The 72089-nt window shown below is 32.2% G+C and overlaps 3 protein-coding genes across 3 annotated transcripts in view; all 3 read left to right on the top strand.

The window, feature by feature from the left end:
- Window positions 1-13286: 13286 nt before the first annotated feature.
- On the top strand, window positions 13287-16751 carry LOC124823308 (protein neprosin-like). Its single transcript, XM_047295498.2, has 7 exons — window positions 13287-13727; window positions 14314-14400; window positions 14493-14753; window positions 14862-15026; window positions 15131-15184; window positions 15310-15456; window positions 16065-16751. Exons 1-7 carry the CDS (start codon window positions 13563-13565, stop codon window positions 16440-16442), a joined length of 1257 nt encoding a protein of 418 aa, XP_047151454.1. The 5' UTR covers window positions 13287-13562; the 3' UTR covers window positions 16443-16751.
- Window positions 16752-27876: 11125 nt separating this feature from the next.
- Window positions 27877-60244, top strand: DEK1 (calpain-type cysteine protease family). Its single transcript, XM_088103537.1, has 32 exons — window positions 27877-28146; window positions 28236-28392; window positions 32412-32662; window positions 38167-38349; window positions 41268-41403; window positions 41654-41784; window positions 41906-42020; window positions 42130-43138; window positions 43313-43423; window positions 45594-45652; window positions 45925-46087; window positions 49077-49350; window positions 49470-49620; window positions 49728-49839; window positions 49935-50100; window positions 50196-50266; window positions 50386-50477; window positions 50603-50765; window positions 50892-50963; window positions 53048-53425; window positions 53507-53622; window positions 53708-54005; window positions 55166-55485; window positions 55924-56275; window positions 56461-56781; window positions 56853-56957; window positions 57043-57171; window positions 57773-58153; window positions 58659-58796; window positions 58927-59163; window positions 59256-59670; window positions 59745-60244. Exons 2-31 carry the CDS (start codon window positions 28277-28279, stop codon window positions 59559-59561), a joined length of 6456 nt encoding a protein of 2151 aa, XP_087959663.1. The 5' UTR covers window positions 27877-28146; window positions 28236-28276; the 3' UTR covers window positions 59562-59670; window positions 59745-60244.
- Window positions 60245-69981: 9737 nt separating this feature from the next.
- The window catches only part of LOC124835238 (flavonol 7-O-beta-glucosyltransferase UGT74F1-like), a 2484-nt gene continuing 376 nt past the window's right edge, over window positions 69982-72089 (top strand). The window contains exons 1-2 of the mRNA XM_047310140.2: window positions 69982-70810; window positions 71583-72089. The exon at window positions 71583-72089 is cut by the window's right edge and continues 376 nt beyond it. Of these exons, the coding sequence (XP_047166096.2) occupies window positions 70076-70810; window positions 71583-72089 (1242 nt within the window). The 5' untranslated portion in view covers window positions 69982-70075. The remainder of the gene's footprint in view (window positions 70811-71582) is intronic.

Genomic DNA, 72089 nt, shown 5'->3' with positions numbered 1-72089 from the left:
TTATTTTAAAATTAAAAATTTCCTCGTAATTTTATTCTCAAAAAGAAATATGAGAGGGTTGAATAAATAATATATATTTAAATTATCCTTCCTTGATTTTATAAGATGCAAAACTACATAAACACGCACCCTATTTGAGGTTTAAGATTAATGAGTATTCGTTATTGAAACCAATTTTTCATTCCATTGGTTAAAGGAATGAAGATTAATCTTCATAACCACTTTTTCATCTTATGGAGAATGATGATTCGATTTTTGAGAATAATTTGTGTTCTCACGGTTGAAGATAATATTCTGAATTCAAGTCCGTTAAAAACATATTAGAGTGTAACAACCAAAAATTTTCTACACATTATATCGTAATATTTAAATATCATACGACTTCTATAGCAATAACAAGGTATTTTAGAATAATTCACATTACATTTTTGGTTTAATCCTTTACTACATCCCTATTTATGTACGAATTTCTCAATTGGGTCCTCGTTTTTTAAAGTGTATCAAAATGGTCCCTAATTTTGAAAATTGATATCAATTGAGTCCTTTCCGTTAAGTTGGCTGGACGGCGTTAAAAAAATTGATGAGTGGATGCTGAGATGACAAACGAGCGCTCGTCCACCAGCGAACGAACGCTCGTCCAGCAGCGAACGAACGCTCGTCCACCAGAGAACGAACGCTCGTCGACCTCTTACTGCTGGACAACCGTTCGTTCCACACTGGACGACCGTTCGTTCGGTGGTCGACGAGCGTTCGTTCGCTGATGGACGAGCGTTCGTTCGTTGGTGGACGAGCGCTCGTTCGTCATCTCAGTATCCCACTCATCAATTTTTTTAACGCCGTCCAGCCAACTTAACGGAAAGGACTCAATTGATATCAATTTTCAAAATTAGGGACCATTTTGATACACTTTAAAAAACAAGGACCCAATTGAAAAATTCTTACATAAATAGGGATGTAGTAAAGGATTAAACCTACATTTTTTAGACTATATAGTGCGATAGTTTAAAATATAAACCAGGAGCTTAGTATAGTTTTTCAAAACTACACTTCATCACTATAATATTCCTACCAATATCATTCGTTTCTCCATCCCAATTCCAATATCAATATCACGATCAACTCCTATATTCAATCCTATGTGTATAAAATATATGATCATCACAAGAAAATAAATAAGAAACACGCAAATACAAGGATAAATTAATTTTTACTAAAATAAACTCAAATAGAAAGACATCACATATTCATGCAAAGTTAAACTAAAACTTTGAAATACAATAAAATTAATTTACTAAAGTTCATGCATTATATTATAAGGGCATAAAATCAATCCTTAACTTAGTCATCCTCTCTTTTCCTATTAACATCACCCGTTTACTCATTCAACAAATGTTTTCCCTAAAAAGAAAAAAAAAATTGAAATGCTCAAATGGTTTACATTATTCAGAATCAACTATCCAACTAGTTCATTCAATTCTTAGCTCAAGTGGCTCAAACAAAAATTTATTCATTATATAAATCATCCCAAAACATAAATAGTTAACATTCATCAAATCACAACCCAAGTATCAGCCCTCATGGCTCAAACAAATATCAGCTCAAAGTGGTTCAAACAGCACAACGAATATGAAATCTTCTTCCACAAAATTAGTGTATTGAATAAACTCATGAGACTTTACACCTGTCATACTTACCACCCTTTTCTTTTCTTCAAAACTTGTATCATGAATAAAATCAATATAATTCACCAAGTCATAACATAGCTAACTTCATAAGTATGATCATCTTTCATATCATATTGTCTGTCAAGTGAAGTCTCATTTGACTCTCACCACCTAGTTATTTTCCTTTATGTGCGTTAGACACTAGTAGAGTCAAGATATTATCATCATTCAAATGTTCTTTCAACACACTTGGATCCATCCTGGTGGATTAATATTTATCCTTAAAAATAACTAATTTGACTACTAATATCACATAAGTTTTCACAAAACATACTTACATTAACAAACATACTTACATCAATATAGTAACCATTGCGATTTATGGAAGGTAAAAAATAACTATATAGTTTTTTATAAAGCACTTAAATTTTTTTTTCCATAACTACTTACCAAAATCAATTTAACAAACATAACACATCAAAAACTTCACACATATACATACATTATCAAACATATATTCATGCAAACATAACTACCTTAGATAGCATACAAGGATGACTATTTAGCAAAACTATCAGGCACTTCAAGCTTGGAAACAATTTCACAAAGTTATTGCCTAACGTTACAAGCTTGGAAACAATTTCACAAAGTTATTGCCTGACGTTAGACAACTATTATCCATCACCACAAAAAAAAAAACAGGAGATCAGCATCTCTCAGCAACACACAAGCATTGTCCAACCATAATCTCAGTGTTAAATGAACATTGTGACACGTGGTAGTAGTGGTGTCATATGTCAAAGTCAATGTCATGTGTTAATGTTTTATATTTAATTTAATTTTTATATTTATTATTGTTTTTAATTCAATTCTAATTTTTTTAAATAAAGAATTTTTTATGAAAAGAATTAAGATTGAATTTAATTTTACATAAATATTATGCTAATTTTTAGGAAACTATTTAATTGATTTTTAACTCACGTAAAGTATTAAATGATTTTTCAACTGTAAATATTTGAAACCATGGTAATAATTTCGACTTCTAGAATTTTCATTTTAATTTTAAATGGGTTAAATATGTTTTTAGTCCCTAAACTATTGACCGTTTCTGGTTTTGTCCTTCTTTTAAAGTAAGGTACAATTTGATCCTCATTCTTTTCGAAACGTTCGTTTTAGTCCTCGAAAACTAAATACTGTTTAAAAATTTGGTCCTCGAAAAGAATGAGGACCAAACTGTACCTTACTTTGAAAGAGGGACGAAAACCAAAAACGACCAATAGTTTAGAGACTAAAAACATATTTAACCCATTTTAAATTAACTCTAACATATAAATAATAAATAATAAATATTTAATAAAAATATGAATTTTAATAAAAAATAATAAAACATTTATATACAAATATGTTTTAGTCTTTATTTAGAATATGACAAAGTTCCTACACTTTAAAAAATTAAAATTATGACTGAATTAAAAAAATAAAAAATTAAATTGAAAAAATAACAAATATAAAAATCAAATTAAATATAAAACATTTTGATATTGATATGTCACACGTAATATTGTTGTTGATAACAGTGATTGTGACATGTAATATTGCTACAACCATGCAACATCATGATGATAGCTTCACATGTAAATATGTAAATATTATTTAAAATTAAAAAAATTAAAAAAAAAGTTAAAAGAAAATAAAAAATCACTAATTGTAGCATATACAATTTACTGTACACTGATTATTTAAACAGGTTAACAAAAAGAATTAAATTAAATAAATTTGATGAAAATTAGAAGTTTATTAAAAGATTATACTGTGACTGAATTAACAAATGAACGAAAAGATAAATTTAAGTAATATTTTAGTTTTGAAAAAAAAAAGTTGCTTAAGAATGGTTAATGTTTGAATGAAGTTGCAACATTGGATTCCCTTTTGAGAGTTTCGAAGATTCATTGTACCGTTGCGTAATTTATTCACATTTTACACTACTTTTTACTTTGGCGCCTCGAACCGTACGGATATGGATTCTATCACGGGTGCGCGTGTGATGTGCGTGTGATGGATGAAGGTACACGTGTAGGGCCAGTGATGCGGTTGGGTTAAAGGGTCCAAACAAACTCTATCTTTGTTTTGTGTCATCGTCAGTGATGAGCTTGCAGTGCAACATGACGAAACTTCTGTCACTAAACCTGCCACGGCTTCTCCATGGATAATGATAAGGATCTCTCAAATACCTTTTTTTAAATATACATTTTTTCTCTGTCAAAATTATTTTTAGAGGTAATAATATACTTTTAGATGTTTAACTTGTGACGTGTTTGTGTAAACAAATTTATGTAGTGAGTTGGTCAAAGAAATTTTTCTTAATTCTGTTAAAATGCCATGACTCTATTCCTGTTGAAATCCTTTTTTCCAAATAACGAAAATTAAATTTTATTTCCTAAAATAATCCATGTCACTATATTAAACAACATTAACTATTTTCACTTATTTGTTACGTATTGAAAAAAGTTCAGTTGAAATTATTTAAAATTTTAGAATTGAAATTATTAAAAAAATCATACTTATGCTATTTTCATCTATTTTTGTTCTCTTTATTGAACACAATATACAGGAACGGTAAAATAATCTATACTTGCTAATAATGAAGACTCATTATACGACTATCACGATATCTTACTCAAAGATATTAACAAATTTTAATGAAATATTTATTTGTTAAATATAAGTAATCAAAATAAAATTACTAGTAAAATAAATACTTTACAATTTGATTTTATATATTTTTATTAAACTTAGTAAATTAAAGTAATTTTATAAAACTTTAATTTTTAAAAATTTAAATTTTGAAGCAACTCATTTACTCTATTTTATAGAGATACTAAATTTATTTGTATTAGATAACTTGATTTGAATTGTATTTTAAACTATTCTTTTCATCCAAAATTTTATTTTAAAGATTTTCTTAAAATAGTTTTATTTCAAAAAATTTAAAAACACGATGTAAAAAAATATTTGTACATATATATGAAAATTCGCATGTATACAAAATTTCATGGATATATATATATTTTTTAATGCTTGACATATGTCAGATCTTATTAAAACGCATCTTAAAACTTTTTTAGTGGAAGTCAAGTGTCGAGAAGAGAGTTAGAATTTAAGAGAATGAAAAACAGATGGCTGCAAGGAATTGGACGTTCGGTTTTGGTTAATAGAAGCAAAATCTGAGTTTCAAAAGTTTACGCAATTCTCTGCATGCAACCATCTTCCTCTCTGATTTCCGAAACTCCATTTTCTCCTATTCTCTCTAAAAGCTCTTCCTTCTCTCTACCAAATCTCACCCTTTCTCTTCTTCGATCTCCGTTCAGGCACCGTAGAAGCACTTCCGGCGTCAAGAGCTTCAGTTTGAACCGATCAATTTCGGGTTCTGAACTGGTAAGTTCTTCTTCTCTTTAGCCGTTCATTATCTGGTACATGTAAACCAATATTCTGGTTGCCTGGGTTCATCTCGTTCTGAGCCATTGTTGGTCTTTTGTGTGGTTTAGTTTTGGAGAATTGTTGAGCGTTGAGGGTAGAAGGACTTATAGTAGGGTGAACCCATTTTTGCCTTAGTGAACGTTCGGTCACGCTCAGAGGTAAGGGAAGTTTATTAATTTAATTTGTATGTTACTTGTATTGCATGAACGTTCGTTGAATTGACTGAATTAATATGATATATGATGGTTGCTATGTTTGGATTGTATGAAGTATGAAAATTGACTATGATATGAATGTATGAAATTATGAAGATATACGTTGAGAAATGAGTTTGAATATAAATGATTCTGGTATGAAATTTCCCTATGAGAGTGTACGTTCGTAACTGAACGGTCATTGACCGTTCGGTTTTTCTAGTAAACTTGCTTAGAATTGGATTCTTTCATTTGGGAAGAACTCTAGTTGAGAACGAGTGTCTTTGTTTCGAAATACTGTGCATGAGCGTTCGGCCAAGCAGAGTTGGTTCTTTGTATTCAGTTATAAACTTAAGAATATATATATATATATATATATATGTATGTATTTGTATATTTTCGTTTATTCTTAAACACTACTTCAATAGTATCTTATTATATTTATCAAGCCTTCTAATATAAGTTTAATAGTGCTCGGTCTTACACCAAGCGCTCTTACTGAGTAGTGCTCGGTCTTACACCAAGCGCTCATTTTCTTTCCTATAATATATCTTGATGAAAATAGCGTTCGTCCAAATTCAATGAAGTTCTCTCTCTGCCGTGCTCGATCATTGACTGTCATTCGGTTTTCTTGATGCTAAACTCAAACAAGCTAAGTATTCACAAGCGTTCGGTTTCTTCATGTGAATTCTTCTAAGTGTTATTCATTGAATGTCTTGAAGTGTCTGTATTCATTGATTCTGGTCTAGAGCCTTAGTACTTGGCATGGTTTTTCGGTGTTTGGTTGGAGCTCTCAAGGGTCAGTTCATCTAATTGGCTCACTTTGTAAGTAACGTTCGTTCTAATCGTTCTCGTGATATATGACTGTACTCAGTTTCTTTCTCAGTCTGATAGTAACCCTCTTGGTCTTAATCTGTTCTGGAGCTGGAGAGCTCTCGGTCTCGCTCCAAGTGTTCGGTCTCGTTACGAGTTAGGGTTGAACGTTCGGTATTTGGTATCCTTACGGATCTATGTGCGAAATGTTTAAGTGAGATGATTATTAATGAAAGATGAAGAGAATATGATATGGATGAAACATGTTGGATTATGGACGAGCGTTCCGGGGAGGAATGACTCATGAATGAATATTGAAATTTGGTAAAGTATGAATGTGGGCATGCTAAGCTGGCAGTTCATCCTGATGTTCCGTGAGTACTCGTCCTCACGTAGAGGAGGGTAAGTCATGTGTGGGAACGGCAGGAGGTCCTAGTCCTTATGGTTAATTTGGACAGATAGGACTAACCTCGGGTGACAGCTGTTGATGGTATCTTAGTTACTACATTACCCGGGTGCACGAACGTCATAGCTACACAAATTTCACACAGTCCGGACAGTCAGTCTAGTATTAGGCTCTGCATGGAACGTATGATGAATTATCTTGTTTGGTTGATTGTGTGAAATGTATGTTTATACATAAATTAAATTATATAAGCTTACCCTGTGTTTCCTGTCTTGTCTGTTTTGTACGTTCGTTTTTGTCATTGCAATGATCATCCGTGTGGATGTGGGCATAAGGAGACGAGCTGCTGGAAGAGGCGCTAGAAGAAGAAAACTTAGTAGAAGTAGAAGTTAAGACCGAACAGTAGAACCGTTCGGTCAATAGTAGTATGATAGTAAGGTGATCGTTCAATCACCTTCTACTTTTGTTTTTGTTTGACCGTTCGATATAGACTTTTGTAAACCGTTCGGTCATAATTGCTTATCTCGTACAGTTTAAATTTGTAACTCTTTCTGTAAGGCCGTTCGGCCATAACCGTACGTTCTCTTTAATTATATATTAAAAAATTATTCAATAATATACAACATATATTAAAACTATATTATTCAATGTAAGACTGATCTGTAATATTATTCAATGTAATTATTCTATTATATAGTTTTAAAACTATATTTTTGGGATATTACAACATATAACAAAACAGGTATCATAATTGATGTTTTTAGACATGACCAATAAAATAGATAATATATATAAAAGTGAAATTAATTATATATTAAAAAATTTATCTTAAATATACATAATTTTTTCATGTAAAATCTTGTACGAATTTTCAGATTTTTATTTACGTAATTAATTTCTTAAACTCAAAACGTGTTTTTTCCACGTAAAATATAAATTGTCTACAATTGAATCTATACCAAAACTTTGAACTGTTTTTATTTAATTTTAAATGTATAGCATGAAAGAATTGTTTGAAATGTTCTGTTCTATAATTTCCACATTATTTATAGTAGAAAAGGATGGTACGTAGAGACGGAAGAATAAAACAAAAGTGATAACTTTATACATGCAAAGATACAACAGTGTTCTTTTACATCTTGACAACAAAAGACAGGTAAAAGTAGTTTCCTATTTTCTAAAACTATGAACTTGTCAACTATGAACTTGTCACAGCATGACTTGCATATTTAATCGTTTCATTTCATCTTTATTAAACTGCTTAATGATGATATTTTGACAAATTTTTTTTATAACATTTTAAAATTATTTCTGTATCATTCTGTGATTGGTCCAAAATTACTGCACAATCAATAATAATAATCATAAATAGTAACATGGACCAATCACAAAATAACACGTAGATGATATTAAAATGTTGTCAAAAGATATTGTCAAATATTATTATCTTTAATAAAACTCTGTTATCTCCCTCCTGTGTTTCTCTTGTATTATTATTAAATTAAATAATATAAATGTGTAGTGAAAGACATCTATGATGATAATATTCGAAAGTATTAAGCATGAAATTCAATACGAGAAAAAGTTATCATAATTTTACTAATAATCTAAATTACATGAATTATAACATTAGACGATGATGAAAAATATGAGGAAATATTTTATGTTTTTTTTTGGATATATTATTTCTTTTATTTTTTATCTTCTACAATTTCCCGTTTCCACTTTAGTAGATTCCATTTATTTATTTATGAAATATGTGAAATATGACATCTTCTACAATTTCATTTCAATCTTTTATATATTAATTTCACAATTAACTAAATCTATAATTTAGTTGTTATTTTTATCCATATTAATTTGTAAAATATTATTTAATTATTAAGCTAATATTATAAAATCTTAAAAAATAAGAGCGTAGTTGCGAGACGACTAATAATGTTTTTGAATTTCAGCATAGAGAGACACTTTCCACTGATAATTATTTTATTCCAAGAAAAAAATGTTCTTCTATTAAATATTTTTAATTAAATCAGTAGAATTTTTTTATGTTCATGTTTCTAAAGACCTAAAAATAGTTAAAGAATAAAATAATCTTTATAAGTGAAACTTAATTATTTTATTGTTAAAAAGTTAAATTATACGTGAAAAAATAAGTTAATCAATTTTTATTTTATAAAAGTTACAATTTTTTTTAGAAAAGTGTTATCTTTATTTATACCTTTTAAATTTTGTTGACTTCATTGTTTATTTTGTTGAAAAACATAAACTAACATAAAAGTACTAATTTAGAGCACAACAATTATATTAATCAAAATCTCCAAGAAAGTAAGATAAATATTTAGCATGTTTTTTTGTCACTTTAAAAATATGTATTTTTAGGAGGGAGAAGGAGAGATGTGGTTGCATGTGATTCTTTTTGAGTTTAAGATTAATCTTTGTTTTTTTATGATTATTTTTAGACCATCATCTAAGAGTTAAAGCTTTTGAAGCATAATTTTATAATAGTATCTACATATTGTTGAATATTGATGTTGAATATAATATTGGTCTTGAGTCAATTGATTCTATTTAAGATAGATTTTGAATTGAATATAATAATTATAACATATACCATAATGTACTAGTAGAATAAAACGATGACTTGTTGTAAGAGTTATTTATATTACATATATTTATAAATGAAGTGAATATAATTAATGGTGAAATTACTATGTTAAATTATTGATAATAGTGAAATGGTAAACATATATTTTTCATTTCAAAAATCATCTTTGTTTAAGATTTTTTGTAATTATTTTCCTAAATACTTATAAAAAAGAAAAACAACAATGATAACCTAAACAAGTTTCCAAAGTCTAAAATTAAGTTATGCATAAACTAATTTATGAAAGTTTTATCTTGTAATTTCTTTAAATTTTTGTTTTAAATTTATATACTTTTTACTATTTACTCCTTTCTATTCTTGTTTTTTGTTTAAAAAATTTGAATGTATATTTATCAACGCACTATTTTTTTTTTAGGGTTAAATATGATTTTAGTCTCTAAACTATTGGCCGTTTCTGGTTTTCGTCCCTGTTTCAAAGTAAGGTACAATTTGGTCCTCATCCTTTTCGAAAACATTCGTTTTAGTCCTCGAAAACTAAACACTGTTTAAAAATTTGGTCCTCATTTAGCAACAAATGAGGACTAAAACCAAAATTTCGAGGACTAAAACGAACGTTTCGAAAAGAATGAGGACCAAATTGTAGCTTACTTTGAAACAGGGACGAAAACCAGAAACGGCCAATAGTTTAGGCACTAAAAACATATTTAATCTTTTTTTTATATAGTTGTAACATTTTTATAGCATAAATTATTTCGTTATTCGGTACAGTTAACAGTGGAAGATCGAATCCAAGGTTTAAGATTTGAATAAACCGGTCTGCAACAGTTCCAATGAATTAGACACGTTTATAAGTCAAGTTTTAAACGACAGTTTTCTAAATAAAAAAATATTCTTATTTAAAAAAATATATATTTAAACCTAAACTTTACTCTTTTTTGGAAGTAGACACAGTAAACTTTAATTTCATTATTTTTAAAATTATTATATTTACAAATAGATATATTCATTTTTAATTTTATTCCCGTTCTAAAGGTAGATTGTCAGAATTTTAATTTCATTTTTTAAATTTTTAAATTTTGTTTAATTTATAATGTAAATAAACTTTTCGTGAAAAGCACATTGGATGAAAAACTTTGTTAAGAAAAATACTTTCTAAAGAACACGTGGGCAAGAAGATCTAGAAACCAGTGCTTTGATTTTCACAGAATATATTTTCATCAACCTTACATAGCAAGAAAATTTATTTAAAATAGTTTATTTTAATAGACAACAATTTAAGTCTGAGTGTAAAGAATATATGAAGATGAGAAAATTGAATAAACTTATAGAGTGAATATATTTAAGTTTGGGGTAAAAGTAGTGTTGTAATATGTTATATAGATGATTTATTAATGTAAAAAAAAAGAATAAATTTTGTGGAAATATTGATAAGTGAAAAGAAAATAAGTATAATGGAAGAGGATTCCTAGAATAATGGAAGAGAGGTTTTAAAATTGGAAGAGAGGAATCTTTGTCTGTGGAAGAGAGGATTAATGAAATGGTGGTGGATGCGACGCCAAGTTACAGCTGATTCTCTGAGAGATTTGCATAATTATTATGTTATATATATATATATATATATATATATATGTGTGTGTGTGTGCATGCACCAATATCACCAAAATTATTATATTTTTTCATCGGATTCCCTTTGAATGATTAAACATAATGCAGCTTTTATTTTCACCCTGAAATGGGCCCACTTCTTCATTCATCAAATCACCAATTATTCATTCACATTATGCTCTCGATTCTTCATGGAACAACAAACACTGCCTACTTATCTCAGTCAATGGGTCAACGAATTAACCACACTGATTATGTTCTTTCAAAACCCTGCATATACACACACACACACTAATAATAATATATTAATCTGCATTATAATTAAACTTTATTCCTTAGGATGTCTTGATTTTTTGTTAAGATTTGGATTTGAGGAAAAGTGCGTGGAAAATATGAGAGGAATTTGTCAGATTTAGAGGTCATATAAAATAATTTTTTAAGTGAAATTTATGAAAATCTGTGAAGGATTTGGATGATACGATACATTTTTTTAATAGATAAAATATTAAGATATTAAATTGTCTTTAATATTATAAATAATATCAAATGATAAGTTTAACACGTAAATTTAAACTTATAAATTAAACAATTAAACTAATTATCTTTATTTAACTTATATATATATATATATATATATATATATATATATATATATTTAAGTCTTTTTCTGTAATGTTAGGAATGTATATGATTAAATCTCGTTAAATTGATTAAAAACAAAATCATAAATACCAAAATCACGGCCATCCTACAATTAAGGACAATTATATCTTCTCATAACTTGTTTATAAAAGACGTTTTGAGTTACATTTGCTAAGTTTAGTGATATTTGATTGAAGTTATTAACGTCTTAATAAATGTTGACTGATCTGAAAAATTAGTATATAAACTTGTGACTGATTTATTTATTTTTTTACTTCTTTTCTCTTTGGGACTTGAACTTTAATATAATACTGTTATAATCTACAGTACACAAATACAATGTTATAATCTATAATACACAAATACAATGTCAAAATCGTTTACATACGAAGTTTATCTGATTCCAAACATGTTAGAATCGATTCCACTGTCTTTTCATAATGAAATCAATTACAACATTAATAAATTCGATTCCAACTCATTTGTATAGACTATGAAATCATTTTTAATTTCACATACACATGATTTCATCCTCAAATTTCTCTTCGTTAATATTTATAAATAATTGCTGACCACAAACAAACACACAGCCTTAGTTTGGTTTTCAAAAGAAGATTAATGTTTTCATAAGTAAAAAAAAGAAAAAAATTAGTTTGAATAAAAATAGGGAGTAACGGATAGTCACAGTCAGAACACAGGACAAAAGTTGCTCTTTTTACGTTTAAAAGCAACGGCTTCAGTCTCGTCTGTGGCAAAAGAAAGGAGAAAAAAAAAGTAAATTTCATCGTCAAAACTGAAATCTGTTTTAAGACTGAAAAAAGAAAAAACTCTTTCTGGTTACATTTTACAACTTATTTTTTTAGATTAAATGTGTGTCTTTCATCAAGTTTTAATTTTGATTTTTATATTATAAAATTAATTAGTTCATAAATTAAAAAATATGTAAATTTATTTTTTAACTAAATGTGCATCAATAAAACTTTGTATTTGAGTATTAAATTTAGGCTTAATAAATTTTGAGAAGTTTATTTATTCTTACTTTTATTTCTTAGTTCTTATTTTATTTGAAAATTTTGAAAATAATATGATATTGTTAAAGAGGTGTGGATCCGGATTTCTGTAATTTTTCTATCCTCTCCAAAAGCCGTAATATAGAAAGAAAAAAAACTCTAAATCACTGAGGCATTATTACTTCTCATATAATGTCAACACTAAACAAAAGAATCATATTAACTTTCTTAAAATAAAATAAAAACTAAATTAAAAAAATTATAATCAAGTAAACTCGTCACAGATTAAGAAAAGAAAATCTATTAAAAGTTAAATTTAATTTAAGTATAAAGTAGAGATATAGTGACATATTTTTTAGAGTCGGAAGAATAAACTAATAATTTCTTTTATTTGGATATTTTCAATTTTTTTTTTCTCTTTGGTGTTTGAAATGCAAAGATAAAACGGTAAAGGCATTGGGTTCTGCACACACACACTCTCACTTGACAATTCGCAATTTCACATCAGTGGCTATCTAAACGACAAAAAAGCTAGCGTGAGGACACTGCACACATTCATGAAAATTACGAACACACAGACCCACAATTCATTTTTCTTCTTTTTTATTTTTTTCTTATTCCTTTGCCACCCTTTTTGTTTTTCCCCGTGCAAACATCTAACCCGATTTTATTATATAAAAAAGTAGCCAAAAAAAAAACCTTTTTTAATTTTATGGAGAAGAGCGAGAAGAAGGCGAAGACAGTGGTATGTAACACAAGTGAGAGGAAAATGACAAGAAAGAGGGAACTAGAAAGTGACGGTTTTTGTTTAACTATTTAATGAATGAATAATGAATATGAATAGTTAATGAGATATAATATTATGAGGATGATGGAAAGTGGAAGGAGAGAGAAAAGGGTGATTTGAAGAAAGAGGAATAAAACAAAAGAGGGTTAGCTTAGTGTGAGATGTGTGTGGGTGGCTGTTTAGTGGGTGCCCCTTTGGCTTCATAGAAAGTGAGAAAGTGGGGTGAGGTTGGGCTAGTTGGTAGTCCTCCACATTGCAGTTTTTTGTGCCTGAAGAAGGTGAAAGGGAGCAAGTTCACTCTTCAAAGGTTTTTAGGGGTTGAGTTCAGACTGCATTTTTTGAAGGGTCGTGTTGTGATGGGTTCTAGTGGTGGTTCTGCTGTGACCATTCTCCTTCTTTTCTGCTTCTGGGGTGTCTTCATCTCCCTATCTTCTGCTACTAGGCTCAGTCTTTCAAGGCAGAAGCTTGAGGTTGCTAAGCACTTGAATCGCTTGAACAAGTCTCCTGTCAAAACCATTCAGGTTTCTCTCTCTTTCTCTCTCTGTCTCCCTTTCTTATTGTGTTTTGAGATGTTCTTCATTCAACCCCATTTGGGTGTTTCTTCTTGTTTTAATCTGTTTGGCACACAATAAAAAAGATTACTTTTTTGGTTTGGTCTTTGGTTGTTGCAAGTGAGATGTTACTCAAATGATTCTTTACCTTTCAAACACTTTCGGTTAAAATATCCTTTCTTTGCAGCTGCTATTTCTATTTCCGCTATGTTATTTTATGGGTTCTTCTCTCTCTGTTCTGTATAATGTAGATCGTTATGTGGGTGTGCTGATTTCTTAAGCACACTGTTTTTTTTCCTTCCTACAAGCAGCCCCCAATGTTTAAAAGGAAAATTATAGCCCTAGCCCTTTTGATGGATTATTATTGATTAAATTTTGAAGCAGTAACTAGAAAGTACGGAAATAAAGAAGTGCGTAATGATTTACTTTTTTTTTCTTCTGTTTAATCAGCCACTGGATTTGATGTAGTTGTCAGATGCTAACAAGGTTTCAGATTTTTTGTACATGGGTGTTTTCGTCGTTGGTAAAATGACATGATTTTTTTTTTGTGTTGCAGAGTCCAGATGGGGATACGATAGACTGTGTGCCTGTTTCGAAGCAGCCTGCATTTGATCATCCATTCCTCAAAGATCACAAGATTCAGGCATACTTTCTTCACTCAAGATCTATGCTTTCTGTTCATTGTATTTTTTTTTACGAGTATTTGCTCACCAATACCATGCTTTGATTTAACAGACCAGACCATCTTTCCACCCTGAAGGGCTTTTTGAAGAGAACAAGTTATCTGAAAAGCCCAAAGCAAAAGTTCATATCCCTATTAGTCAGGCGTGGCATGCGAATGGTAGATGCCCTGAGGACACAATACCCATCAGGAGAACTAAAGAGGAAGATGTTCTGAGAGCAAGTTCGGTCAGAAGGTATGGTAGGAAGAAGCACAGAGCAATTCCTAAGCCTAGGTCTGCAGAGCCTGATCTAATTAACCAGAGTGGTCATCAGGTAAGAACTTTTTTGAGGGCCTTGTGCTATCAGATTCTCTTGTTTCCTCTACTAATCTGTAGCCTTGGTCTAATTTCCTAATTGTGTTTGTGGTATTTTTTTTACCAGCATGCTATAGCATATGTTGAAGGAGACAAGTATTATGGAGCCAAAGCCACGATAAATGTGTGGGAGCCCAAGATACAACAACCTAATGAGTTCAGCTTGTCTCAGCTGTGGATATTAGGGGGCTCATTTGGTCAAGATCTCAATAGCATTGAAGCTGGCTGGCAGGTAATAAGAATCACTATTCAGTTAGTCTGAATGTGAAAACTAGGCATCTGTTTTTAACTTAGTTATACTTGTAAATTGCAATGACTCCTTGTGCCTGATAACAGGTAAGCCCAGATTTATATGGTGACAACAACACACGGTTATTCACCTACTGGACTGTAAGCTTCCACCTTTTGAACTTATATGTTGAACTATGTGGCTTTCTATTTTTTTTTTGTTCTAATGTATTTGTTAGTGATAGAATAATCTTTTTTTTTCTAAACTCACTTTCTGCATTTTGTAGAGTGATGCATATCAAGCAACTGGCTGCTACAATCTTCTCTGCTCGGGGTTCATTCAAGTGAATAGTGAAATTGCAATGGGTGCAACTATTACCCCAGTTTCTGGATACCGAAACTCTCAGTACGATATCAGTATACTTATCTGGAAGGTAAATTCCCAGGAGTTTTTGTACTCATTAATCTACAAAAAGAAACCATCTTTGAGCATCATCATTCTTCCAACAAGGTGTTTGACTTGTGGACCATTGTAATGTCTCAAGTCTTTGGATTGTTGAAAATATAACATCTTTCAACCGACCGTATGAAACATGACATGTGGAAAATACCAGATGCAAGTGATTGATAATTCATAGCCAGTATAAGAATCTTGAGTTTTTCCAGTGTTCACTAATTAACTAGCTAGTAAAAGCTTTTTTACCTAGCATCAGAGCATTGGTGGCAGTGAAGAATCTTCTTTATTATGACCCAGATCCCTGGTATCTCCTCCCAACTTCTTTTGATCGAGAGTTGGATATGGACCCCAATTGCATTGTGATGGGACACTGTTAATAATTCAACCTTAGAAACCTTAAAAATAGTCATGAGATGCTTATACTCATGCCTATAAATGCCAGCACATAGTACATGTATTTTAAGCCTTATGACTAATATAGTACAAAATTCCTTCTGCTGTTATTAATGTTGAGCTAAGCAACATACTTATTAAAGACATGAACTTTGTTACTGTTATTAATTAGTTATCTTCTCTATTTTGTAGGATCCAAAAGAGGGACACTGGTGGATGCAATTTGGGAATGACTATGTGTTGGGGTATTGGCCTTCTTTCCTCTTCTCATACTTGGCTGACAGTGCTTCCATGATAGAGTGGGGAGGTGAAGTTGTTAACTCTGAGCCTGATGGTCAGCATACTTCAACTCAAATGGGCAGTGGTCATTTTCCTGAAGAAGGGTTTGGCAAATCAAGTTACTTCAGGAATATTCAAGTGGTTGATAGCTCCAACAATCTCAAGGCTCCCAAAGGCCTTGGCACCTTCACTGAGCAATCAAACTGCTATGATGTTCAAACAGGCAGTAATGGGGATTGGGGTCACTACTTTTACTATGGTGGCCCTGGTAAAAATCCTAATTGTCAATGAGTAATGAAAAAAAATGAAAAAAAAAATGAAAAATTGCAGCCTATTGTATCATTCAATCTAGTGTTAAAGCTCTTCTCTACCATCTTGTATACCCTTTTCTGTAGTGGAAAGTTTTGACTGGTTTTTTCTTTTATATTAAAAGATTCTCCATGTAAGCAAGTGGAGTGAAGTGTGGCCAAGTTTCTCAAAAGCCTAAAGAAACAGGCCCTGCCTTTATAACATCTCTGTATTTTATTTGTTTCTCCACTCCTCTCTCTTGTAGGAGTGTTTGTCAATGGCAATGGAGCTAGTCTTTTGTGATTACCAAAACTAGAATGAGTCATACCATAATTTTAAATGATATGGTTGGTACATAAGACCATGCTTTGAATGAAAACCAGTCAAATAAAAAAGTGAGAAAAAATGAAATGGTGTTTAGCTTTGGACTGAAAGATGCTGCAAAAGTATTGCATGTGAGTAGCTGACAGTACTATCTGTTGTGTTTTCCAACTTTTTTGGTAAAAGTGGACCATTTCTTCCACCACCCATTTTCAATCACTTTCTTTTACTCTGCAAATCCATCGTTGTATACCATTAAAGCATGTGAACATGCGGTGCCAAAAGTCGTAGGTCCACCTACTTTTATGGATGTTGTTTTCTTGCACGATATCACGAATTACGTATACTCAGTCATTTTAAGTTGTAAATGGAAACTTTTTAGCCTAAAGGATTGTATTTTGACAACCAATGTTGGGTCAAATTGGCTACTCTATGTTCAGTTTGAACAATGTAATCATTTAAGTTATGGAATGTTCTTTTAATATAGTACACTAACTCATAATTATAGAGATTAAATTGCAGACATAAATTATGACAACTATACTGTAATTAATAAATGGAACAAAAATTCTATACTGTAATTAATAACTGAAACAATAATTATATTTTCTTTTCTTTATTAGTTTTGTCGAATTGTATGAAAATTGATTAATAGTAAAATAAATAATATAATCACATTCTATGTATTGTCAGTGTATATATTATATTAAATTTAATGTGCTTGGATACCATATCATATAAAAAATTGTAGATATAATATATGGCTATCACTCATATGGGTTGTACCCTTTTCAAATGATACATCATATTAATGTGTCGTGTTAACACAAAGACCAATAAATTATACATAATTTGCTTTGTTTCCATACCAAGTACATGTACATAAAGGTGAGTTAATTATTTTTTAATCATCATACAAAATTATATACTTTGTATACTTTACAAATATATATCAATTATTACACCACATTCTCACGACATACAGAATAAATTAGAACTAATTCACTTCTAGACATAATACACGAATTATTGCTTGTATTTTAATAAAAAAAAACTATAATTTTTCAACTTAATAGCTTCTAAAAATACTCGTATTAAACATATCCCAACTTTTTATAATAATTAATACATCAAAAAATTATTGGTAAAAAACAAATTTAATTTCGCATATAAAGAAAATTATTTTTATTTAATATATAAAGTCTTGATACAAGAGCTTCCTTTAGTATTTAACCATATCATACAATATGATTAGATAATTAGTGAAACATAACATATCTTTCATATTAACTTTCATGTTTAATATTATGACCCTTAAACTTGTAATGACATCCCAACTGTCCTCTCACACTCCTCATAAAGAAGTAATACACTCATAGGATGACTATAATATCATATACCATAAAACATAATACATAATGTATATCATACACATATATGCATGCCATTAACATTATCATCAACCCACACAGTTATACTTTGTTTGACCACCATTAGACCACAAATTATATATTTATAATAAACATAAATATAACTATTACAAAACACTAATTATTCCTCTTACAATCATTTTCATGACCACCACAAAAACGTATATAATGTATTTGTATAAAAGTTTTATCTCTCATACATGCACTTGGATATTCATGTTTTAGTATTCCATGTGCCTATTTCAACATCCAATTGAAGTAGATATCATAACTAATTCTTCTTGCTTTGAGGTAGTACGTTTATTTAGTAGATTTTTTTCTACCCACTCTGAGAATTCAACAAACTCTTTCTTGCCTAAGTATATATCCTTTAGGACATTCTTCCTTAACAAAACATTCAAATAAAAATAATAAAGGAAATTAAATCCTTAATACACAACAATAATATGATTAACTCAACTTAATTCTTATGTAGTTGTGTTCTCATAATTATGCTTTGTCAATAAGCCAACCTACCTTGATCTTCAACCTAGTTTGTTCGGGTCGTCCTTTGACCTGTAATGACTTGTCACAACCTTTAACTTGAACCAACTCTTTTTGCCTTTTTGCATGGGACGATCCCTCTCAACCTTCAATTTAGGTTGGTTCGTCTTGACTTTTAGCCATGATTGTCTTGCCTTTACCTTTGCTTGAGTTGACTATCTCGAGTTTGCTTTCAAAGTTGTTTGTCTCGACTTTTGGTTAGAGCTAGCTCGTCTTGACTTTTGGTATGACTTAACGAACTAGGTTCGATTTTTGTACTAGCCTGACTTAGGTCAAACTTTGGTTTAGGCCAACGTGATTCAACTTTCGATTGACGATAATATTGTTTGAGAGTGTTGTATGTCAAAATCTATATTTATCATTTGTTAGAATTTGAGTTATCTTCTATTTTGAAGGTGTCACATGTCATGATCAACAAAGTAAAAGATAACATATATAGAAATTTTGGAATCAATATATCATGGATTTAAACATGGTAAACATAAGACATCCATTAAAAGACAGAAGTTTAATATTTTATTAATAAAATATAAAGTTTATAAATGGAAATTTTGATTATATATGGCGTAGAATATGACATTCTTATCCAACCAAATTTTAATCTAGGTAACTTCATCTTTGCCTATTCTTTTTTAATTAATTTTAAAAGTTTGTGTGATTAATTAAAATTTAAGATTAACTTATATTTGTTTAAGATTGTTAGGACATGTTCAAATTATTAATTCGAGTTTTATATATACATTATTGAATCTTTGAGACTAAGAGAGTCATTGAAGCTTAAATGAGTCAAAAAAATTGATCCAATTAAGGGATACTAGCTTGTTTTTCTTATAGTATGTTATGTTAGACGATCTAATTGTAAAGGTAATGTAGTCACCGTACTTGATTTGAAATTATTTTGATATTTGATAACGATTTAATATTGATTTGAGTGCAAATTTGAAATATTATTTTGTTGATGTGAGTAGTGGATTGAGTTTATTATATTAATTTATTAAAGTTGGTTCAGTGGTGATATTACTTAATGAGTAAGCATATCATGTGTGGTGTGAGAAAGAGATAAAAATATGCAATTGAACTAATTTGAAAGCTTGATGTACCTATTGGGATTTTTAAATTATGCATACTTGTTTGACGAGCCCTCCATTCATTAGGAAAAGTTTACGATTTTAAAATTCAGAGAACTCATTAATCTTGTCTTGTTTGGAGAGATTTGAAACAAGGTCTCGCTAGGTTAGTCTTTCTTAATAAAAACTCCCAGAGTTATTTCATTTGCGAGCTAGGGAGCCTGTTGAACAATAATTGATATTTTAAGTAAGTAAAATCAATGTTTTAAAGTTTTAGAATGTTTATAATATTTTAAATTGTAATGACTAGTGAATTGTATGACATTGTTGATTTAAATGGGGTTAATTAAACTAAAGTTAATCATGATTTAATATAAAAATGTATATATGAATGTGTAGGTGATAACTTCGTTAGGATGTAATAATTTGTATGATATAAACATAATAATTTTTAACAAAAAATACACAATGTTGAGATGTTGTAAGTTGTTGGCTGCAAAATCAACAACAAGTGTATCGATCGCAACGAAACAAGAAATAAGTTTTTATATTGTTTTCTTCCAAGGAAATTGTGTAATGCATGACAACTCTTCATTTCATAACTCAATTAGATATTAAAATGCACAAAAACACAATAATATCTTTTTGGTATTTTCATCAAACAATTGGTGTGTAAGGAAATGTGACAAATTATTTACATTTTTTCAAGACTATATAGTCTATCTATTTCGTTCACATGCATTAATAATTATCTCAATTCAAATTTTATGTCAAAATCAACTTACACTTATACTTAGATCATATATCTTGAGACTTTGAGCATATGATTACTCATCAAGTTTCAATCCCTTAAATCTTCAACAAGTGAAATCATGCATTAATTTCAAATAGTCTAAGATTACTAATGAACCAAGTTTTATTCCTAGAAAAAAAACATCCATTAGGTGTTCAATTTTAGTTATATGTTCAAGTCATATTTTCCAAAACATAGAGGACCACAAATCATGCATGAAATCAATCCACATCAAACACTGAGCATGAAAATCGAATACTAACATGAATTGAAAAACTATATATTATTAACAACACAAAATAACACAAGAGTTCTATGTTTTACAACTAATCTTAACAAATAAAAATTGCTCTTCATGGTGAAAAACTTAGGGTGCTAGAGATAGGAAAGAAATTGAGAACCAAAGAGAAGATACAAGTCTTCTCCCAAGGTTCTTGATAGTTGCTTCACACTCCAATTGTGCATCCCATTTGCAGCAACATCTCAAATTCCCTAGCTCATCTTCCTCCTAAACCTAAAAAGGGGAAAAACCACCATGGATGAAGGAGAAAACACAGGGAAGGGAGGGAGAGCTTCCGAGCACTCCAAACAACCTCTAAGAGTATTTTCCAAGCACCATAGGTGATTCTATTTGTGTAAAAATGAGGTATACTCCAAAACCCATGTGAAAACATGATTAGATACCCACACATATCAAGGCTATCAGACTCACCCAATGACTTCATTCTTACCCAATGGCTTCATTCTCACCCAATGAGGCCTAAAAATGATACTCCCTAACTTGTAACTCACAAGGCGGCCTAACAGGCAGCCAACTTGCCCAGTGAGTAAGTCTGGCACCCAATGGTGATTTTTTTACTGTGTGCAGTGGTCCATGACATTATAACCCTACATGCTAGTCTTTTCTTCATATTTGAAACATTGGTTGTGATTCTAGTGACCCTAAAGTGGGTTTTGGGAAGAGCGGACATTGGTTCCATGAGCATAATTTGGGATCGTACTTGAAAGAATTCATCATTCAAGCCACATAGAAACTTGATAACACAATCATCATTGCTTTCTTGATGAATTTTTAACAGTAAACCACAAGCATAAGGAGAGGAACAAGTACTTCCAGAGAGTTTGTAAATGAGTATAATATTTAGAGACGATGGATTTACCTTCTTTACAGGATTGTAGATCTTCTTACATATCAACAATGCAAAATTTATCACCATGAAAAACCTATGTAGAAAATCTTGTCAAATTTCATATGCAGAGTCCATCCACGTGACATATTATTCTATTGGTAGGGACATATATGGCGTAAGTTAGGATATCACCATTTTATTATATCATTTCCATCTTTCATGGAGAGGATAGTCAAAAAAAGGACAATGAATCTCACCAAAAACAAATCTTTCTTTGTTCTTGATTTCAAGAACTACAAACATATCATACTTTTTATCATTGCTATCCGAAAATGTTTGGGCAAGAAGAAAGAGCCAAAATAAAAAAGAAAAGATGTGAAATATGTAAAATATATTAAAATTTTAAAAAACTAATTTAAATTGTATTTTAATTTAGATAATTATAAAAAAAATTTGAGAGTAAGACCCTTTCTATCATCACGATGGTCCGCCACCGCACTCATGATAATTTTTAGCCCAAACATTAATAACAAAAAATAAATCACGTGAGGGTTGAACTCTACAAACTCAATAAAATGAATGTAAAAAAAATGATTGATAATATCAATCTACCATGTCTTTAGAGTATGACGGTGTTCTAATATAATAAGCAAAACTATACAAAAATTGTCATCAAAACAACCATATTAAGATTCATACAAAACCTAATCAATTTTTTATGAATATATAAAATATAAAAGAAATTACACATTGTAAAAAACATAAGATTTCTAAGAGTTGAACAGTACAATTTGTTGGACGTTATACACCTTCAAACTAAATTCCAATTTTTTAAGAAAAATGTTTTTAGTAAAAAAAAAACAATTTTAATAATATCAACAAGTTTAATTAGACTTAAAACTATGTTTTAGACTTCACTATAAAGTATATAATCATCCAATCTATGTTTATAATCCTCCTAATAACATGTAAGCAACACTTATTTTTCGAAATATTTTACAAATGCATAAGTGATAAAACACCTATTAATAATACATATACTAAACTTTTTGGATTGAATATCATATTTGTTTCACTAATGTAAATTTTATTGCTGATAAAAGAAACACGTAAATAATAATTATGAAAAAAATTTAAAAGATGACATTCTAATAATTGTTGTTATAAGTGTAAACAATGACATGTATTTATATAACATTCATAAAAAATATGATTCATTGATAAGGGTTTTTGAAAGGTTGTATTTTTTTATAAATTGTAATTTTTCAATGACAATCTTTAATTAGCCATTGTTGAAAAATATCACAAAAGACTTGGTTTATACTAGTAGTATTAGATTAGAAAAGACAACAAGATTTATTACATTGATGAAAAAAAAAACACGGAGTCGATTTGCATAACTGAACACGAGTAAAAAACATTAACAACTAAAGATGATGGATGATATTTGCATAACCTTTCAAAGTAAATAACCTTTCAAAGTAAACTAATTAAAGTCTTGTAAAATTGATTTAAATAAAAAGATTTATTTTATTTTATTTTAAATGAAGAAAGAATTACCACTGAAAACCCTACAACCGTGAAAACTGTTACTAATGTGAGAAATAACTCCTGATAAAATTCAACATTTTTGTAGTGATTGAGGTTCTGTAAAGTTTTCCGATAATGTCATTTTTTATTCTCTTGTTCCACTTATAAGGGAGACTTCAATATTTACTTAAAATGAAAAAGAATGCAGGTACTAATCATATCACAAAGTAATAATTTAGATAATATTAATTAAAAATATCAATAATAGTTCTTTCAGCGCCAAACCGACTTTGAACAAAAGCACTCGATAATTTATTAAGGTTTGTTGAAATAACAAATTTAGAATAATAAACAATAAACCATATAAAATAAATTAAAAAAACCTGCAAAGGAAGCAAAGTTGTTGAAAGGAATGTATTGAAAGAAAATAATCATAAGCCAAATAGGGAAAGCTCCTCATTAATGGAAATTAAATAAAGAAACCCTAATCATGAAAGCTTCATAATGAAATGGTACATTTAATTAATAGGGATAAGGAAACAATAATTGCAATGAGGAGTTAGTAATCAAGATGTAACAGTGGAAATAGATAGTTAACCAAGTTCCTTTTCAAAGAGAAGCAACCTTATACAAATGATTTATACTATTGCTCACAGATGATAGACATTAAAAAAATAATCATCATAGAAAATTAAAGTTAAATAAAAAACACATAATTAGTTAATTTTTTTACAAGTATATGGAAAAGATAAAAAACACCAAAAAAAGATAAAAATAAAAATTTAATATTTTTTCTCTCATATTCCTTTTTACTAGATGTGGTAGTAGTGTTTATCAGAACGAGATATGTTATATTAACATAGTAATACTTCTGTAAAATTATATATTGTTGTTCTTTTAAGAGAAAAAGTGTCATACCCATTAAAAATTCATCCAAAACTCCAAGTGAGTGGAAGACAAGTGTCGAGGAAGGGGAGTTGGAAAACAGAAAGTGGAAGACAGATGTGAGCAGTGGAGTGGCCGTTCGGTTTTGACGGTAGGAGTATAACTCCAAGTTTTCAAAATTTAAGCCACTCTCTGCATGCAACCATCTTCTTCCACCTATTGAAAACCATTTTCTCATTCTTCTCTCTACATCTCCTTCATCTTCTCTCTAAGAAATTCTCATATTTTCTTCCTCCGATCACCATTCAGGCACCGTTTCTACTCCTCCAGTGTCAAGGGCTTCTGTTTGAATCGATCGGTTTTGGGTTCTGAGTTGGTAAGTTCTCTCTTCCCTCAGCCGTGTGGTTTTTCTTGAACATGCAAACCAAGTTTATGGGTGCATGAGTTTCTTTTCACATTTTGAACGATGTTCTGTTTTAGTCTTCAAAGGAATCTGGTGGTGAGCCTTTATCTCCAGAACCGTGAGCGTTCGGCTAGCTTAGAGGTAAGGGAAGCTTATATAATTTGATTTATTTTGTTGATTTGAATGGATGCATGTTCATTGATTGATGAATGAATATAAAATCTGGTTGATACTGCATTGTTGGCTGTATGAGTATATGAATCTAAGAGATGAGAAACTGGAATGATATTGTGTTTGATGATGAAATATGGTATGTTGTTTAAAAATATTGATGATTAATGAAAGCCATGAAACGGGTAAGGATGTTGTCGTGAGTCAATATTAATCATTCAATTATACAAGCGTTCGTTCTCAGTAGCGTTCGTTCTTAATAGGTGTTTGGTATTAGACCATGTTGTCGAGAGTCAGTATTGACCATTCAATTATACAAGCGTTCGTTCTTAATAAGTGTTTGGTATTAGACCAGCGCTCGTTCGATATAGTGTTCGGTTTTCTTGTGGACTCGGTTGGAACTAGATTCTTTCATTTGGAGAGAATTCTAGTTGAAGACTAGCTTCTTCGTTTCGTTTTGTAATATTTGTACTTAAGCATTCAACCAAGGATATTCGTTCCTTGGTATTTGATTATAAATTTCAGTATATCTATATGTATTTGTATATTTCATTCGTTCTTGAACATTAGTTAAATGATATCTTATATTTATCAAGCCTTTATTCTATAAATTAAGTAGTGCTCGGTCTTATACCAAGCGCTCGTACTAAGTAAGTGCTTGGTCTTACACCAGGCGCTAGTTCTCATTTTCGTAATCTATCTTTCTAATAAGAGCGTTCGTCCAAACTCAATAGCGTTCGCTCTCTACAGTGCCCGGTCTTCGACTGACATTCAGTTTCCTTAATGTTTAACTCATTAAGAAGCTAAGTATTTATTGGCGTTCGGTTTCTTCATATGATTTCGTCAAGTACTATTATTTGATGTCCTACAGTATTTGTCTTAATTGGGTTCGGCTTAGAGTCTTGGCCTAGGCTTTACGGTGTTCGGTTTGAACTCTCAAGAGTCAGTTCATTAAATTGGCTCACTTGGAAAATAACGTTCGATTCTATTAGTCTCTGAGAAGTATTATTGTATTCAGTCCCTTTCACAACAAGTGAGTAACTCTCTCGATTTGATCTGTTTTGAGTTGGAGAAATCTCAGTCTCACTCCAAGTTTTCAGTCTTGTTTTGGGTTAAAAACTAACGTTCGGTATTTGGTATCCTACGGGATCTTCATTCAAATTGGTTAAGTTGAGGTTTTAATAATGAAAGATGATGGAATATGATATGGATGAAATGACTTTGGTTATGAAAGAGTATTCCGGGGAGGAATATCTCATGAATGGATATTGGAATTGGTAAGGTATGAATGTGGATAAAGCCAAGCTGGCGATTCATCCTCATATTCCGTGATTACTCGTTCTCACGTAGAGAAGGGTAAGTCATGTGTGAGAATGACAGGAGGTCCTAGTCCTTATGGTTAATTTGGATAAATAGGACTAACCTCGGGTGACAGCTGTTGAGGGTATCCCAGTTACTACATCACCGGGTGCACGAACGTTGTAGCTACACAGAATTCATACAGTCCAGATAGTCAGAGTCTAGTATTAGGCTTTGCATGAAAGAGTTAATGATTTATCTTGTTTAGTTGATTGTGTGAAATATATGTTGATACTTGAATTAAATTACATAAGCTTACCCTATTTCCTGTCTTGTCATGTATTCTCGTTCGTTCGTCCTTGTCATTGCGATGATCACCCTGTGGGTGGGAGCAGAAGGAGAAGAGTTGCTGGAAGAAGCATTGGAAGAGACGAACGTGAAGGTCGAACCTTAGGACGCTCGGTCAGTTGTGTGCCTACTCTTTTGTAGGAGCGTTCGGTCATGCGTTTACTTTATCTTTTGATTTGACCGTTCTGTATAGGAAGGATTATAAGCCGTTCGTCCTATATTTGTAGCTATTTGTGCAGTTTTAACTCCCTGCTATTTTTGTAAGGTCGTTCGGTCATAACCGTACGTCCTATCTTTTGTAATAACTTAACTGTAATATTATTATATGTGATCATTCTATTATCTGTATTTTTAAAATATTACAAAAAGATGTTTCTATAAGTCTATTAAGTTGTCATTCTTTTACGGTATCAATGTTAATCTAATAAAGGAAACCACATTCATTCTTTTAATAAATATCAAGATCATATTAAATAAAATAAATAAATAATCATTATTGACATTATAATAAAAAATATTAAACCAAAATAAAAAAAAGCTTGTTATTTGTTTTGGGACAATGGATCACGGAAATAATAGGTTAGAACAGAAAAAAATGTGATTAAATGAATAATGAATAGGTGGATATCAATAAGTATGGGAGAAAGAGAAAGAAGATAGGAATGTTTCAGTCAAATCATAATTAATACGGATGTTTAATTATAACATTCTTACAAATTAACCTGGGACAGGAACATCTTTAAATAAACAAAATAAAACTTCAATTAATATCTATGATGAAAATGATAATCTGGGAGTTCCAATAAACATTTTAAAATACTAAGAATCTCTATGTTTATTTTTTTTCGTGTTTTAATTTTCATCTTATTTCTTAATGTTGGTTTGGTTAGTTTTTACTTTTTAAACGTTCTAAGACAAAGGAATGCGAAAAATTCTATTTAAAAGTCAAAATCCACACTTTTAAACAAGTCACTATTACATTATTGACTTTTCTAACCAATGTCTCAGCAGCAACTTTTTTTTTATATATTCTAGTAATATTTTTTAATATATATTATATGTTTTAAATGATGTGACTCTTATTTTTTAATTCGGCGAATTTAATTTATTATTTTAAGTTTTACTGGAGGGTTGAAAAGTGAGTCGTAACTGGTCCAAATTAATGTGTTGAATAATAGGAAAAGGTAATAAAATAGGTTAAAGTTTTTTTTTTTCATTACATACGTAGAGAGAGAAAAAGAAAGAATTTAATTTATTTTTTTATATTTGATGATTATATTTGAAAAGTGAGTCCTAAGTGGTCCAAATTAAACTGTTGAATAATAGTCTGAAGAAGGTTATAAAATAGGTTAAAGTTTATTTATTTATTTATTTTTATTTTTTTCATTACACACAATATTCGTCTTTATTCTCTCATACGTAGAGAGAGAAAAAGAAAGAATTTAATTTATTTATTTTATATTTGATGATTATATTTTATATTATATTTTAGTTGATATAGTTGACAGAGGTTGAGCTAAGAGAAGAAGGGGGCAGAGTAGGGTTTTAATCTTCACTAATTCTTTACCCTCTTCAACTTACAATCGGAGCTTGAGAGAGAAACACAGATAAAATCAGAAACCCTTCTTTTTCTTCTTTTCTTCTTCTCCTTATTTCTTCTTCCAATTTTCAAAGTGCTAACCCTAGGTTGCTTCAACTCTCACTTTGAAACCCTAGCTGTTTCAGCTATTCCTTATTTATGCTTAATTCGCCACTATGTGGCTGCCATTTCAGTTCACAACAGTGAGGTAAGTGAAGGATTTGTTAGTTTCGTTACTGCATTCTCTTGCATAAGCTTCACAATCATCGCTGTTTCTTTTTCTCTGGCTGTAATCAGGTGCATGCGTGTTGTTTGAGTGTGAAGGAGGAGGAAGAGGCATGGACCGTGGGCTTCTCCTCGCTTGCGTGATTTGCGGGATCCTCTTCTCGGTGTTAGGGTTGGCTTCCTTCTTCATCCTTTGGGCTGTGAACTGGAGGCCCTGGCGAATTTATAGGTATCTCGTCAGATTATTGTTTCTGTTTACCTGGTTTGACTTGGTGCTTTGTGTTTTCTTGTTGTTTTAAGATTGAATTGTCTTGCTGCACTCTTAATGCTGTTTGATTTCTTGTGCCAGTTGCTTTCTGTTACTTAAATTAGTGCTTGTTTTTAAGTGATTGATGATTTGGTATCTACTGGCATTGACTGCTATGTACTACTGTCACTGAAATGGGTAACTTATTAGCCACCTTTCTGGGAATTGAGTGTGGGTTATTGGGACACAGTGATTTTCCGGATTTGATGACTGTCTGCTAAGTGTGGCAGTTTGGTGCCAATTTTGAATTGAGAGCCAGCAGTTTGGAATTTTTTTAGTGGGAAATCACTGGGGCCTTACTAGCTTGTCGCTTCCTTGTATTGAATGCTTTGCAATTCTTTTAAGTAATTTTGTCGGCATCTGCGGGAAGACGCATGTTGGCAGCATTGTAACGGCCAGTGTTTACGGTAGAGGTATTACTCGGGGGATGGGTGCCAAGTTTAGATGATCTGTCTAGCCTTTAAATCTTCAGCGTGATATACTTTAGAAAATAATCTTTTTCATCTATTGATGATTTGGGCTAAAATAGGTGATTAATTGATTTTTCCTTTGTAGAAAAATGGACTACCTGAATGGAACTGTGAAATTCTCATGAAATCTATAGTCCCATGTGTTAGGTTTATAATTTTAGTATGTCTATTGGAATTTTAAGTAAGGAATTTTAAATTACAGGGTTAGAAATCTGAAGTTATAATGACATGGTTTATGGTATATTTTTAATGAAATATCATGAATTTGAGACTAAACATACCTTTATATTCCATATAAGTTATTTGTATTAATATTAGACTAATGTCATTTACAAATTGTATCTGTTGATGTACAAATATGTGCATATTGCTGGGTGACTCATGTGAGTTATGAAAATTAATTACCCAAATATGTTTCTCAAACTGCTACTTCCTCCAAGGTAAGCATTGATTATTGCTTTTGAATTTTTGAAGGTTTACCAGATAGGATATATAATTCCATATTTAGAGGCCTTTCTCCATCTGTGCTGTTTATCTTCCAAGTATATATATGTGTGTGTGTGTGTGTGTGTGTATACATAAAAGTGGGAGACATTTCAAAAGTTAGTTTTGTGAGGTTGAATTATACCTAAATCCATATTCTAAGATGGAATTAGAATCTATCATAATTCCATTAGAAGGGTCACCTATCATATTATGCACATACCAAGACTAATAATGCTGAGTGTGAGGGGATGTACTGGGAAAATTCCTAGTCCTACTTCTGCTAAAGTTAAAATTTGAAAATAGTATGTAAGTGGGAAACCACCCTCACCTCATAAGTTGGTTTTGTAGAGTTGGGTTAGACATTATCCTACATCATAAAACTTCCATTTAGAATACTCTAATATTTTTTAGTTTCAGTTGCCAAATTGTATTGGACTACTTGCTTCTTTTTAGGAGGGTAAGCCTTAGCACAACCATAAGGTGGCTGCATTGCATTGTGGTAGTCATGGTGTAATCAAGGAAATATCTCCTGCTTGTTGAAGTAAGGTTGTGTTGTTTTTATATCTGCCCTTCCTCATACCCCATAATGATGCAAGCTCATGCATTATGCTGTCCTTTTATTCACTTTTTTAGGGATCTGAATACCATTAGGTTACCTAGGAATACTCACATTAGATAGTCAATTTTTTTTTCTTTATGTATAAAATTGTAATTTATCAGGGATAGAGTACCAATCAAGAGGGTTTGTAGTCCTTCTTAACCAGCTATTGCTTTGGCAAAAGAAGCTAGAAAATGAACTGGTTACCAAGTTGCTTTAACCTGTGGGATTTGCTCCTAATATGATACTAGAGCATCCATGACAATAGTTCATACTTCCACCTTCATTTTTTTAAATGTTTAATTTTAGTGTTAGGCAAGACGGGCATATAATTTTATATGCTTCAAAGTCAAGCCCAATGGATGTTGTGTTGGGAAATGTTAGATACTTAGATATGAAACCATCATAAGTTTTCAATGATTAACTTAAGCTTTTAGAAATCCATGGGAAAGTAATGCAATCTCATTGTTTGTCTGACTCTGACCTAACCTTTGATTTAAATCATTATGACAACTAGAAACATCATGACCAAATGTGAAAATGAGTTGGTATTGAATAGAGTTTATGTTTATTACCACCAAGGAATCTGAGGCCTCCAGAGTGACTCATGTGATCATTTGAGACAAGGTTTTTGTGCAATACTGGTTTGTGATGGTGTTTCTGAAAGACAATGAGATTTTACCACACTTACCATATTTGTAGTTTTCTTTTGAAAATTTTCAAGACAAGCCTCTAGCATTATGACTAGGTATCACTATTAAATTGGCCTTGGTTCAAGTCTATTGCTAACCAATGTAACAATAGATTCATACTTTTCAGTTGGCTTTTAAATGCATTGAGTCACTCCTTTGGTTAAATTGTATCACAAATTGCAATGAGAGTGACAAATAGGGGTTGATTCCTAGAAGATACTCAGAAATTATTTGATCTTAAAGCATCATGTTTTGAAGTTCTGCACAAAATTGTTTGGCCTTTGTGTTCAGGTGAAGGTGGAATTAGGGTTGAATTTTTATCTCATAATTGCCATGATTTGTTGCGTCTGATTCAATGCTGTTAAACGTTGTCATGGTGGAATTGTGTGTGGAACTTTTGTCAATTGCCATATGCAATTTGTGAAGGGAGGTTTGTTATGGTGGTGCCATATGCTGTTATAGTGTTTATGTCATAAATTTTTTTCCTTCTCCATGTTTTGCCATCTGCCATTGAGAACGCTGATCCAAAAATTGGAGGAAACATATTTTGAGTAATCAAGATTGTAACCTAGAAAGAAGCAACTGTTCTTTTACTCCCATTAGATATAGGCTCTTCAAGTGTGAGAAATTTTGGTGTAAGTAATGGATTAATTGGAACGTTATGTGGCCTTTGATTATTGGTTCAACTTACCAGCACGAAATCAACCATTTCTTATATTCATGTTTTTTGGAAATAGAGTTTGAAAATATAACTGCCAACAACAACACTGGAGAAGATTCCTTAGCAGAGAAAGGTGTTGAAGGATGATGCATTCAGAGGCATCTAGGTTTCAGGGTTTGTGCTAAAAATGAACTCAAACTTGCAGTGGTGAGGATCCAACTACACACACACACATAGCACCACGGGATTCCTATGAATTAGAAACTAAATTTGTAGACAGTTGTAACTAAAGTTAGTTACTAACGAGCTGGCTATAGCTCATTAAGATATCCAGTAGTGATGGTACACTCATTACAGAGAGTTGCACTTCTCTAATTAAGATAAACACACCTTGAAGAAGAAATTTGTGGAGCTAAGAAGAAAAGGATGCCTCATAAAAGTTGGGGTGAAATTATGTTCAAAGCTGATTGCACTAGAATTCTTTCGTGTTTGTATATTGTTTTTATATTATTAAAAAGGAATTCCTTAACATTTGTGGCATTATTGGGTAGAAAGAAATAAATATGAACTTATTATTGTTGTTCAGGATAATAATTAGTTAGTATAGTGAAAGAAAATTATCTGTCTACTTTTTATGAGTTTTGATATTGTTTAGTTATTCATAGCTTATGTTGATAGTTATCGATGCATTTTTATAATTGAGAGAAATAAAATGAAAGCAAAATATGTTTTAGGGAGCTTGTGCTTGTATGAGATGCAATGAAAGAGAGAGAAGAGTAGAAAACACGTAAAGGCTTATCTAGGACCTTAGGCTACAAATAGGTACAACTCAAAACAACTCTTCAATAAATCCTATTATGCTCCATTGTTTCTATAATTATAATAATTAATATTACAATATTTGAAGAATCCACAATGATAGCAGTTGGATTGTTGAACGTAACGCATAAGGTTGCACTAGGTCTCTTGGCTGCCTTTTGACACTATTTCGAACTTCTTTGCATCTATTGTTATTCATTTCTTTCTATTTGCAGTTGGATCTTTGCTCGGAAATGGCCAAATATCTTGCAAGGTCCTCAACTCCATTTGCTCTGCGGTTTCCTGAATCTTTTTGCATGGATTGTGGTTGTTTCTCCAATTTTGGTGCTTATAATTTGGGGATCCTGGTTGATTGTGATATTGGGTCGAGATCTGATTGGGTTAGCTGTAATAATGGCTGGTACTGCCCTTCTATTGGCTTTTTATTCAATTATGCTGTGGTGGAGAACTCAGTGGCAAAGCTCAAGTATGTATTTTATGGCCTGTTAGTTATTGTTTACAATTATTAAGCTTTATATATTTTATTCAATTTGAAATTGACATTTTTAAATGCTGTAACCTAGGTAGAAATTGTTTCTGGTATTATGATTGTGGATTGTTTTCTGTCATGATCTTTCATCATTTAAGCAATTGACGAGCTTTGGAAGTGATGACTATGTCTTCTGTTTCATGAAAAGTTAACAGAAGAGGGATGAACAGTTACTGTTGTCTTGTACTGCTCTTCTGTTTATAAAATCGCACAGGCTTCAGAGCAAACTTGGTCTATAGAAAATTTGGTCAAAAGTATCATTGGATGTGTTGGCAAGTGGTCACAAACTTGTAATAAATAAAATGAGAACATGGGAACTCTTGTAGTGTGATGATTTTGTATGCCAAATAGAGAAGTTTTGCATTGAGAGTTTGCCTGAAAATAATGTTTTTAGAGGATGGCATATGCTGTTTAAATTATGGGTGTCAAAGTGAAGAAATAATATAGAACAAGATTCTTGAGAAAAATAATACATGGATATGACATGTTTTACTTCTAAAACACAATTAGCCCCGATATTGTAACATTTACTAACCATGTTCATAGTAAGATTGACATTTGGAGTATCCATAGGTCTAGTCCAGTTGTAGCATTCAACATTAAGGTGATGATTTTGTACGCCAAATGAAGAAATAAAGTTATTGGAAGTCCTACATTAACTAGAGGTAAGACTAATTTATAGTATATAAATGAGTGCAAACTCCACCTTACAAGGCGGTTTTGAAGAGTTGAGTTAGGTCTAATGTCCATTTCTTAATATGGTATCAAAGCATGGTTTCAATCCAAGGACTTGTGGTTTATGGGTTCACCCAATCTTACATTGCACCACTATGATGGCTAGAACTATGGCCGTGTGGATTGTCAATTCATCCGAAGTTTTGTGTGTGAGCTTGGGCCAAATGGAATTTAGTTGACACAAAAGGACATACAAATGTGGTTTCTTATAACATGAACTTACACTACCCAGTCATGACTGAAGGTTGAGCTTATCTTTGACATTTCTATAATCTTCAAGGAGACTACTATTTGACCATTGGGTAAAAATGAGAAAATAGAGTAGCATATAAAGGTAAAAACCATTAACCCATTGCCTTAAGGTTTTGGGTAGAGAGTGGTGTTAATCCCTTATGTGGTTGGGCTCATATCTTATTGATGTTGTATCTTCCTAGTGAACCTCTTCCCCGATAGACCTAACAAGTGATATTAGAGCCAGGTTAGGCTCAAATGCATACAATGGTCCCTGTATCGAAAGTCTTCCTGGCAAAGTGTTCCAGGTAAACATGTCCTGTTAAGATGAATGGCAATACGAGAAGGGATATTCTAATGCTTCCGCTGGAGGGGGAGTGTACCAATGTGGAAATGACTCACTCTTGAAGGGGGAGATTGTTAAAATTCTAAGCGTGAGTCTAAGTCTCACATTGGATAAAAATGAGAAAGTAGAGCAACATATAGAGGTGAAGACCTATTAACCCATTGCCTTAAGGTTTTGGATAGATAATGATGTCAATCTCTTATGTGGTTGGGTTTAAATCTTATTGGTGTTTGTATTTCTCCAGTGAACCTCCTCCTCGACAGATCCAACATAAACCAACCTTTGGTTTTTCTTGTAAAAATATTTGGGACATTCTCCATTGAAGATGTGGTTCCTATGTGAACAACTTGTACATAATAGAGGCTTTAAGTGGGCAAAATACCTTTTAGTGATTGTTAATCCAAATGAAAATGATTGACCTTTAAGTGGTTTTTGATGGAAATGAAAAGGTTGAACATCTTCATGAAATTTTTGAATTGAACAGAATGGAACGTCTCAAATTCTAATTCAGATAACAATTTAAAAAATATAAAATAATAGAGGCTGAAATTTGTCAAGAATGGAATACATCAGGGTTTCTCATTTAATGATAGGGGATCCTACTATTCATGTTTCAAACTGCCATCTTTCTCCATTAGAACAACTAGTCTTGAAGAGGTCCATCCTTTTCATTTCCATAAAAAACCACTCAAAGGTCCATCCTTTTCATTTGGATTAACAACCACTCAAAGATATCATGTTCACTTAAAGCCTCCATTGTCTACAGATTGTTCACATAGGAACAGTGAAAAATAAGACTGATTTATTATTCTCAATCATAAAAAATACATTATGTTACTCTCTATTTGTAATAATCTAATTCTCTTAAAAAGGGAAATAGGAAAACTAGGATAGTAAAATAAAATAAAAGATTATATATCTATTTCCTCTAATTAGAAAGATTCTAAAGATATTATCTCAAATTACAACACTTCCCCTCAGGCTGGATCATACAAGATTGTATGAACCAAGCTTGAAATAGTCAAACTCAATTGTAGAGAACGTCAATAAACCAAATTTGACAGCAATGGACGAGGACGAACTAGCACCATGAAACTTCAACTTGGACAGAAATGGACGAGGGTGAACTAGGACGAGGGCGAACTAGCACCATGAAACTTCAACTTGGATAACAATGGACGAGGGAAATTTTCATAAAAAATGGATGATGACTTGTAGTAGCAAACAACAACAAACTATAAGGACTGGATTGCCATCAATAGTGGCGAACAATAACAAACCTTCAAGAACATGATTTCCATGAGTAACATATGGGAGGCCTTCAAAGGCTAACAGCCACAAACATGTAGGGACTTAACCACCCTGAACAATAATGAACATTTATGGACTTAATTGCCCTAACAACAACGAACCTTTAGGGGCTTAACTGCCATAACAACAATGAACCTTCAAGGACTTCACTGTCCTAACCTTTAGGGACTTAACTGCCCTAACAACAACCAACCTTCTAGGACTTCACTGTCCTAACCTTTAGGGACTTAACTGCCCTAACAACAACGAGCCTTCAAGGACTTTACTGTCCTGAACAACAACAAACCTACAAGAACTGAACTGCCCTGCAACGGCTAACAACAACAAACCTGTAAGGACTTAACCACCCCACAACGGCTGAAACTTTTCTTCCCCTCTCGATTGAACACACGTCAATGACGTGAAGGTGAAAGAACAGGTGAGAATCGATCTGTACTTGGGGACAAATCTGAAACCCCTTATGGCTAGGTCAGATTGAACTTTGGAAGTATAGCTTATAGCTAGGTCAGATTCAACTCTCTGGAAGTATAGCTTATAGCTAGGTCAGATTGAACTCTGGAAGTATAGCTTATAGTTAGGTCAGATTAAAATCTGGAAGTATAGCTTATAGCTAGGTCAGATTTTAACTGGAAGTACAACACAACTGTGTGTAGTTGTTATAATAAAAACAAATGTATTTGGTAATATTGGAGAAAGGCCAGAATTCTAAGCAGAACTTGACTAGGGCAATTGGAGTCCATTAAAAACATATGTTAAGGAAGAGACTTTTAGGGGGCCGTCAGCGGCAATGGCGGCTGGCCGCCAGTAGACAACAAAGACAACGGAAGCGGATCAGACAAGCTTTGATACCATGTGGAAAATAAGATTGATTTATTATTCTCAATCATAAAAAATACATTCTGATACTCTCTATTTGTAATAATCTAATTCCGCTAAAAAGGAAAATAGGGAAACTAGGAAAGTAAAATAAAATAAAAGATTATATATCTATTTCCTCTAATTAGGAAGATTCTAAAGATATTATCTCAAATGACAACAGTAACCATAACGAGAACGTCACAAATATTTTCACAAGAAATGCCAAAGGCGAGTTTCTAGCTATCCACTTGGATGACCAGAACTTTGGTCATGTGGATAGTTAATTCTTCTAATGTTTTGCGTTTGAGTTTGGATCCAAATGGAATTTAGTTATCAGTAAAGAGAACCTACAATACCTAGTCATGACTGAAGGTTGTGCTCATCTTCGACAATTTCATAATATTCAAGGAGACCAATATATATCCTTACGATACGTATGATGCAATACTTTTCATTGAACTGTGTATAAAGATGGATGGACAAAAAATGCTTTAAAGAAGTACTTTAGCCGGCTTCCATGTCAGGGGACAATAATAATACATGTCAACTTGATCATGTATTAGGCCAAAAGAAGTTTTTTGTATTTATCATTACAATTTGTCGACCATGTTCGTAAACATTGTTTCGGATATGTTGTCCTTCATGGAAAATTCCATCAAGTTAAATGCAAAGTACCCGGGATCAACCAAAAAAATCTACTAGAACCGATAAAGGATGGATGAAATTTTGTCCTCAAAATTGGTTGTGGGAAGGAGACATCGTTTACTCTGAGGTTCACAATGAAAACATGGACATGAACAAACAAGTTGATGTCCTTTAATTTTATGAAATAAAAAGGTTCATGAAAGTAAAAGACATAAACTCTTATAACAGACCTACAGTACCCAACCATGACTGAATTGGGTTTTGTGTCTGAGCTTGGATCCAAATGTAGTTTAGTTGACAGGAAAGAAAACACAAAAGTAGTTTCTTATAACATGGACTGTACACAACCATGACTGAAAAGTAGTTTCTTATAACATGGAGTTTAGTTGGCAGTAAAGGAAACACAAATGTGGTTTCTTATAACATAGACCTACACTACCCAACCATGATTGATGATGAGCTCAACTTTCAGTCATGACTGTGTACGGTCCATGTTATAAGAAACTACTTTTGTGTTTTCTTTACTGTCAACTAAATTCCATTTGGGCCCAACTCAGACTGAATCTTTTGGGCGAATTGATGATCCATGTGACTGAACTGCTGCATCTGAGCTTTCGAACATACTTATTCATGTCAAGGATTGAATATCTCGAGCATAAGTATAAATATTTATGGGTGGTCCAATAGCGAGTTGAACAATAGGTCTAAAAAGCTTTGCTTGAATAGACTATGATACTATATTAAAAAGTAGATTTTAGTCTAATTCAATATTATAAAACTAGTTTGTAAAGTGAGGTTTGTACTCATCTATTTACTATAATTGGCTATATTTTTAGTTGATGTGAGATTTTCAACATGTTCTATAGTTTTACTCTGACCTTAAGCCTATACATTGGAAGTTTTGCAATCTAAGCTTGATATCCTATTGCATTTCTTCTTGTCCAACGGATGCTGGGCTTTTTGTTCCTATTTCTTCTTTTGAACAGCTATGAAATAAATTGCTTATAAATAGGTATTTTGTTATGTATAGTATATTGGGCACTTCATTAGGTCTTCATGGAAATCCATTTACTGTTGGGAATTGCACTTGTTGTCAGGTGTTTTTGTTTTTGTTCTGTATGTTATTTTTTTTCAGTGCCTAAGCTGTAATAAATGAATGATATGGCCAAGAAACAGCTATGATGTACAAAGTTGACATGAAATGTATATTTTACCTGGTTTTTATGCAGAAATTTAGAATGTTGGGCATCTTATGATTGATATACTTTGTCATGTTATAGTTGGTATGGCCACTATTTACATTTTTCTTTGACAGGGGCTGTGGCAATCCTGCTTCTTTTGGCTGTTGCTTTACTCTGTGCATATGAACTTTGTGCCGTTTATGTTACAACTGGATCACGAGCGTCTGACCGCTATTCTCCATCTGGTTTCTTTTTTGGAGTCTCTGCAATTGCTTTAGCAATCAACATGCTATTTATCTGCAGGATGGTTTTTAATGGTATGCTTTTGAATTACTGTATTCTCTTCTCTGTTAATCAAATGTATCTGACACGATCAGTGGTAATTTCCTGATCTTTATAGGGTCTGTGTAATAGAGAATGACCTCGCCTATCAATGTATTTTGTAATTCAGAATCAAAATTAGGGCCTGTTTGGGCAAGCTTCTCTATAAATAGTTATAGAAGAGAAAAATAAGGAGAAAAAAATGAAATTAGCTTCTCTATATGCTAAAATTAGCTTATGCGCAGGTTAAGAATAAAAATTTAGAGAAGTTAGATTGGTGAGATTCTTCAAATTAGCTTATGCATAAGCTAATTTTAGTTTATGAAGAAATTAATTTTAATTATCCTATTTTTCTTCTAAAAGTGTTTGTTGAGTGCACATCCCAACAAGCCCTCACTTTTTTTCTTTCTTTCTATTTTAATAATTGGCAAAAATTGTGATATTGAAAATGAGTTACCTTAAGGTACAAGGATCAAATTTAAAAGTAACTGCCATGTAGTGACAAACAAGGTTATCTGACTCGCGAGTTAAGTCGTTAACTCAGACGAGTTTGCATTCCCAGTCCTGGCTTCCGAGTTAACTCAGAAGCAAATTCGGTGGAATCATAATTGAACATGGTGGAATCGTTTGGAATCGCGATTTTGTATCAATTTTGCGAGTTTGAAATAGGGAGAAATCAACGAAGAGGAGTTTTGAGTTTAAGGCACGTTGTGTTTAGTTTGCTGCCATTCATGGTCGTGGTTCGTTGGCTCGCTTACGCACTCGCCATTCGCCTGGTTTCCACTCACTTTTCGCCTGGCTCGTGGTCGTGTTCTGTTAGCCTGGTTTGCGCTCACTGTCGCGGTCGCTGCGCTGCTCTTGCTTTCACTTCCTTTGAGCTCTGTGTGTAGTGAGTGAAGCTTTTTTATTTTAACGTTACAGCCCTAAATGGCACTGTTTGTGCTTTTATTAAAGAAATGAAGGTTTAATCCTTTTCGACATCCCTATTTATGTACGAATGTCTCAATTGGGTCCTCGTTTTTTAAAGTGTATCAAAATGGTCCCTAATTTTGAAAATTGATATCAATTGAGTCCTTTCCGTTAAGTTGGCTGGACGGCGTTAAAAAAATTGATGAGTGGATGCTGAGATGACGAACGAACGCTCGTCCACTAGCGAACGAACGCTCGTCCATCAGCGAACGAACGTTCGTCGACCACCGAACGAACGGTCGTCCAGTGTGGAACGAACGGTCGTCCAGCAGTAAGAGGTCGACGAGCGTTCGTTCTCTGGTGGACGAGCGTTCGTTCGCTGGTGGACGAGCGTTCGTTCGCTAGTGGACGAGCGTTCGTTCGTCATCTCAGCATCCACTCATCAATTTTTTTAACGCCGTCCAGCCAACTTAACGGAAAGGACTCAATTGATATCAATTTTCAAAATTAGGGACCATTTTGATACACTTTAAAAAACGAGGACCCAATTGAGACATTCGTACATAAATAGGGATGTCGAAAAGGATTAAACCAAGAAATGAAATCCACTACACATTGCGTTGATATCTGCAGTGTTTGTATTTTTTCTTTGGGTGTTGCTCCCTCCACCTCCACAGCCTTCTCCCTCCACCTCCCCAATTATCTTTAATTCCAATTATATCCTTAAAGTTAAAATTTTTTTTTTTATTATTTTATTATTTTAATATTTTAATATTTAAATATAAACTAATATAAATATACATTATTAAAATACATTAAAAAGATATTCAAAAATAATAAATCAAAATATTAAAATATCTAATAAAATAATAACAGAAACATAAAATTAAAACAAAGCTTGGATGACATCCTTCAACGGATGTCAACATCCTTCAACGGACGTCAACATCCGTTTAAGGCGAAACGGATGTCGACATCCGTTTTGCCTTAAACGGATGTTGACATCCGTTGAAGGATGTCATCCGTTTAGGCTTCGTTTTCATTTTACGTTTTAGGGTTAAAGGATTATTGGAAAGATTATTGGAAGGATTATTGGAAGGGTTTAGGGTTTAGGGTTTAGGATTATTGGAAGGATTATGACTACGTACCTGGAGAGGAACCACGACAAGCACATTACACCACAAACGCACTGCACCACGTACTGCACCGAAAGCAAGAGGAAGATTGCTTGATAATTCTTTTCACGATCACTGAGCTTTGCAGAAAAATATTTTACTCATACAAGGAACTACGTAGGTTATCAGTGAAATATGTTATAAATGAGTAAAATTAAAAAACAATAATTCTAAAAATAAAATTTTACTGAGGGGCAAAATAGTAAAGGGGAGGTGGAGGGAGAAGGCTGTGGTGGTGGAGGGAGCAACACCCTTTTTCTTTTAGCATGTAAATATTTATTACTAAAGTTCTTTTCTACCACTTATTATTTTGAATCATTGGGCCTTCTCATGCTAAACTTTTGGGCCAATATTAATTTTAACTTTTTTTTTATGTGAAGTATAAACTATAATCAATTAAAATTATAATAAAAGAATAATAATATTAAAAAAAAATTTAAGAATATATAATATGATAAACTAATAATTATAATACTGTAAAAAAATTTATTTATAACATTATAAATATTAAATTATTATATTATTTATAAATATTTGAAAATATTTTTATATGAAGTAAACTCTTATGAGTTTACGAAGCTCGCATGAGTTTACGTAAACTATCGAGTTTGACAATCTTGATGATAAAAAATTCTCGCACAACACTAATTTTTAGTTTGGTATCATTCATTGTATTACAACTCCAGTAGATGGCGGTATTATAATTGTATTAGGTGATATTCCTTTATATTGAAGATGATTTCGCCAAGTATGTATAACGGCTTTTGGCTTGATTCTATTTGTTTTGATTTTTATTATTTGAATATTCTTATTAGCATTATTCATTGTAGGGAATGGCTTGGATGTGGATGAGTATGTGCGAAGGGCATACAAGTTTGCTTATTCAGATTGTATTGAAGTAGGTCCTGTGGCATGTTTACCCGAACCCCCAGACCCTAACGAGTTGTATCCTCGGCAATCTAGAAGGTATGTTCGTGTTCTTGTTCTAATTGTTGACTTCTAATTGTTGACTATCGCAGTGGACACAAACAGTTGTAGCGTCTAATTACGTTGGCAGACACCTATTTTTCTCTTATTTTCGTACAACTTTAATGCTCTTATGTTACGTTGGCTGAATAATGAATCTCTAATTTTGCTTCTGAAATACTTTTCTTTATATAGTGATATTTCATTAAGTTTTCTTCGAAGTTCATATTGTTTTTGTTTGTCATTGTAGGGCTTCCCATCTTGTACTGCTCTATCTTGGCTCACTATTTGTTTTGCTAGTATACTCCATCCTGTATGGTCTAACAGCTAAAGAGGAAAATTGGCTTGGAGCAATTACATCAGTTGCTGTTATTATTCTTGGTGATTTAATTAGCCACTTTTGTTATCATAATATTTTTAGTAGTCAACAGAAAATTCTTGTGCACTTTTCAGCTTTGTTTATTTGATTTGCTGTTTTTTTTATGCACTTCTTGAACTGTAGACTGGAATTTGGGAGCTTGCCTGTATGGTTTTCAACTTCTTGACAGTCGTGTTGCAGCACTGTTTATTGCTGGAACATCTCGCGTGTTTCTTATCTGTTTTGGAGTACAGTATTGGTTAGTTTTTTTTTTTTTTTTTTTTTTTTTTCTTTTGAATGAGACTTTTTCCTCTCTACAACTGCATGTACTATTGGTTTGTTGACTTATCTCTGCTTTGCTCTCACAGGTATTTAGGGCACTGTATCAGCTATGCTGTTATGGCAACTGTACTACTGGGAGCGGCTGTTACTCGCCATTTGTCTGCCACAAACCCATTGGCTGCAAGGAGAGATGCTTTACAAAGCACTGTAGTTCGCTTGAGAGAAGGATTTCGTAAAAAGGAGCACAACAGTTCATCTAGCTTTTCTGAGGGCTGTGGCTCAAGTATGAAACGGAGTAGTAGTGTTGAAGCCAGTAATCTTGGTAATGTAATTGAAACTGGCAGAGCTATGGCTGCAGTTGATGGAAGCAATTGGAATAATGTCTTGTCTCAAGCTGCTAGTTTTCCAGATGGAATCAATAGTGATAAAAGTATAGATAGTGGAAGGTCAAGTTTAGCATTACATAGCAGCTCTTGTCGCTCAGCTGTTCCTGAACCGGAAGTTGGAATATCATCTGATGATAGAAATTTGGATCACAACAATTCTTTGGTGGTTTGTTCTAGTAGTGGTCTTGATAGTCAGGGGAACGACTCTAGTGCATCAAACTCTGCAAATCAGCAAACACTGGATTTGAATTTGGCTCTTGCTTTCCAAGAAAGGTTGAATGACCCTAGGATTGCAACTATGCTTAAAAGAAGGGCAAGACATGGTGATCGAGAACTTAGTAGTTTATTACAAGATAAAGGACTGGATCCAAATTTTGCTATGATGTTAAAAGAGAAAAGTTTAGAATTAGATCCAACTATCTTGGCATTGTTGCAAAGAAGTAGCATGGATGCAGATAGAGATCATAATGAAAATACTGATAATGCCAGTGTTGACAATGCCATACCTAATCAAATTTCATTATCTGAAGAGCTGAGGCTACACGGGCTTGAAAAGTGGCTTCAGTTGTGCAGACTTGTATTGCATCACATTACGGGTACTCCAGAACGAGCATGGGTTCTGTTTAGTTTTATTTTCATACTTGAAACCATCATTGTTGGCATATTTCGTCCAAAAACAATCAAAATTATCAATGCAACGCACCAGCAGGTGAGTCCCGAGTCACTCTCCCCACTATATCTGCTTTGTTTTGGGCGGCTGTGATACACTTCTATTTCTAGAAGTCTGTTATTTGTTGTGTGATTGCGGGGTTGCAATTGTTTAATTCTAATTGTCAATGTTACAATGCTCATCTTCATAATTCTGAACATTCATTGCTTGTAGTTTGAGTTTGGGTTGGCGGTGCTCCTGTTGTCTCCTGTCATATGTTCAATCATGGCTTTCCTTCGATCACTCACGGCAGAAGAAATGTCCATGACATCAAAACCGAGGAAGGTACTGTATTTTCTACTCTTTGGATCAATAAGGCAAACTTTGTTTACTGAAAGTAATATTTGCTATGTCTACTTGACTTATTGGTGTAAATTTGTTCTTCGTGATAAAATAAGTACATATGTTGCTTTATATTGTTTTTGGTTTTGGTGCTGACAGATGTAGTCTTCTAAGGTTTATAGTCTTATGCCGCACATATAATATTAGCCTTACTTGAGAGGACTAACGTTTACGGTTGCTATAATGAAACCAATTTCTTGGCCGTATATTTTCTTGGAGTAGGATATTTTGGAAGCTCATTGGAACAGTTGTAAGGTGCTATTTTTCTGTACTGGGTTAGTCTTTCTGTGATGGGCTGAGCTTGGTAGTCTATAATCCAATTGTGTTTGAAAACCTGAAATCTCTTAAATGTTGATTGTTTCTGTCTCTTTGAATCATTTGACTCCTCCAGTCAGAATTAATCCCATGTCTAGGATGCGACCCTTAACTACTATAACTATACTCTCAGTTCACTTTGGTGTGATGATGGCTGAAGCTATTTATTTTTAAACCCTTAATTTGTGCTTATGCTGAGTCTATGCGAAGTCTCTTGATTGTTTGACTTGTCATTCTTTTTCTCTTCCTTTTTAGCTTCACATAATTGCTATGAAATAAGTAAACATTGAATTATTAATAATATGACTATTAAATAACTATTTAAATTCTTAAATTTTGTTGGTGGTGATGTCGTGCAATTTGTGTCCTCACAATTTCCCATCTTTCATCCCTCATACTAAGCAAGACATTGATTTTGACAACCCTGCATCTTGGTTTCTACTTGGACTTAAATTACAGTTCACATGTATTTGCCGAACCTGTCAGAGCTTTGTGGTCAGACTACTCATGAAGATTGATGTTTCTTTGATTCTCCCCATCGATCCCAATAACTTCCTATCTTTTGTTAAATCAGGATGGTATACCATCCAGTGTTATCAATGTCGGATAATGAAAAATATCTGCAACCCCAAAAATCCTTTATAAAAATATATTGGAAGACATAATGGGTTACAGAAGAAGCATTATGGACAAAGAAAAATACGTTATATACACAGACAATTTAAAGAAAATGCTGAAATATAGCTGTAATGAAAAAATAATGAAAGACAATCATAATTAATAATAATATCATGTCTAGAAATTCAAATAACAATAAAATCAAAAACAAGAATTTCAGGTTCAAGACTTAAAATAGCAACAAAATATAAGATACATGTCCTGAATTTCTAATTATCTGACTCTTCTTTGATCCCAATATGGTTATCTTCAATATTATCCAATGGGGCATATCTCTCCCTCTCTTCCCCTTCATAGAAACTCTTGTCAAAGTTAAGTAAATTGAAAGAAAAAGAAGAGGACCCACAATCAGTGTTGGGACTGTGACTGTGTGATGATGGCGGCACTGCACACCAATGTAAGGAAGGAGGCTGCTGGGTGGGGCGCCTTAGGCTAAAATTCTGTTGTAACTTTTGACATTTTGGGTTTGGGCCTGGTAGTATAGCTGAACCCTCTATAGAGAAAGCACTTGGGTTGACACAGTACTGTAACCTGTCAGGAAAATTAAATGAGAAGAGAGACAATCAGGGTTTTTAGTGCTTCGGGTCAGGTTGTGCGAGAGGCTTGTCCTTCTTCGTTTTGCATGGGAGTATGATGCTGGTTCACAATTTCTTCTGTGGCTTCTCCAAGCTTGCACTCTGAGACGCCCAAATGTGGCTTCCATAAGATGCCACACGAAATCTGATTCACCACCATTGGAAGGTCTGCTAAAGAAATCCACCATGGTGCTGCCGTGGCCGATTTTGATAATACTGATATATTAATTGAGATTGAAAAATCAAACAACCCTACAAGTAAAACAGTGATTTTGGCATCCTTTATTAGACGGGTTGCTATAACCCATGGTACCGATTTGCTTTGGAGTGCTTTTAACTCTATCATTGTAATGTTAGCTAGAACTAAGGATTTTATTATCCCTCTTGTTTGCTCTTTGAGTCCAGTAATTGTTATGTTTGGCCTGGGTATATATCTGTTGTTGCTTATTTTGTTAAGTGTTACATTTGTTTCACTTCATGCCTATTAAATAACTAGTAACAAATTCTCTCTCTCTCTCTCTCTCTCTCCCATTCACTATCTTCAGTATGGTTTTATTGCTTGGCTACTCAGCACTTGTGTTGGATTGTTGCTCTCCTTTTTAAGGTAAGCCACCAAACCCTACTATTGCCGTAAGTTGTTCGTACTTTTAAAAATATTGAGACATTAACGATTAAAAATTTGATTGTCATGATTGTAATTAAGACATTAACATTTTATTTATTTAAGGATTAAAAAATTAAAAATGGTTAAAATCAGGCCATCATCTAATTAGGTTATTTTATATGAATGGTCTTTTTCTTTCTATCACCGTAACTGTTTTTCTGCTTATGTTTTTGTTTACATTTTATTAAAGACTAATAATTTAATTTATGCAGCAAGTCATCTGTTCTCCTTGGTATATCTTTGACTGTGCCACTAATGGTGGCATGCCTTTCTGTTGCCATTCCCATATGGATTTGTAATGGGTACCAATTTTGGGTTCCCCATGTAAATTGTACCGGAAGTGCTGGAAATGACCGAATGCCTCAAACAAAGAAGGTTAAATCTAATGCCTTTCCTATTTACTATTCGGGGGTGTCTGTAGCTTCTTTATCTGTAACAAGTGGTTTCTACATATAATACATGGCATATAGTAACAATAATCGTTGAAAGCCATTGTTACTTGCTAGAATGTGATTGGAATTACAAATATTATGCCTCAGGATGGGTGAAATCGTAAATGATTTGTTGAACAAATAGCCTGTCACAATCCACTAGAACATTTAATGTTTGGTTTCTGAACTGCAATATTATTTCCTTTTTGGTAAATCTTTTTGTCCTTTTTATGTGCAAACTAATTCATGATATTTGGTAGAGGAAAGATGGTATAGCAACAATGTATTTTCTCAAATAGAACTTAGTGGAGCTAAACACTATCATAAATACTGTAGCACTTTTCTGCAGCGTAAATTTCTAGTAATATTGCTTTTTTGTTTGTCTGTTAATATTCGAACTTGCTCTTTCTTATTTCCAATATTCTTGTGCTGACTCAATTTTCCAGTTGTTCTCGTATTGTGTCTGCAACTTTTCAGCACCCTTGAATTGTTCTCATTTATAAAGGGGTTGACATATTTTTCATCTGTTTAATTTTATCAAGGTTAGAGGCTTTGCGAGCATTGGCTTGAGGGAAGTCTTAGAATGAGCCAAAATATCTTCAGTTTATCTTGGATAATCATGTAGAATCAGTTAGTTAGTCCTCTAATTGAGAAAGTAATATTAGGAGAAGCATCTATTTCATCTTTTTTTGTTACATTCTCAGGGTTGAATCAGTTAGTTAGTCGTCTAATTGAGAAAGTAATATTAGGAGAAGCATCTATTTTATCTTGGATTATCATCTAGAATCAGTTAGTTAGTCCTCTAATTGAGAAAGGAATATTAGGAGAAGCATCTATTTCATCTTTTTTTGTTACATTCTCAGGGTTGAAAGTATATTTTTATTAGTGAACTTGGGCTTTCACCAATATTAAAGTTCTAATGTAATTAGATGCCTGTACTTTTGTATTTTACGCACCTAATATCCAATCTAATTTTGTACTACTCAATACTCATTAATATTCCATTGTTACTTATCCTCAATCGGTATACTGCTTTTTCTCCTTTAATACTTATTTTATCCAAAGTGGAACATAGCAGTTGGCCCCAAAATGCTTAAGTGGATAGAAGGGTTGCTAGTTTAGAATTTTTTTTTTTGTAGTTTTGTAATTGTTGGAAGCCTCCAATTTACAATATATAAGTGGGTGCAAATCTCACCTTATAAGCTGGTTTTGTGAGATAGAGTTATGAATAAAGTGCACTTCCTTAGTATCAGAATTATGGATTAAAGCCTATCCTAGCGAAATTTGTTGTTAGTTGGGTTATTGTTTCACCCCGTTATTGGACTAACCACTAATACTTAGTCCCACATGTATTTTGAAGTTGGAAGTCCCACATTGACAGATTAATTTATAATATATAAGAGTGTTTTTGGAATTGAGTTAATCCTAAAGTATACTTCTTAATAGTAATATATACTTATAATTGTGAAAAATAATAAAAATTACTCAAAATTAATCACATTTATAGCTTACAATGAAAAGACAGGTACCTTAAAGAATACTAATGAATACAAACAAAAGTGAAGCACAAGCTTCCTAGATGGAAATCATTTTTAGGACCTGTTTGGGGAGTTTCTCCATAAGGACTTCTATAGGAAAAGAAATAGGAAGAAAAATTGAAATTGACTTCACGATGAGCTAATATTAGCTTATGCACAAACTAATTTGCGTAAGTTCTCTTGTATAACTTCTCTACATTTTTATTTTTAACTGGAGAAATTCATCTTCTAAATTCAAGACATCTTTAAAATTTTCACGCTAATTGAAGTAGTGGATTTCGTTTACAGAAATTGAATCCCCAAAAGTAAGTCACTTTTAAACCTGCTACACCAATCTGCACTTCTAGGCAGCTCTTGTAATGGGAAGGCGCTTCTCTGCACTTCTATCCTGCTATAGTGGCACTATAGTATTTTGAATCCTATCCAACATCCTCATCAGTGTCAACCTAAAGATACCTGATATGAACTTATAAATATTTCTATTTTTATATGTGAAAAAGTGATATTAAGAGGGACCAGAAGGTGACATTCAATTATTTTCTGGGGCAGGGGCAGTGTTGGTCATAAAATATTACACATCTTAAAAAGTAATGAAATTGAAATTCTGAAACAATGAACTGAAAGAAGCTGCCTTTGTTTGGTTATCTAATGACAAGTGGAATGGAATTGAACTTGAGATGGTACATAATCGAATGAAGCTACCATTCCATTGTTTGTATATATTTGAACAAAAAAACTGCTGCTTTCATTTCATTTATCTGAAATTAGAGGGGAGGAAACGAAGGGCATTAGTTGGAATGGAATGGATTGCATCTATTTGGTTCCATTAAGTTTTAAAGAATTCAGATATTGGAGCTTACTTTGATTTATTGTTTATTATATTTCATTTCATCTTATTTTGAACATTCCAAAGATTGTACCATAGTATTGTTCCATTCTGCTGCACTCCCCTTCCACCCCTTTGGACCCATACATCATAAAAAGAATGAAGCGGAATCTATCTAATCTCTTAGAGATCCTTAAAGCAATCACAGACTGTGCCCCAATAGAAGACTTGAAAACAATGCTGAACATTTTGTCTTAAATGTTTCTGTGTCATCATCTTGTCTGAAACAGCAGTTGTAACATTTCTATGTTGATGTATTTTCTTGTGCTAATTATATAACAGTTTTTATGTTTGAGTGACTTTTTTCATACAATCTTATTATGACTTCATCCAATGTTTCCTGGGTGCTAATTTACAAAGAAGTACATATTTTAGTTTACCATATTCTGGATATGGGAGATTTTAATTCACGAATTTGTTGCATAGGTGGTGTGTAGGGCACGTGTTTCTCTTTTTCTGTCAAGTTTAATGGCTTTTCAATGCATAAGCTTGTCTTGTTCTTATTACAGGGTATTATTCTTATTATCTCTATGTCAGTATTTGTTGGATCTGTACTGGCTTTGGGAGCAATAGTTTCTGCGAAGCCTTTAGACGATTTAAGATACAAGGGGTTGAATGGTGATCCAAAAGTTTTGGGCTCCCCTTACACATCATATGTTTTTCTCGGCTGGGCAATGGCATCTGTAATTGGTTTAGTTGTTACTAGTGTGCTACCAATAATTTCATGGTTTGCAACGTATCGGTTCTCCCTTTCCTCTGCTATCTTTATTGGGCTTTTTGCAGGTATTTTATCTGTTTTTACAAATCACTCCATACTCTACACCTAATGTGCGATGATGACAACTGCTTCTGTTATTGGTGGTATCTAATTATTTATTTCTATAACCTTTTTCTTGCTGCAGTTATCCTCGTAGCATTTTGTGGAGTTTCTTATTTAGAAGTTATCAAAACCAGGGATGAACATGTTCCAACAAATGGTGATTTTTTAGCCGCTTTACTTCCTTTAGTCTGCATTCCAGCAGTGCTGTCACTTTGCTGTGGATTACTTAAGTGGTAGGCAAAACTTTCTTGTATTTGTCAATTTTTCTTTATGATAAATCGATATAGTTGTTATTTTGTTGTTTGACAGATGTCTGATTTTTTAAAATCTCTATTTTCAGGAAGGATGATGATTGGAAACTTTCTCGTGGTGTATATATCTTTGTTATAATTGGTCTTTTGCTTCTGCTTGGTGCTATTTCAGCTTTGATAGTTGTTGTCAAGCCATGGACTGTAAGTGCAATTCAATTTTGTGTTGAATTTAATGTCTTTTTAACTGGACCTTTCCCAAGGTCAAACTTCTTTGGCTGAAACTCTTTGTACCGCAGATTGGGGTAGCATTTCTTTTGATTCTTCTCCTTATGGTGTTAGCAATTGGGGCCATTCACCACTGGGCATCAAACAATTTTTATTTAAGCCGGACACAGATGGTCTTTGTTTGCTTCCTTGCTTTTCTGTTGGCTTTGGCAGCATTTCTTGTTGGATGGTTTGAAGGTGGTGGTGAAGTCCATTATATTGGCATTGATATGCATAACTTATTAGACATTGGGTGATCTGTTAACATTCTCCTTTTTGCATTCTTTTTTCAGGTAAACCATTTGTTGGAGCATCAGTTGGTTATTTTTCTTTTCTTTTTCTTCTTGCTGGGCGGTCATTGACTGTAAGTTACTCTAGTTTTCAATCTTATAATATCCACCTGTTGAATCGCTAATGCTTTACAGCTTCATTGTTGTTTTTCTCAGAGGTTAATTTTTTGTGCTTTTTTTCCATATTCCCTAGGTTCTTCTTTCCAATCCCATTGTTGTATATTCTCCTCGAGTTTTGCCAGTATATGTGTATGATGCTCACGCGGATTGTGGAAAGAATGTCAGGTTTATCACCACACTCTAAACATGATTCAATTATTTTTAATTATGTCAATTAATGTTTTCTTTGAGTGTATATGTTATCTAATTTATTACTTAATGTATCTACTGCTTTTATCTTCTATGTACAGTGTGTCCTTTCTCATGCTATATGGAATTGCCCTGGCAACTGAAGGCTGGGGGGTTGTTGCGAGTTTAAAGATTTATCCGCCCTTTGCTGGTGCGGCTGTATCAGCAATTACGTTAGTCGTTTCATTTGGGTTTGCTGTATCTCGTCCTTGCCTAACTCTTAAGGTTTGTGATCTCATTGCAATCATTACTAAATTTTTAAACTACTTAAAAATTAGATGAATGGATTCACAAGAATAAAGTGTGCCAACTTTGTTCGACTTGAAGTTTTAACCTTTTTATAATGTACAGATGATGGAGGATGCCGTACATTTTCTTGGTAAAGAAACTGTTATTCAAGCAATTGCTAGATCGGCTACAAAGGTGAGTCCATTTACAGATAAGATTACGTGGCCCTATTGTGCTAATATGTTTATTTTATTCTTGTGCTCCTAGCTTTGTTTGGAGTAGTAGGCATTCTAATGTTCGCGATAGCTATTATATGCCTGTGCATATAGCTAAAACATTTAATCCTTTACAGAAACAATTAATGTTAACATTTAGTTTACTTCTCTGAAGTTAAATACTTTTGCTAACGTGATGAGAAATTTTTATACTGATGATAGACGTGTGATGTGAGTATATTTATTTTGATAGTATTTTATATACATCATCATTCTGATGTAAAAGACCTACATCTCCATTGGCTAGAGATAGTGCCGACAAAATGTAGTATTTAAGTGGGGTAGAGTTAGATTCTATGGAATATTGTAAAACTAGGTATATGATTAATCTTGCTTGTGTCCTAAGGTAATATATTTATAATGAAGAATGATAAAAGTATATATGACAACCAAACATAAATATGGTAAATAGAAGATATTGTTAAAAACAATATCAACAATATGACTAATATCAACAATATGACTAATATCAAACAATATCAAAAGTCAATTTTTTCCTAATTAACATAAAACACTATATTTAACACTCCCACTCAAGCTAGTGCATATAAATCGTATGTACTAAGCTTGTTACAAATATAATCAATTCTCGGTCCTCTTGAAGACTTAGTAAAAATATCTGCTAATTGCTCATTTGAGTTGACAAACTCGGTCTTGATATCTCCAAATACAATCTTTTCTCGAGTGAAATGACAGTCAATCTCAATGTATTTGGTCCTTTCCTGAAAGACAAGATCAGAACCGATATGAAGAGTTGCTTGATTGTCACATATAAGTGTCATTTGAGTGACATCTCGAAATAAACAAGTTCACAAGTATCTGAGGCCATAGGTCTAGATTATGCTTCTGCACTAGATCTTGCCACAACACTTTGTAAGGTTGAGTTAGGCCAATAGAAGATATACCTGTGCGTGCAACAGAAGCAGTGGAGCTAGAGTTCTGATGGTCTTCATACCGTTTGATAAATTCATTGAAAAGAGCAAATTGGCCTGCACTATAAGAAGAGGCAGCGGAAGAAGCCATGGAGAGAGAAAAACCCTAAAAAACCAAGTCTAGATCCTGAAAGAGAAGGAGGCCACTTTAACACAATTAATTGCTGCCCAGATTAAACAATCCTATTGAGGAAAGAGTGTGCCTATTTCTGAATTTGATTCCTCCCATTACATAAACAAAGAAAATCAGAGAAGAAGGTAGAAATAAGAGAGAGATGGAGATGCCACGATATAGAAAATTGATGAGTGAATGAAGATTCGCCTCAAAAATCTTAATCTTTGATAAGAATCAGTGTTCTGTGACAAGAACCAAGAGAATCCTCTTTTAATGAATTCAAAATTTAATATCAAAAGCTTTAGGCTCTAGATATCTTATTGAATATTGTAAAACTAGGTATATGATTAATCTCCCTTGTATCTAAAACACACAAAGTGAAGATTGATACAAGTATATATGACAACAAAACATAAATATGGTAAATAGAAGATATTGTTAAAAACAATATTAACAATATCTACCAATTTCAAACAATATCAAAAGTCTACGTTTCCCTAATTAATATAAAATGCAATATATCTAACAGACTCAATACTCAATCATCTTACAAGCATGTTGTGTAGGACTAAGTTATTTTCAAAACCCAACATTCCTAAGGTGATAATCCATTAAAAGGATCAAATGTCATTATCCACACACCTAGATCAGTAATGTTGGGTGTGAGGGAGTGTAACAGGAAAATACATGTGAGTGGGGTGCAAACTTCAAATTTACATGTCTGGTTTTGTGAGGTTTATTTAGGTTTCGAAACTCTTAGTTTTTGGATTTTTAATGCTTGTTTATAATATTTGTTTTATATTCAGCATTATCTTTGAAAAAAGCAATTCCTGGAATAATTTTCTCTTTATTTTATATCCTCTTATTAGTTTCTTTAATCTGTCAATGTTATTGTTGGAAAAGAACTCTCCCAATTGCCAATGTAATTGAACTGGAAATTAATGATATTCATTGCAGACCAGAAATGCATTATCTGGAACCTACTCCGCACCACAGAGGTCGGCTAGTTCTGCTGCACTTTTGATTGGAGATCCCACCATTATGCGTGATAGGGCAGGGAATTTTGTTCTTCCCAGAGCTGATGTGATGAAATTGAGAGACCGCTTGAGAAATGAAGAGTTAGTTGCGGGTTCGTTCTTCAGTAGACTAAGATATCAAAGGACATTTCGCCATGAGCCAACAAGTGATGTGGATTATAGAAGAGTAATGTGTGCTCATGCTCGAATTCTGGCACTAGAAGAGGCCATTGATACGGAGTGGGTGTACATGTGGGACAAATTTGGAGGTTATTTGCTTTTGTTACTTGGTTTAACATCTAAGGCAGAACAAGCACAGGTAATGGATTTCTAGTTTTGCATATGGTTAGGTGATATCTAGTTTTTTTCTGTAACACTGTTAATCCTTTTTCTTTGGTAGGATGAGGTTCGTTTGAGACTCTTTCTTGACAGCATTGGATTTTCTGATTTAAGTGCTAAGAAAATAAAGAAGTGGATGCCAGAAGATCGTAGGCAATTTGAAATCATTCAGGAGAGGTACTTTCCTGAATATCTGATTAATAAACTTAAAGTAACTTTACCGAGTCTTTTCCATCTAAATGTTTTGCGATGAATTTTCTAGTTACATAAGAGAAAAGGAGATGGAAGAGGAAGTCTTCATGCAGAGACGTGAAGAGGAGGGGAGAGGAAAAGAAAGGAGGAAGGCTCTACTTGAAAAAGAGGAACGAAAATGGAAGGAGATAGAAGCTTCTTTGCTCTCCTCCATTCCTAATGCTAGCAGCAGGGAGGCTGCTGCCATGGCAGCTGCAGTACGTGCAGTTGGAGGTGATTCTGTTCTAGATGATTCTTTTGCTCGGGAGAGGGTTTCAAGCATTGCTCGTAGAATTCGTGCTTCACAGTTGTCTCGGCGTGCCCTTCAGGTTCATTAATTGTCTTTTATATTAATTTTGAATTGTGGTTAATTTGATGGAATAATCATCCTCTTTTTCTTTATCTGTGGCGTAATTAATAATGGAGTGGTCTCTGTTCCCATTTTCGGCTTTCAAGATTTAGCATATGATTGTGGTCGAAAATGTTTTCTGAATGTGAATATTTTATTTTATTTTGAACTGATATTTAGCCATCTTTTTTTTTAAAATATAATAGTGCTTTATATCCTTAAAAGTAGTAAAACAATTTTAAATTTTTTTAAATCAATATTATATTTAAAAAGCTAAATGTTAAAACTGTTGTTATTTTATTGAAATAATTTTTTAAGCAAACCAATGTCATTGGATAAACATAAAATATTATTGATAATCATAAAACTTATTAATTCAAATATATATTCTTTGTTAAAAGAAAGATATTAAGTACGAAATATATGTATTCGATTCAGATCCTGGTATATTCTGTGTACATTGGTACAAGGATGAAAGTCTCCTAAACAGTTTCAAGAATGTCTAATCTCCCAGACCAAGCATAATTTCATAGTATATTCTACACAACCTTCCCTGATTTACTATCTCCTCTCAGTAAACCCACATGTACACCCCTCATACTCTGGTGCCAGGTTGCCAGTTAGTTTTCTGTTTCCCTCCCAAAACTGATTTCCGTACATTGCACCGTTTACCTCATTAAATGTACCTTTGGTGATCTTGAGCTTTGTGCTGCATTCTTATTATTTTCCTAAGTATTCTGTTCCATTGCATATTCATTCCATTCCCAGCAGCTCATTCAGCTAACTGCATTTTCTTTTTAATAATAATCTATGTTCAAAATTTCTGCAAGTGCACACCTTTATCTCTGAACGGTGGATGATTCACTGGAAAAGATGATGAAAAATAATTTAATTAGAATCACTGATGGTATAAATAAATGTGTTTACAATTGTCTTCAAATCACAGGGTGCCATGTTGTTTTATGTTACTTTTTGTAATATTTACTAAGTCATATTTAAGGTGATTTTTAATTGATGCACAGTTTATAAGTCTTTACACGTTATATGGTAATTATACTCATTTTTTTATTGGTGTTTATAAAACTATACTTTACCTCCGGAGATTACTTTAGTGACAGTGAATTTATGGTATCTATGCAGACAGGAATGACCGGTGCCATATGTGTTCTTGATGATGAGCCAACAGCCAGTGGCAGGCATTGTGGCCCGATTGATTCCAGTCTATGTCAAAGTCAAAAAGTTAGCTTTTCTATTGCCTTGATGATACAACCTGAATCTGGTCCAATTTGTCTATTGGGTACTGAGTTTCAGAAGAAGATATGCTGGGAAATTCTCGTGGCTGGATCTGAACAAGGTATTGAGGCTGGACAAGTTGGGCTTAGATTGATTACTAAAGGTGATAGGCAAACCACTGTTGCAAAGGAGTGGAGTATCAGTGCAACAAGTATTGCAGATGGAAGGTTTGGTCTTTCTCTTTATTTTTATGAATGTGTAATATGCTGTCTTCTGAAATTCAGGTTAACGAGTTAGAGAGTCTTTGTAATTTTAGTGTCTGTTGAAGTAGTTTAATAACATTTTTGTATTCTTGAAAATATTATCGAAGAAAAAAAATTCAAATCTCTGCCAGCTATCTTCCTTGAAATGCACGGGGTTGGATTTATCTTTAAATACAGTTAGGATCTACTTTTGTTTTAGGCCAGATTAAATTTGCAATTATGAACAAAATTTATACCGCCAAAATATTTTGGAACACAGGACTTTAATGCAATATATATATATATATATATATGTATGTATAATATGCGTATTTTTTTTTCATTTGGATAGTTCTCTCTAGTCCATGTGTTTTCATCAAAAAATTATGGCAGGTTCTAACATCGGTGGTAAATATATTGCAGGTGGCATATTGTAACCATGACAATTGATGCCAATTTAGGTGAAGCAACCTGTTATTTAGATGGTGGATTTGATGGATACCAGAATGGATTGCCATTGTGTGTGGGTAGCAGCATTTGGGAAGAGGGGACAGAAGTGTGGGTTGGTGTTAGACCGCCAACAGATATTGATGCATTTGGTAGATCAGACAGCGAGGGGGTTGAATCTAAAATGCATATCATGGATGCATTTCTCTGGGGAAGGTGCTTAACTGATGATGAGGTTTCGTCTCTCTATACTTCCTTGGCTTCAGCTGACTTTGGTGCACTTGATTTCCCTGAAGATAATTGGCAGTGGGCTGATTCACCTTCCAGGGTATGCTGGTTCTTCCTTTCTGTCAGTCCCTTCCTGTATGAAAAAAGATGTAATTCAAATTCTAAAAGCAATACACACACACACACACACACACACTGAGTAAGCTGTTAGCACTGCCAAGTTCTCTACCATGTGGAATATAAATAGTATACTTTGGCTAATCTTATTAACACATCTTTGCCTAGGTTGATGGTTGGGACAGTGATCCTGCCGATGTAGATTTGTATGACAGAGATGATGTAGATTGGGATGGGCAATATTCTAGTGGGAGGAAAAGAAGGTCAGAACGTGATGGCATGGTGGTGGATATTGATTCCTTTTCAAGGAAGTATAGGAAACCTAGAATAGAAACACAAGAAGAGATTATTCAGCGGATGCTTTCTGTAGAATTAGCCATCAAAGAAGCTCTCTATGCTAGAGGAGAGACACAATTTACTGATCAGGAATTTCCTCCCAATGATCACTCATTGTTTGTGGACCCTTCAAACCCCCCTGGAAAGTTACAGGTATTTTTCTATATTAATTTATATCTTTTAGTATGCTATATTCCCCACTGTAAAATGTTTCATATATACAGGTTGTTTCCGAGTGGTTGAGGCCAAATGAAATTGCCAGACAAAACCATTTTGACCGTCGTCAGTGCCTATTTTCAGGAGCTCCAAATCCTTCAGATGTTTGTCAGGTCTCATGTTTTACTTTGGAAATAAATGTTTGTATTGACAGTATTTAGGCTTTTCTATGTATTAATTTTTATGTATATTGAACAGGGTCGTTTAGGTGATTGTTGGTTCTTGAGCGCTGTTGCTGTTCTCACAGAGGTTTCACGTATATCAGAGGTAATCATCACTCCAGATTACAACGAGGAGGGAATTTACACTGTTCGCTTCTGTGTTCAGGTAATAAGCATATAAAAATAGTTGGATTTCACCAGATTTGAATCAGTTTCTTTTTATTATCTCTTTTTCACTCTGTATCTGGATAACTAATGTTTGCCAATAAATTGCAATTGTTATGATGTCTTGAAGCCTTAGATAGTAATCAATTGGTTGCTACCTTCTAATTCTCAGAGAGGTTATTAATGTGATTGGTAAAAATCTTCTAATTCTTATGTTGACATTCAAAAATGGTAATGAAAGTTGAAGAATTCTTTTGATTTTCTTGGTTTAGCTGTTTTTCCTAAACAAATTATGTTTTTGTGGAGCAGGCTTTAGCTAAACTTATGATGGGTAGGAGGTGGGAGATTATTCTGTTGATAAATTGTTTTCTAGATAAAAAGATAATTAAAAAATTCAGGAGATAATTTGTCAGTTATATCTCCACCTGATTCTGAAAACTAAACTAGTTTTTTTCTAAATTTTTATTTCTTGTCACTTATAAAATTCATATAGAATCTCTGTTCACTTCTAGAAGAGTTCAAATTGGATTTTGTTGGGATATGTTGTTATTTCCTTAATTTGGCATCTTAGTTATTTGCATATTTTGGTTTATGGTATCTAGGGTGAGTGGATTCCGGTTGTTGTTGATGATTGGATTCCTTGTGAATTACCGGGTAAACCTGCATTTGCTACGAGTAAAAAGGGTTATGAACTTTGGGTCTCTATATTGGAGAAGGCATATGCAAAGTTGCATGGCTCTTACGAAGCACTAGAAGGTGGGCTTGTTCAGGATGCTCTGGTGGATCTCACTGGGGGTGCAGGGGAGGAAATTGACATGAGGAGTGGTGAAGCCCAGATTGACCTTGCAAGTGGCAGATTGTGGTCTCAACTATTGCGCTTCAAGCAAGAAGGTTTTCTCTTAGGCGCAGGAAGTCCATCAGGTTCTGATGTGCACATCTCTTCTAGTGGCATTGTGCAAGGACATGCATACTCAATACTGCAGGTAATGGGTTATATTTATTATATTCACAGTCCATTTATAATCCTTCAGTTAGTAACTAAGTAAGCTTTTGAGAGCATTGAACATTGACATTGTTGTTAAATAGTGGTGCCATTGCAGAATGGAGTGATAGATTATTTCTCAATTGCCATAGGCAATATATGAAGGTGGGCTGCTATTTTGGCACACCACAGGCCACGATGGCATGTGCATATAGTGAAATTTGCTTTCTTCCACACTCGTCCCTGACATGAAAAAAAGTCTTTTATGATTGATTAGTCAGGAGTTTGATCTTGGCTCTCCTTATTCTTCTATTTCCCTTCAAAAGTTGAATTTCTGCACGAAGTAGAGCAGACCTGTGTATTATTCATGCTTTAAGATCAGAAGGTTCTTGTGTTGAGAGTTTTATTTTATACATTCATGATTCCTGTGCCAACACCCAAAACTCAATCCTCTTGGTCCTTAGTCCTAATGATTTTTAACGATCTCTGCTGTCTTACAATTTTAGGTAAGGGAAGTGGATGGTCATAAACTTGTTCAAATCCGAAATCCATGGGCCAATGAAGTTGAGTGGAATGGTCCGTGGTCTGACTCGTCGCCTGAATGGTCGGATAGGATAAAACACAAGCTGAAGCATGTTCCTCAGGTAGTTCTTTATGTTTTTCTGTTGTGAATCAGTCTATGCTTTGACTCTATGACATTTCTTCCTCTTTATGATTGAGCAGACTGTTTGTTCTACCATGTAATCATTTTATTTTTATTCATTTTTTGGACAGTCAAAAGATGGTATATTTTGGATGTCATGGCAAGATTTTCAGATTCATTTTCGATCAATATATATTTGTCGTATCTATCCGTCTGAGATGCGTCATTCTGTTCATGGCCAATGGCGTGGTTATAGTGCTGGTGGGTGTCAGGATTATGATACGTGGAATCAAAATCCACAGTTCAGACTGACTGCAACTGGGCAAGATGCATCATTTCCAATTCATGTATTCATAACCTTAACTCAGGTACTATTAATATTTGCATATCTATTAATGCATTTGTTGAAAACAACTCTTCCCTTGAATTTCCTTAAAACTTAATTTCATCTTATTTACAGGGAGTAGGATTTTCAAGAACAACAGCTGGTTTTAGAAATTATCAATCAAGCCATGATTCACTGATGTTCTACATTGGAATGAGAATTCTCAAAACTCGTGGCAGACGTGCTGCTTTCAATATATACCTACATGAATCCGTTGGTGGGACAGACTATGTTAATTCTCGAGAAATATCATGTGAAATGGTTTTGGAACCTGAGCCAAAGGGATACACTATAGTTCCTACTACAATACACCCCGGAGAAGAAGCACCGTTTGTGCTTTCTGTTTTCACCAAAGCATCAATAACTTTGGAAGCTTTGTAGTGCCTAGGGATAGGTTACATGTTTTATTATGTTCTCTTGATTAGTTTCTCTGGTTGGCTTCTCGGGACTATGTACATGCACTACTGGGAGCCCTGGTTGGAACTATTGGGTAATTTTCTTTCTCTACAACAATTTTTTTTTGTTCATGTATGTCATCTAACATTAGTGATTACGTTTTCGCAGCCTGGGACGAGGTAATTCTACAAGGTTGGAGTTTCTTATACACAACCTCACATCATGAAGATACTATTCCTGGTGAGAATTCCATGGCATCTGTCCTAGACAAGGATAGGGTATAGTTGCGCATAAACAGTCTTTGAATCTGATGATTCTGCCGTCTTCAACTATGCTTCTGCCAGCTTTGAAGAGGGTTCTCGGGGTGTTTATTGTGTACATAAAAAAGTGGTACTATAGGGGTATACTTGTAACCATTTAATCAAAGTTGGAAAAGAAATAGCTGAAAATACGTAGGAAATTACTAACACCTGGTTCAAATGGAGGTAAGGAGAGTGTGGAGAGGTATAGTAGTAACAACCATTTAGTGACTGTAAATTCAGTTGCCCTTTTGATAATTGCAGAAAATTGTACAAACATTAACAATTACCAAGTCCTATTTATTGACATTTGGGAAAAATTTTGTACAAATATTTTTCTAATCTAATTTTATTTCAAAATTTATGCAACACTCGTGTAATTTGTCTCCTTTTGTTAGTCTTGCAAATAATTTAGAAACATGAAGGTGGAGTGATTGAACGCATCAATGTTTTGTATTGCTAAATGTTCTTGTGCTTAATCTTTTGTATCTGGCTCACAAAAACGAAACAAGTCCACCAGTTTCACCCTTACCTTTTTCTGAATGAAATGGGTCGAAATTCAGTCTTTTTAAAGACAAATTCTCAGTAGGGAGGAAGATGATATGAACTTTATATTTTTGTATTACATAGAGAAGAAATCAAGACAGCACTTGTTGAGTGAACATGATTTGTCAAGGTAAGCCTGAATACTAGTCAGCAGTTTCTTTAAATTTTCAAGTTGTAGAAGGATGTAAATGAATTTAATGTTCTACTTATAGTTAGTAGAAAATAAAACTGTTGATTTTTTATAACCATGAATTCGGTATAAATTATTTATTGTAAAAGAAGTGTTTAACACCATCTTAATTTTTTATATATAGAGTTACATCACGTAATCCAGATTAACAGTTACAATTTGTTATTACTTGAATGAATCAATATTAGTAACATTCTATCTGTTCTATACAAATTTGTTTAGAGATAAATATCTATAATAATTTACTTTATATTAAACATTTTATCGATACTTAAATGAACAAATGTCATATTGACTAAAGAGAACTGTTAAAAAGATGTCATTTTTTTTAATTAACAAGAAATTTGAAAAAAAAAGATAAAAAAGAAATATACAAGATTTTATATTGATTCTTTTTTTTAAGAATTTACATATTCTTCATTTAATAACCTTAACTGAAATTACTAAAATTTCAAACAAAGTTAGTTTATAAGATTTTCCTATATGCAAATGAAACTTTCAATTGTCTATCAAACACCCCACACACGAGTAATATTTAAATTAAAGAAAATAAAAAAGAAAAACAAATCTCTTTCACTTAGATTTTGATGGATGTTACAATGAAAGGCTTATATGCATTATCATTTCCTGATGAACCTTAAAAATTCTTTATTTCAAAACAAAAATGAAATATGTAAAAGTATTCTTAGAAAGATTTCTAAATCATAGCTAAACTCTCAACAGTTAAAAGATATTTTTTTAAAGGGTGAGAATTTCCTTTTTAAAAGAATTTAAAGTAATTCAGTGATATACTCAATTATTTTAAAATATAATCGATTATTATCCTCTAGGAGAACCAAAAATTAAGATTTTTTAAAGGAGGAGGACTAAAATGTACCTTACTGGGACTAAAAACAAATTCGCTTGATAATTTAGGGATTAAAAACATATTTAACCCTATATTCTACACCGGTAAAAAATTTATAATTTTTAAAAACTTGTACATAATTTTTTTTAATAAATTTATAGGAATACAACACTAAAATATATCAAATAATGAAATTAAATTTAAAGAAATTAAAATATTAACGACTATAACTATTCTATCAAAATCATAATGTTAACCTAGCAAATTTAAAACAAATTTTAATTTTACAAAAATACATTTACAAGTTATTGATTATAAAAACATAAATGTAAGTATATTTTAATAAAATTGTAACATCTCTTCTAAAAATTACTTCACATAAACCTCCAACCTAAACATTTTTATTACCTCGTCAAATGTCACCCAACTTAGAAATCTTTATGGGCTCCACTGCTACAGTAATCACTACCCGCTTAACTTGAAACCTGCTTCAAAAATTATCTTTTTCAAATCAGAATCTCTAGTAACACAAACTCTACCTTTAAACTTCTGAACCTTAGAATATCCTCATCTTGCAACACCAACTCTCTGACCTGATGTGAACCCACAAACTCACTATCTTCTATAACCCAACATCCAACAATTACTTCTATCTTGATCAACTCAGTCGGTTACTGAACACCACCACAAAACTACCCCTGATGAAAACTGATTTTTAACACGGACTGCAACTTCACATCTCTGAACATCTCAACCAACCCAAATTCTCTTATCATCTCGATAACCTCTTTAACAACTTATATTGTAGACATCCTTGTTATCTATTTCAAAACATTTCTTCTCTTTTCCTCATACACTATGCTCTTAATTATCTTGCCTTACATTTCTTACTAAATTGACTTTTTATTGTTCTTCTTCCTTTCAGTGCTTGAAGTCTTCCACCTCAGTTCAAGGTCAAAACTTACGTCCCCTCAAAACTTGATTATGATGCATCCACTTGTTGAGAATATCTACAATCATCTTCTAATGATTACTCAGCTCAAAACCCTCGAAATACTTCAATTCTCCTCAAAGACTTCATGTTCTCTCAACTTGGAAATTTCACCTTCTATTAAACTCCCCTTAAATTTGCTCTATATCGTACACAACTTCTTCTCAAACTCTTCTTCTTCTACTTCCTTTCTAGATATCGATTTCCCTTGGTCCACTTCAGAATTCCTATTCCTTTATTAACTTAAGCTTCAAACCTTCCACCAATTTTCTTTTTTAGATCTTAAAGATCGTTGATATACCAAACCATGTTGCCTCCTTAACCATTATTACTCCATTGCTCACCAACACCTTCCATTTTCTGACCTCTGACGTTAGTGATACACAAAATTGAATTGATTTTTTAAACCTTGTTCACTGATGTTTACCCAAACTCCTGTTGGTAACTTGTGATTTCTACTCCCTCAACACCGTTCTTGAAACGAAAGTGATACTTCTACCTCCCCACATCTTAATCCATTCCTTGAAACTCAAAAGCTCTGGTCTTCTAACTCCCTATCTTTGAGACAAGAATTTATCACAAAGGCTTTAACCAATTCTAATGAAAGTATGCAGGTCAAGTTGTCATCAAAGCTGCATTCATCTATCATTATAGAGACAATAATCACTATAGTCAACAACAGTGAGATCACAATCCTTTCTTTCTCCGAACCTTTAGAATGAAGAAAGGAAAAAAATCATCTCTCATATAGTCATAAGTGTGCACCTCATTACTCTTAACAAGACGTTTTATGTTCTTAATACTTCTAGTTAGATACACAATTTTACTATCTAGACTTGGAGGACATGGTAAATCATACCATTTAGACTCAAATTTTTACAAGAAAGACACGATAAACTCACAACCCGCAAGTTATCCTAAGGAAGAACTGCTCTGATACCATTAATGTAACATCCCATTTTGGTAATATAAAACCACTAAAATAAGAGCTACAAAGAAGATAACTTACAACAAACTTGAGATTTCAAGAGAAGAAAAAATATGCACCTGAAGAACAAAAGAAGTTATCTATACTACTGCTTTACCACCAACTCTTACGCTGAAACAACTGGAAAGATGCCCTCTCTAACCTCACATCCATTAAGGTGATAATCACAAAAGAGAAAACACACAGACAAATAAAAATAAAAGCAAGGGTAAGCTAATGATAAAACAGTTTAACATGGTAAAAATAAAATTCAACATATAATTTTAATCACACAGTTAATATAACATCTTCCCTCATTCACACATATCAAAACATCTTTTCCATTCACACCACTAACTCAAACTTGGCCAAACCCTTTACAATATAGTATAAATGTCGAGCCATGGAAGGTTCTGCACTTTTGTGGTGGAACAACTAACCCACTCAAAGCTGCCACACATGGTTAGTCCTTCAAACGCCCTTTGCCACCATGAAGAAAGGGCACCAGTCTACGGCTTCCTACTCCTCTCACGATATGACTCATCACTCTCTAGTTGAGCATGAATGATCATTAGAGTGTCAGGATAACTTCATATCAGTTTCTTACAATTTATACTATTTATACATGAATCCGCCAATAAGAAATTCCTCCTTGGAATTCTTTTTCCACAACATTTCATTCTCACTTTGATCATATCATAATACTTTGCATCCAAACATAGGAATCCATGAAACATACATAAAAGAACTAGAAACAATCCCATCATGTATCACAAAGTAGTTGTAATACAAAACATTCTCTATTGCACCATGAAATTGATAATAAATTTGCTTAGGATCATAAGTGAACAGTGACATACATAAATCATGTGTATACGAGTGAATCTGGTTTAGATTGGTCAAAATTGCACATGACAGGAAGTATTAATCGATTAGATTGATAATATAATCTATTAAGGCAAGCTAGAATTCATATAAAACAAAACAGGGTAAAACTGCCCATTTTAATCTATTATTTATTAACATAGTCTATTAGACTATAGTTTTTGTTTTAATCTATTATGTTATAAGCATAATTTATTAGACTGTAGTTTCTGTTTTAATCTATTATGCTATTAACATAATCTATTAGATTTTAGTTTCTGTTTTAATCTATTATGGTATTAACATAATCTATTAAAACTAGAAACTATACCAAATCAATTTTTATGACTTAGAACACTTTCTCCATAACTTTAATTGATTCCTAGGACCCTTTAAAAACAAAGAAAACTCAAAAAACACCACTCTAACTCAAAATGACCATTCCAAACCAAATCTACTTTTCTAAGTCACCCAAATTCAATTATACTACTTCTACTCCAAAACTTCGAAGATTAGGGGTTTAAACCAGTTTGAATAGACTTAACAACCCACTCCAAACCCTTTAATTCAACCCAGATAATCTCCCTTAGAAAGTCAATACCCAAAACCCCTTTATTTGTACCAAAAATCATGTAAACACACCCTAACAAATCCTCTTCTGCATTATACACGAGATTTTACTAGTTTAAAGCTCCAACAAGTCGTAAATGACTTCAAAACAGTCCCCAAACTTCGATTTTACCCAACCAACCCTTTTTTTCATAATTCCACCTATTGAATCCCCTAAGATGACCTCTAAACAAGTCGGTAACCCTTCCATAATGACCATCGTTCCACTCTAGACCATTTATTAACTCACTCACATTCTAAACTAGACACAAAAGATCTAATTAATTGTTCTAAAACTTAAATCTTTATCTTAGACCAGTATTTCAACAATTCATCTTATATCTCAAGTTTATACTATCAATGGACTTATAATATTACTTATACTCTTTTCTTTTAACATTTAACCAAGGATCACACCATTTTCATTATACCAATTACCTTCACCAGATCATCCCCCAATTTCACACAACATTATACAAAGAATCAAGAATAATTCAGTTCATTAATTTCACATCCATTACAATTAGCACCAAAACATGTATTTCATACATAGTCAACCATATATATATATATATATATATATATATATATATATATATATATATATATATATATATATATATATATATATATACTAGCTTCTCTTACCTCTTAAAACTCCAACTAGCTCTAGAGAACCTGACTTTGCTTCCTCAGCTCAAAGAAACCAAACAACACCTACACACCATGAAAACATGATCAGAGTATACCATTAGAACCATTGATCAATAGATAACCTAAGAGTAAACTCAAACCATACATGCGATAAAGAAAAACCCTACATGCATTGGAAAGCGCAAAACTAGAGAAAAAGATATAAAATTGACTTACTCTATTTGAGAAACTGATCGGGTAGATTTGAAGATCTCACCGTGAGGATTACATAGGCAATCTCCGATCTTCAAACAAATGAACAGGGTGTAAGAACCTTTGGAAAGAAGGCAAAAGACTCTGGAAAAGTAGTTTCTAGAGAGATTATGCGTTTTAAAATAATGAAACTCGTTTATTACAATTCCTTTTATATTAAAATCTTTTAATATTAAAATAATAGAGTCTCATTATTTTTAGCTCACTGTCACTTCTAAAATAACATTTTTTAGGTTTTCACAAAAATAATTGAACTTCAAATTTAAATGATTATATGTTTATATTGTGTGTAATTTTTTTAGTTGATACATCTCATACAATATTATACTACTACTACTACTACTATTATTATTATTATTATTATTATTATTATTATTATTATTATTATTGAACAAAAATATAAATCATAGTAAATTTGAATACCTTTTATTCCTTTTGAAAGCCATGTGCTCAATCAAAATATACTTATTCCTTTTCTTTAATTTTGATATAATCATATTCAATGTGTAACTATTAAAATAAAAACGTTGTAACAAAAAATAAGCTAAGAAAATGTTTAATCATAGATGAGTCTCTTAATTTTTTTTGCCTTAACTGCGTTTCTCTTTTTGAAAAATTTATTTTTATCATCAAAGAGAATGTGTGAAGTGTGAGTTCGTGTTTTTTTTAAAGATTTTTATTTTTATTTCTTATTTTTTAAAATATTTTATTTTTTTAAAAATAAAAATTTGTTACATGTCAAACTGACATTGTACTACTTGACAATGACAATGACAATATGACATGGCAGTAACAATGTTATATGTCAATGTCATGTCATGCCACGTGTCATTGCATTGCTCTCAGTTTAGTCTCTCTATTTTTTTTATCTCAATTTGATGTTATTATATTTTTAAATCAAACAAATTTTTTTCTCTCAAATTCAAACGAAATTTAACTTTTATATAAATATTATACAAATATTTTTATTAAAATTGATATTTTTATTAAATATTTTTCATAAGATTAAGTTTATTTATATTTATATTTAGTTAATTATGTTATTTAAATATTACCTATAAAAATTAAAATGATGTGATAGGTGAAAATCAAAATCAAAATAAAATGTGGAAGAGTGTAGAAGAGCATGAAAGAAGAAGAAGGAACAATAGAGATTATCTTTAATTAAGGTTTCGACAAAATTTTCCCCAATTTTTTATTTGAAAAAATAAAATTTCACATCATTGATCATTGAGTCAATTCATTTGAAAAATCCACACCAAGTATCATGTCATTGTTTTTTTAACTCTTATGGGTTTATTTAAAGAATTTATATAACTAACTATATATAAATATAAATTAACTTAATCTAGTTAAAAATATTTAATAAAAATATTTGTATAACGTTTATATACAAAATAAATTTTCTTTTAATTTTGGAAGGAACAAATTAAGATAAAACAAAAATACAATGACCAAATTAAGACTAATACAATGACACGACCACTATCACATCATACTGTTATGGTCACATGGCACAATATTAATTTAACACATGGTAAAATTTTATTTTTAATTTTTGAAATATATAAAAATAAAAAAATTAAAGAAAAAAAAACACGAATTGACACATGACACCCTCTTTAACCGTGTCAAATACCTTATTTACATTACTAACAATAAATACATTATTGCTTCAATTTTTAAAAATAAGGAGCCAATTGAAATATAAAAAAGGGAGAGACCAATTTGCGATTTCTAACTAAAAACGGAGACCGATGAATGATTAAATCTTATATTACAATGGAACGAGACAAGAATGAATTATCTATTCCATATCCATTTCTATAGAAAAACTTCATTCTTATCCTTATACTCAAATATAATAGGTATAAAATTTCTTTCTCAGATACTACCAGATAAAGAGTATAATCTTGTACTTGTGTCCATACCTAGACTCGTTTTCGTACAGTTTAAATATCAATTAATTAATTTTTACAAAATAATAAAAAACTCTTGCAAAAGAAAACATAATATTATCAAATATTTTATATTAAAATGACGCATTCTTCAATGTCAAATATTTAATACATATATATATATATATATATATATATATATATATATATATAATTATATACATTTTAAATTAGAGTATCAAGTAAAATTTCATAATAATCAAATAAATTATATTAATGAAAAAAATTGATAAAATTTAGACCTATTTTTAAAAAAGTTATAAAAAGAAAATATATTCAAATTTAAAAATATATTAAATATCTCTTTACTATCATTTTTAAAATTCTAATGAAATATATATTTTATACATTGATATTGAATTTCAATATATGTTGAATGGTGATAAGTAATATTTATGACAATAACATTAAATTATTAAATTATAGTAAATAAGTTAAAAAATAAAAATAATTATATAAAAAGATCATTACACTATTTTACATAATAAAATAAACAATAAATAAAAATACTAAAATAAAATAAAAATAATTAAGTGTGTCTTAAAACATTTGATACACTATTGAATTAAATCGCAGAAAGAAAAACAAAGAAATATATAAAAATGTATAATTAAGAATACAATCAGATACAAAATATTTAAAAGATTTAAAAGAACTTTTTACATACCAAAACAGTAAAATTATTTAAAGATAACAAGAATGAGGATGAAAATGAATAGTAGAGTAGATATAGAAATAAGGATGAGGTTGGAGATAAGACATGTATGTTACTCATCTCATTCATGTATCCGATTGAAAAGGAAAAAAATAAGAAAAAAAAAACAAAAAACAAAAATAATAGACACATAGCACGTGCAAGACAACATTATCATCTATTTATACAAATCTAACTAAAATAATCTAATTGAATCATTATAACATTGAGATTTAACGGAACCAAAACAGCAAAAAACCCAATTCAATAATTTGAATAAAAATTGAAAAAAAAAAATATTTAAGCCTGACTTTTACTGTATCTCTTTTCTTTTAATTTTTATACTCTCTTTTTCGTGACATACAAATAAAGGGTGAGAGTGATACATAGATACAATTGGATTTGACCACTGATGAATTGTGACTTAGAATTAGGTTTAGAATTAAAACACAATGAAAGTCATGTATTAGGATTAGGTTTACATGTATTCGTAATTGTCTCTATCATTATTAAAGTCAAATATGTCTCTATCATTGTATTTTATATACAATAATTATAATTGTATTTTCTAATGTTTTATTATTTTTATAATAATATTAATAATAAATAATTACAAGATAATATTAAAAATAATAAACAATATTAAGTTATAATTAATAATTATTTTATTAATATTTTTTATTTATCAAGATTTTTATCATAATCTTTGAACTGAATTGAAAAAATATCGAGAAATTTATTCATAAAAAAACACTCTAACATTTAAGTCAATAAGAGAGTTTAGATATTTTTAGTAAAAAAGAATAAGCATGAGTGAATATGTATTTTCTAATGAAATATTGTGTATATTTATAGGGTTTTTGGACCCTTTGATTCATGTGATAAAATTGATAATATCAAAAAATATCAAGTAATATCGACAAATATAATGACTTATCTTTATGATAATTATTAAAATAATAGCGTGATACAATTTATCAAATATTTTTTAAATATATATATATATATATATATATATATATATATATATATATATATATATATATATATATATATATATATATATATATATATATATATATATATATATATATGGTGATGTAATTAAACTAAAAAAATTAATCAAATATACTATTAATATATAAATATTTAGACCAATAAATATATATGTGAAAATATTCTCTAACCATAAAAAAGTTGAATGGATATTATTAAATCATATGACGTACCATATTGAATATTCCAAAAAGTGTGAATAACTTGTATTTAAGCAGTCTTGGTGTCATGATGGATAATAAAGGGATCCTACGTACAGAGAAGTAGATACATAATAAATAATATATATAAATAAAGGGTTAAATATTAATTGACTCATTCTAAAATCACTTATTTTTCTTCTTTATTTAAAGAAAATAGTGTCATGTCACTGGAAGATGTGATGCCTAGTAGACCAGCACAGATGAGAATCATAGATCTTTAAAAATTTATAGAAAAACAGATATTTCAATAATGGAAAGAGAATATAATAATTATAAAATAAGTTATTATTCATTTGTAAGAACTCGGGGAGTTTTGTAAAGGATGGATTGGTACACGTGTGAGAGGAGGAGCGGGTGTGAAGTGGATTGATGGAAGAAAGAAAGAAAAAAGAATTGATCGGAAGTGATGATCGTCATTGTTGTGAGCATAGGAAGAAGAAAGAAGAAATGGAAGAGAAAGCGAGGGGTTGCAATCATGTGTTAGTGGTTCCATACCCAAGCCAGGGCCACATCAATCCGATGCTACAATTCAGCAAACGCTTGTGTTCGAAAGGACTGAGAGTGACCATGCTCACCACCGTTTTCATTTCCAACTCCATGCATCTTCAATCTTCGTCCTTGTTAGGCAGCGTTCGACTTGATTTCATATCAGATGGGTATGACGAAGGTGGATTTGCCGAAGCTGTTTCTATAGAAAGCTATTTGTCACGCATGGAAGAAGTGGGGTCGAAAACCTTGAGGGAACTTATAAAGAAATACAATAATGGTCGTGATGAGGGTATAGATTGTGTGGTGTATGACCCTTTGGTGATATGGGTGTTGGATGTGGCCAAGGAATTTGGGTTATTGGGAGCTGCTTTTTTCACTCAAATGTGTGCTGTGAATTTTATATATTACCATGTCTACCATGGACTTATCAAGGTTCCTATTTCATCACCAATTTCTATTCCAGGGCTTCCTTTGCTTCATCCCAGAGATGCACCACCCTTTGTTTCTAACCCTTCCTTCTATCCAGCTTACTTTCAGTTGGTCATTAATCAGTTTTCTAACATTCACAAAGCAGATCTACTTCTTGTCAACTCCTTCTACAAGCTAGAGGACCAGGTTCGTACTCTTCGTTTTATTCTACTTCCTATGTATATAAATATAATTTTTTTAATTTAACAAAACTAAATTTGTTCTGTGTGTTAAACGAGATTAAACCATGTAAATAATTTAAATATCAATACGAAAATATCATTTTACACGTTAAAAAAGTTTAACGCATTTAAATTAAAAAGACTTGAAGTTTAGAAACTAAAATATATACAAATTTGAAATATAAATAAATTTTTTCCGACCAAATTTCAAGATTACTAAGAGATTTAAACTTAAGATAATGATCTGTGTAAAACTTCTAAAAGATTATAATACCACTTTGATAAGATCTTTGAAGAAGGACTCATGGAAAAGACTAGCAACAGTTAGATACAAAAGACTAACAACAGTTAGATACAAAGCAAATTAAGTGAAATTAAAGTTTTTAAATAATAAATTTATGGATTTCTTTCATATAAAGTGCCCAAAGTGTTTATTATTCAATGAGATTTACAATCACACTTAATTTTTCAACAGTTCCACTTAAATCTTTAATTTTGTTTTTTTTATAAATTACTCAATTTTCTCTTGTTTTTTTCAAAGTGAAAACTCGTTTAAATCTTCAATCAAATTTAAAAATTCCTGATGAGAAATGACTAAATTATTGATGACATAGATACGTAGGAAGTGATGGAGAAAGGTGAGTCTAAGGAGATAATTGGGTGAAGAAATAGTTGAGTCTTATCTTGAATCTGTCTTTCCTAATAATTTATAGTTCCATATCTATATGTATGAGAAGGTGGTGGATGCGATGTCAAAGGTATGTCCAGTATTGACAATTGGGCCAACAGTTCCATCCTTTCACTTGGACAAGGCAATCCCAGACGACACAGACAACGTTCTAAATCTGTTCGAGTTAGACTCATCACCGATTACATGGCTCAAACAAAAGCCTCCACAGTCAGTTATCTACATATCATTTGGCAGCATGGTCTGCTTCAGCTCACATCAGATGGAAGAAATTGCATTTGCCCTAATGGCAACTGGTTTCAACTTCTTGTGGGTCATCCCTGATTTCAATACAAAGAATCTCTCAGAGGAAATGGGGAAGAAAATCGATGCATGTGGAAGGGGTTTGATAGTTAATTGGGTACCCCAATTGGAAGTTCTGTCGAACCATGCTGTTGGTTGCTTTTTCACACACTGTGGATGGAATTCAACGCTTGAAGCACTGTGCTTGGGAGTGCCAATGGTTGCTCTTCCACAGTGGACTGATCAACCCACCGATGCAAAATTTGTTCAGGAT

This window comes from Vigna umbellata, chromosome 1 (genome assembly GCF_029865625.1).
Source record: "Vigna umbellata cultivar VRB3 chromosome 1, Vumbellata_1.0, whole genome shotgun sequence".
In the NCBI taxonomy this organism is placed as follows: Eukaryota; Viridiplantae; Streptophyta; class Magnoliopsida; order Fabales; family Fabaceae; genus Vigna; species Vigna umbellata.
This window is presented reverse-complemented; position numbering and strand designations above follow the sequence as displayed.

Excerpts from the sequence above, each read along its gene's own strand:
- LOC124823308 (XM_047295498.2), top strand. The coding sequence starts at position 13,563 with ATGGGTTCTAGTGGTGGTTCTGCTGTGACCATTCTCCTTCTTTTCTGC. Across the intron at positions 14,754-14,861 it reads TTAACCAGAGTGGTCATCAG|CATGCTATAGCATATGTTGA; the intron begins GTAAGAACTTTT and ends TTTTTTTACCAG. Across the intron at positions 15,457-16,064 it reads TCAGTATACTTATCTGGAAG|GATCCAAAAGAGGGACACTG; the intron begins GTAAATTCCCAG and ends TCTATTTTGTAG.
- DEK1 (XM_088103537.1), top strand. The coding sequence starts at position 28,277 with ATGGACCGTGGGCTTCTCCTCGCTTGCGTGATTTGCGGGATCCTCTTC. Across the intron at positions 42,021-42,129 it reads TGTTTTGGAGTACAGTATTG|GTATTTAGGGCACTGTATCA; the intron begins GTTAGTTTTTTT and ends TTGCTCTCACAG. Across the intron at positions 53,426-53,506 it reads CTAAGGCAGAACAAGCACAG|GATGAGGTTCGTTTGAGACT; the intron begins GTAATGGATTTC and ends TTTCTTTGGTAG.